This window comes from Salvelinus alpinus, chromosome 15 (genome assembly GCF_045679555.1).
Source record: "Salvelinus alpinus chromosome 15, SLU_Salpinus.1, whole genome shotgun sequence".
NCBI lineage: Eukaryota > Metazoa > Chordata > Actinopteri > Salmoniformes > Salmonidae > Salvelinus > Salvelinus alpinus.
This window is the reverse complement of record NC_092100.1, coordinates 47,103,396-47,167,623: the sequence shown is the minus strand read 5'-3', so window position 1 is coordinate 47,167,623 and position 64,228 is coordinate 47,103,396. Positions and strand designations below refer to the sequence as shown.

Sequence of the window (64,228 nt, the reverse complement as noted above, 5' to 3'; positions counted from 1 at the left end):
AATGATGTTGGGTGATTAGGCCTGGCTTGTAGTTGGCGATCCAATTCATCCTAAAGGTGTCCGATGGGGCTGAGGTCAGGGCTCTGTGCAGGGCAATCAAGTTCTTCCACACCGATCTCGACAAACCATTTCTGTATGGACCTTGCTTTGTGCACAGGGGTATTGTCATGCTGAAACAGGAAAGGGCCTTCCCAAAACTGTTGCTACAAAGTTGGAAGCACAGAATCGTACCGTTAAGATTTCCCTTCACTGGAACTAAGGGGTCTAGCCCGAAACATGAAAAGCCAGACCATTATTCCTCCTCCACCAAACTTTACAGTTGGCACTATGCATTCGAGCAGGTAGCGTTCTCCTTGCATTCACCAAACCTAGATTAGTCCGTTCGATTGCTAGATGGTGAAGTGTGATTCATCACGCCAGAGTATGTTTCCACTGCTCCAGTGTCCCAATGGCGGCGAGCTTTACACCACTCCAGCCGATGCTTGGTATTGCGCAGGGGATGGAAACCCTTGACATTTCCACTTCACAATAACAGCATTTACAGTTGACCGGGGCAGCTCTAGCAGGGCAGAAATTTTACTTGTTGGAAAGGTGGCATCCTATGACGGTGCCACGTTGAAAGTCACTGAGCTCTTCAGTAAGGCCATTCTACTGCCAATGTTTGACTATGGAGTTTGCGTGGCTGTGTGCTAGATTTTACACACTTGTCAGAAACGGGTGTGGCTGAAATAGCCAAGTCCACTAATTTGAAGGCTTATCCACATACTTTTGTATCTTGAAAATGTCAAAACACAATGACCAACAATAGATCATCTCTCCTATGTACATTTTTTTATGGCCATTTGTAAAAAGATACAAAATAAGTTGTGCAGTCTGGTATGCTTAATATAAGGAATGTGAAATAATGTATACTTTTGATACTTAAGTATATTTTAGCAATGACATTTACTTTTGATACTTAAGTATATTTAAATCCAAATACTTGTTTTACTTTAACTCAAGTAGTATTTTACTGGGTGACTCACTTTTACTTGAGTCATTTTCTAATAAGGTACTGTATCTGTACTTTGACAATTGGGTACTTTTTCCACCACTGAACAAGTCCGCGACATTGGTGAGTTTTCGAGCATGAACTGCTCGTCTCAGGTCCTGCCATAACATCTCAATCGGGCTTAGGTCTGGACTTTGACTAGGCCATTCCAAGACTTGTTGTTTTTCAGCCATTCTGATGTCTTGATTGCACGCTTTGGATCATTGTCTTGCTGCATGACCTAGTTGTGCTTCAACTTCAGCTCACGGATGGATGGCCTGAAATTTTTTTTTAGAATTAACTGATACAGAGCAGAATTCGTGGTTCCTTCAATGATGACAAGTCGTTTAGGTCCTGAGGCAGCAAAGCATCCCCGAACCATCACACTACCACCACCATACTTGACTGTTGTTTGAGGTTCTTACTGTGGAATGCAGTGATTGGTTTTCGCAGACAACGGGGCCAATGTCGTCCAAAAAGTTAGTTTTGACTCATCTGTCCATAGAACATTCTTCCAGGAATCTTGACGATCATCCAGGTGCTTTTTGGCAAATTCTAGTCGACTATTTGGACGACATGGGTCTGGTTATGTCTGTCCCAAACACTGCATTCCACAGTAAGAACGTCATACCGGCGGTCAAGCATGTTGGTGGTAGTGTGATGGTGTGATGGGGCAATTGGTGTTGCATAATTTTTTAAAGTTAAATATATAAGTATCAACATGTTATTTGTTCACTCCGGTTTCCTTTATCTAATTTTAGGTTTTGGTTGAAGAGCTGATAACATTCAGTGTAAAAAATAAATCAATCCAAAATAGATCAAATCAGAAGGTATATACTTTTTCACGGCACTGTATCACTTGCTGCTTGCTAAGTGGTGAGAGTGCAGGGTTTGATAAACAGCTTTTAAACTGAACTGGTCCTGAGGTGATCCCCTCACCATCAGGATTAGGGCTGCAATATGAAAACCCAATCCAGGTAGCACGAGACAAATTAGCTAACGGTTAACATGCTTGAGCGTTGGTTAGACACAGATCATTGGACTTAAAAAGCTCATCTTTGAAGGTAGATGTTGGACCATATACTTAACAGTTCAAAGAGATCTAAGGAACATGTTAATCTGAAACACAACAGTGAGATCTACATTGCAGGGTTTAAACAGGATTTAAGAGTTAGGTTATTTAGGATCTCCTTGCAGAGACAAGCAGGTCTTGTTGACCAGACAGTTGCTCAGAAAAGAGGCTCATGCTCCCAGCTACAAATGGGGCATTAAACTGTTCCTTGCTGTACACCTGGACCGGTTTCATGGGCCCAGATAAAGCCTACTCCTGTACTTCAAACCATGTTCCATAGAAAATCACTGCTTGGTCTATAAAACATCCCCTGAAGTGTTACATTAATCTGTGTCTATATAATGTAAGTATGCACACACGCACATGTTCTTGCATCTATTTAATATTTCAGCAATCTGGGGTCATATAGTTAATTTGAATGAAAGTCAGACCTCTGTAAATGGTGTCAAAGTGCACCAGCGGCTAACAACAGCTAACATCAGTACAGTACTTTGAGGCTATACATTTCATCTAAGTAGAATGCCTGAGGATGTATACACAATAGGGGCTTTTTTGTGTGTGTGGTTATTGTATAGATAAATTCCATCTCTCTATTAGAAAATAATCCATTGGGAAGGTCATTGGGATGGCAGGAGTGTGATGGATGTTAGAAGCACCCAATTAAGCTTTCTGAAAAGAAGCCTATGAGCGCTCTAAGCACTAACTGTAAAAACAGCTGAATCACAAGTCAGAGGTATCCTGCATTATTCATTATGTTTTACAAAGGGTCAGAGTGGCTAAAATCCTCATTATAAATATTTTGAGAAGACGATCGGAGGTCACAGGGCTACTTTTTCCATGTTGACACAGTCCATGGGTTTAAGGAGCAAGGCTCAATCAAACATTTTACACACACACACACACACACACCACACCACACCACACCACACCACACAGAGAAAGAGAGAGAGAGATCTGGAAAGATTAAGATGATAAGGAGGTGGGCCATACCAAAGTCATACCAAACCTCATCCTGTGTCTGTCACAAACAAGAGGATGCCGAAAATTAACTCTGCCAGGCCTACTAAATGTGACGTTTTTATGGTGCCAAAATTCACAACAATTAATGTGCATGGTGACTAGGCCTAATTTAAAATAACCCACTAAAATGTGACGTTTTTACAGAGCAAAAAATTACTGAATGTTATGTGCATCATGATGACTAATTTAAGTGAAACGGGTAGTTGATAATCTTGGAGTGTAAATAACCTATGCATAATTTACGCAGTGCTTGTCAACTACCAGATGGGGGAGTTCACGCCATCTCGAAGTGGTCATATCCCCTCCTTCTCACGGACATTAAACTATAAGCTCATATGCTTCCATACTTCATTTCGAAAGCATGCATGTTTAATAGTTGAAGGATGTTGACGGAGGTCTGATTTTATTATTACCCTTTAGCGCAGGATCACGGAAAAGTCAGATACACAGGCCATCACTTGTCACTTACTGAACTCAAGCTGTCACTTCGAGTCCAATACGCGCTGGAGTCTTTTACATGCGCTCATCTAAATGCTCAGGTAAGGATTTTTTTAAAACAATATTCAGTCAAACGTATTTATCATCTCCAGCAACTCTGACTTTCAGCTTATTCGAATGCCGTTTTCTCAGCATTACATGGTTTCTCAGAATAGATTTGTGTGCGTGCATGCATGAGCGCCTTATGGTGAGGTTGGCTGCCCCTGGTAATGCCAAAGTCAGTAGGCTATTAAGTGAAGGGAACTTGGGAAATATAGTCAAAAAGTAAGTATAGGTGGGGTAGTCATACAGTGTAGGATAGTGTATGTATTTCAATGCTTGAATTGACCCCAAATTCATTCATAAGTCATGTCGAATGGACAAAACAGGATTGTGTATGATGGTGGAATAGCAGGTTTTATGTACTGTGCCTTCAGAAATTATTCACACCCCTGTTTTTTGCACATTTTGTTGAGTTACAGCCTGAATTTAAAATGTATTACATTTAGATTTTGTGTCACTGATCTACACACAACACCCCATAATATCAATTTTGATTTTTTTTGTAGATTTTTTTTTTATTAATAAAAAATGAAAAGCTGAAATGTTTTGAGTGAATAACTATTCAACCCCTTCCTTATGGCAAGCCTCAGGAGTAAAAATGTGCTTAACAAATTAGATAAGTTGCATGGACTCATTCTGTGTTCAATAATAGTGTTTAACATGCTTTTTGAATTACTACCCCATCTCTGTACCCCACACATACAATTATCTGTAAGGTCCCTCAATTGAGTAGTGAATTTCAAGCACAGATTCAACCACAAAGACCAGGGAGGTTCTAGCCTTGCAAAGGGCAACGATCATGCATGGTGAAGTTATTAATTAGGCTTTGAATGGTTTATCAATACACCCAGTTACTGAACGATACAGGTGTCCTTCCTAACTCAAGTGCCGTAGAGGAAGGAAACTGCTCAGTGATTTCCCCATGAGACTAATGGGGATTTTAAAACGGTTACAGTTTAATGGTTGTGATATGAGAAAACTGAGAATGGATCAACAACATTGTAGTTACTCCTCAATATTAACCTAAATGACAAAGTGAAAAGAAGGAAGCCTGTACAGAATACAAATATTCCAAAACATGCAGCCTGTTTTCAACAAGTCACTTAAGTAATACTGCAAAAAAAGTGGCAATTTTTTAAACTTTTTGTCCTGAATACAAAGCGTTATGTTTGGGGCAAATCCAACACATCACTGGGTACCACTTTTCATATTTTCAAGCATGGTGGTGCCTGCATTATGTTATGGGTATGCTAGTCATCGGCAAGGACGAGGGAGTTTTTTTGGATAAAAATAAATGGAATACAGCTAAGCACAGGCAAAATCCTAGAGGAAAACCTGGTTGTCATCTTTCCAACAGACACTGAGAGACAAATTCACCCTTCAGCAAGACAATAACCTGAAACACAAGGCCAAATCTACACTGGAGTTGCTTACCAAGAAGACAGTGAATGTTCCTGAGTGGCCTAGTTACAGTTTTGACCGAAATCGGCTGGAAAATCTATGGCAAGACTTGAAAATGGCTTTTAGCAATGATCAACAACCAACTTGACAGAGCTCAAGTAATTTTTTAAAGAATACTGGGTAAATATTGTACAATGGAGGTGTGCAAAGTTCTTAGAGACTTACGCCAAAAGACTCAAAGCTGTAATCGCTTCCTTAGGTGATTCTAACATGTATTGACTCATGGGGGTGAATACTTGTCTAATTAATATATATTAGTCTTGTATTTTTCATACATAAAAAAAAAGAAATGTTAGAATTGTTCTTAATTTCTTGACATTACAGAGTATTTTGTGTGGATAGTTGGAAAGAAATGACAATGAAATCAATTTTAATACTACTTTGTCAAGATGTGTGAACAATGTTCCCTCTAAACTGCTCCCCCGGGACTGCTGCACAGAAGAAATACTAGCCTGCGCAGAGAAGCACGAGAATGAACTTCACTAAACTTTCTAGTTTCCCTCTACTGTTGGAATTGCCAATATTAGCCACTTTCAATGCAACATACCTAAACAAAGTGAACTATGCAAGACTTAGTATACAAAACTAACTATGCAAGAGATTTTCTTGTAGGCAAATTGCATGGGAGTAGGATTCTATTGCATTGACAGGCACTCGGCCTGTACTCTACAGACCGGTGAGGCATAACCAATCAGAGCTGCAGTATCCTTATATGCAAAAAGACCATTGCCATATATGGATCTGTGCCATTCACTTTGAACTAGACTGTATTTACAGCATGAGTGGTCGTGAGTAGATGTGCTTGTTTTGAGATCAAAGCGAAAGCTACATGTAGCCACCTGTGCACATTTGTTCATATTCTTTGCTAGTTAGTGAGTTATTAACCCAGTTATAGATCATTTCTAGTCAGTGTGGGGGTGTGGTTGCTTCCCACAAGAGCACAAAACATGTACATTTCTAGACATATTTGAAAACCACGTCAGGTAAAGAGCTTTTTTCTGTCTTAAAGGGGCAGTGTTGTATTTTGAGACGGTCTTGATTAAGTGAAGTAGCCAATAGGCAGAGGGTAGCACAATTTGTCTGATTCTCTATAGTAATGGTATGGGAATAATAATGATCTTTATTTTGTAAAGTAGTTTCTTGCATCAAACAACACATTTTCAGTCTCCTTGTCTGAAGGACAAGTGGATAAACGGGTTAATGTCAAGCCCTGCATGTTTTTTCTAAAAGTCTTACGGAATGTAATCCTACATTGAAGACTACACATTGGCTGCTACTGTAGGCTGAATGATAGAACAGCTATTTCCATGTTAAAATGTTTTGGGATGCATTTTCTGCATTGTTTTTGATGGTAGGCACTCTGATAGGCCTACATCATTATCAAATAGCCACAGCAGCCTACTTGACCACTGTTATAACTAACTTAGAAGTTGCACAGAATTTTCACAAGGTTCAAGTTTGCGCTTAGCAGACCTGACATTTGCTCAGTGCTGACATTTTTTTAGGGAACATTAGCTGGGAATACTTTTTAAAGGACTGTATGTCAAAATATACTGTGTGTGGCTGATCGTTGATTCCTAATTAGACTCTCGGGTTAATGCTTCTTTTCTTTCTCTCTTTTCAATGAAAAGGACACTGTGATGTGGTGTAATGACAGTCCACTGTGATCTTCTCATCATAGATAATCTGTTGCAGTAAACACTCGTTTTAACACATATCAAGTCATCCACCCTGGTAATTGTGTTGAGGTCTGTTGGATGTACAGATATTTAATTATTGTCAGACTTCTCCTTATGTATAATATTGTGTGTAATGTGAATGGTGACATACAGAGGTTGTGAATGGGTGCAGTGAATGCTTTGATAATAGAGAACCTCTAGTCTAATATCTATCACTGTCACCTAGATAGAGAGGTGTTGTTGAAATACCCCTTAGCCCTTACCTACACTCCCCCCTCTCATCTGCAAATGCTTGCCTTTGAAGCCATGATGCCCCATCTGTCATATGTGAGCTAAGAGTCCATGATGCTCTGTTCCTTTCCAATACAGAGTTCTCCTCTCACAGGCTCCAAGGGGACAGGAGGAGGAGCAGGTGGGTTGCAGCCAGTACGATCAATCAGCATTAAATATTCAGCCTTGGAATTTACACATAATTTAACCGCAACCCTCTTTATTAGAAAAGCAAAAATGGGAGCTAGTTGATAAATGTTTGTTGTTGATGAGAGAATAAGCAAGCTGTGAAATGCAAGGCATGTCTTGATTTGAAAATGTCTCAGAATATTACCTGTTTATTATGATGAAATTGTAGCCTGGGTACCAGAGTTTGGCATGGTAATTCCATGAGAAGTTGGCAAGAAAGCAGAACAGACTGACACCCTGGCTAATGGAATTGTGTTTATGTTAGAATAGCTTTTTCTATCATAATGCAAAATACAACAGGGAAGTACAATTTTTTTTTTTTTTTAAACAAAATATGAGTAAATGTGAGTGAAGCAAAAAGGACAAATTCAGAGTGAGGTTGACTGAAGTTGAAATCAACGTCAAGTCAGGTGCTAGTATCTTATCCTCTTTACTATGTTGCAAGTGATGTTAGAGTGCAGTACATGGCAAAGATATGCTTAGCAACTTTCTCCCTTGATGGAATCACTTGTTTAAACACCAAGCACATGATTTGAATATCTGTAATCCAAGCTCAGATGAACAGGCCAAATGAATTTGTTGGCACTCTCTTGCCACCACATGTCAGATTTTCTCACAAAAGGTCAAAGCTGTTTGCCGTTCGGCTTAAAACACTTTGATAAAAGTGTGAAGCCAAAGTTCTTTGAGGTGTTCGTCTGGACGCTCTGGTCCTCGGCAGTACACTGGTCAATCTGGTATCCAGTCAGAGAAGGATAAATGAGTTCAAAAACCTTCTCAACCCTCCAAACTGTTACTTTTATCTTAACATAGTGAAGTTTCATTTTAATAGCTGGCTTTTGATAAACAACACTCTTTCAGCATATTGCCTGAAGAAATTGCCAAAGCTCCATGGCCTTAAGTCTGTGAACTATGAGGCAATGGAATGAAAAGCACAGCTCCCTCATACAAGAACACTAAACAGTGAATAATTAATAACCTTGCTCCCAATTCCAGGAAAACAATAGTGTTGTATAGGAAAAAGTGCACTCATTTAACAGAAAAAAATGATCCTGCCAGCTTGAACAAATTGTGGAATGTAGAAGATTCCTTTGTTGTTGCGTTTGTTGTTCTCCTTTTCTCTTTACGAGCAGCCATAGCTTTACATTTCAGAAATGAAATTGTTGATGTGTGTGTGTGTGTGTGTGTGTGTGTGTGTGTGTGTGTGTGTGTGTGTGTGTGTGTGTGTGTGTGTGTGTGTGTGTGTGTGTGTGTGTGTGTGCGTGTGCGTGTGCATACATGTGTGCGTGCCTGCGTGCACGGGTGTGTGTGCACTTCTTAGATTAATTAGAAATCCATTGAATAACCCACTTTTACCTGATGGTTGCAAGGAGGGACGTTGAGTGGAGAAGTGGTGCAAATATGCAGAAAGCTATTTGGACAGGCGTCCTCTTGGCTGTCAGCTTCGATTAAGAGGCGAGGTGTCATCTCTGTAACACAGCTGAGTGCAGATGGCAGTGAGGAAAAGATGGCTCACTGATTTAAACAATGATTAATGAACAGAGATGGAAAACAAATTGCATTGGACTATTGGAAGCAGGGAATTGTTTTTATGGAAATGTTAATTGTGTCTGCCAGGCCGTTACTGGGCGAGGGGGAGGAGTGGCTGGGTGAGGGCAACAACAGATCCACGGGGATCTGATATGAAGTCTACTACCCTCCCTGCACTGATTATCAGTGTTCCTCACTCAGTATGCACTGTCAATACCACAAAACTGGCTACAATACTTCCATCTAGGTATTGTGAAAACCAAACAAGGTATTATATGATAAATCCCATGAAGAATAAGTTAGGGGTAATAATAATGGCAGTATAAATGACATCACTGTGACAAAACATCATCTTGACGTTGTTAATATAAGCTTTCCTTATGTACTGCTTATGAATGGTTTATTTATGGGTTATGGATGCGTTATGAAGTCTTTATGTAGCTAGGTATTCAACTGATGTGCTACTGAGTACTGTCTTTACAGTACTGCTCCACTCAGCATTATCTCTAATAATAAGTGGTTATAAAGGATGACAGAAAGCGCTCTGTTCTATTTGTAATTACTGCAGGCGGTGCAGCTGCAGTACTTAGGGAGATGATGATAATTATTTTGCCAATTTTTTGTATGGGTGATTATTTAAGAGCATCATCCACTCATCAGAGTAATCAGGGTAGAGTGATTAGTGAAAATCCAACAGCTGCCTCATTAAACTATTGGCTTTATTGGCGACACATAGTGACAGATCTAGCTGCATCATAGGACCGGGAGAGAAAAACTTCACCTTATGAACTCAAAGGTGACAGGTAGTTTAGAGTGGAGATTATGTGTGACCAAAGATGCACAAAAAAAATCCTCTGCATAGAATGAGCCTCACTATTTTTCAATGTACTAAGGTTGACCAAAGTCTTAGGGTCATTGTCACAGTGAACTGAAGGCATAGAAAAGTTTATGAAATCTTGAAATGTGCTGGTTACATCTACTCTACTTAACCACAGTGCAACGTGTTTATACTCCACAGTGAATGTGGAGCTTCATAGCCGAACCACAATCCCTAAAACATCATCAAATGATGTCCTTGGGAAATCAGTGATTGCAAATATTTACCTGCCCATGTATTCAGATTTTATTGTGATCTATCTAACGCAGAAATGATCACAATAAAGTGAAATGGGAACTTGTAGTATTGCGTACATGTAGTAATGTAATGCAGCAGGAGGGTACATGTAGTAATGTTTGCTACAATAAAGGCTAATTCTCTGAGCCCAGATGTTCCCTGAGCACAAGCAGCACAACACAAGAGATCCTACTGGGTTGATGAGCTCAATCAGTGAAATGATGAAAAGATGATTTGGTCCCTGTAATTACAGTATGTAAACTACTTAGCCAGGATTGCAAAGGAAGTCATTTTTCTAATTAAGACTGCTACCCATTGTCTAATGGTTGATGTTTTTTTTCTAGGAAATAGAGAGCAAGAGAGAGAGAGAGCAAGACAGAGAGAGACCATATGAGTCCTTATGATGGGTCTGTGTGCTATACTGTTTGGAAAGAAAGAGCATCATCGAACGAAGAGCAAGATGGCTGCCAAATGAAGGTTCTATTGAATTACCAGCACACTTAATGTGCCGTGGATTAGCTTCTTTGTTTGTCAGTTTTCTGTCGATGCCATAGCCTTAATGAGATAAGTGGCATTACCGTAGGCCTGCTGTGATTTTGTGATGACTCGGTTAATTACTTTTGCTCTAGTGCTTCTTAGTGTCGCTGCGTAAACTAGAAATGAAGAGTTTCATTCCAAAACGCTATATATCCATTTTTCAGAAATGTTGGTGAATGAGCTTTTATTGTTTAAAGAAATTAGGAAAGAGATTGGTGGGGTTTTTCACTATCTAATTATGTGGTGGGGTTCAATGACAGACACTTGATGGTTTCATTTCAGAAAAACAAATAATCATGTTTATTTTTGCAAAATGCTGTATATCCACCTCACTCTCAGAGAAATACACTACATGACCAAAAGTATGTGGACTCGTCGAACAACTCATTCTGAAATCATGGAGTCCACCCCTTTGCTGCTATAACAGCCTCCACTCTTATGGGAAGGCTTTCCACTTGATGTTGGAACTTTGCTGCGGGGACTTGCTTCCATTCCGCCATAAGAGCATTAGTGAGGTCGGGCACTGAATTTGGGCGATTAGGCATGGCTCGCAGTCGGCGTTCCAATTCATTCCAAAGGTGTTCAATGAGGCTGAGGTCAGGGCTCTGTACAGGCCAGTCAAGTTCTTCCACACAGATCTCGACAAACCATTTCTGTATGGACCTCGCTTTGTGTACGGGGGCATTGTCATGCTGAAACAGGAAAGGGCCTTCCCCAAACTGTTGCCACAAAATTGGAAGCACAGAATCGTCTAGAATGTCATTGTATGCTGTAGCGTTAAGATTTCCTCCCACTGGAACGAAGGGAACTAGCCCGAACCATGAAAAACAGCCCCAGACCATTATTCCTCCTCCACCAATCTTTACAGTTGCCACAATGCATTCGGGAAGGTAGTGTTTTCCTGGCATCCGTTAAACCCAGATTCGTCTGTCGGACTACCAGGTGGTGAAGCGTGATTCATCCCTCCAGAGAAGGCGTTTCCACTGCTCCAGAGTCCAATGGCGGCGAGCTTTACACTCCTCCAGGTGACACTTGGCATTGCGCATGGTGATCTTAGGCTGCTCGGCCATGGAAACCCATTTCATGAAGCTCCCGATGAACAATTATTGTCCTGAAGTTGCTTCCAGAGGCAGTTTGGAACTCGGTAGTGAGTGTTGTAACCGAGGACAGCCGATTTTTACGCGCTCTGCGCTTCAGCACTCGGTGGTCCTGATCTGTGAACTTGTGTGGCCTACCACTTCACGGCTGAGCCATTGTTGCTCCTAGACGTTTCCACTTCACAATAATAGCACTTACAGTTGACCGGGGCAGCTCTAACAGGGCAGAAATTTGACAAACGGACTTGTTGGAATGGTGGCATCCTATGACGGTGCCATGTTGAAAGTCACTGAGCTCTTCAGTTGCCATTCTACTGCCAATGTTTGTCTATGGAGATTGCATGGCGGTGTGCTCGATTTTATACACCTGTCAGCAACATGTGTGGCTGAAATAGCCGATTAAACTAATTTGATTATATGGTGTGTATATAGTGTAGGTAGTCCTGCTAGGTTTTACACCTACAAAAGTAACAAATAACAATTTTCTTTATAAATAACTGTGCAAATGATACATTTGTGACATCAATATTTAATGTTTGGAAAAAAATACTCAATACAGTAATATGAGATCTGTACGTAAAACATTTACATTTTAAATGTGAGTCATTTAGAATATGTTCTTATCCGGAGTGACTTACAGTAAGTGCCTCTTTAGATGGCTAGGTGAGACAACCACATATCACAGTCACATATACAGGATAAGAACATACATAGCGTTTTGCAAAAAAACTATTTTCATACACATCTAAAATCTATTAATAAAAAAATTGGAGAACAGTTATATTTTACACACACATAAGCAATAATTTCTGATAAAAAGGCACAAATGTGAAAAATTGGTGGATATAGTATTTAGGAAATATAGTCTTCAAATATACATTTCCTTCTTGGGGAAAGGGGATATGCATTCAACTGAAATGTGTCTTCCACATTTAACCCAACCCCTCTGGATCAGAGAGGTGGGGGGGGGGGGGGGGCTGCCATAATCGGCATCCACGTCTTCAGCAAACAGTGGGTTAACTGCCTTACTCATAGGCAGAACAACGGATTTTTACATTGTCACCTCGGGGATTCAACCTTTCGGTTACTGGCCCAACGCTCTAACCACTAGGCTACCTGCCGCCCCTATTGGGTCTTATGGTGCTCTGTAGTGTGTATCACAACAGATGACAAATCCCTGCCAAGCAAGACATAATTATAGTAAATCCGAACGTTTAAAGTAAAACATAACGTACACTGACTCAGGGCCGTGCACGGATCTTTCAGGGAGCAGGAACTCAAAATGAAAAAAGGGCACCCAGCGGCATGCTGGTGAACATGAAGGATTTGGCCGTGTTCTGGAGTTATGCTATTCTGAGCTGTGTTAGAGATGGTTGGAGAGGGCTGTTCCCCTGCAGAGTCTAACCATCTGCAGAGTCTAACCATCTGACGAGTCTAACCATCTGAAGAGTCTAACCATCTGAAGAGGACTACCCCATGCAGATACACACTGATCCACTGCTCAGGTGAAAGACGTCCCCTCCCTGTCTGTCTCAGTGTTAGCACTTCCTGTAATTTGAGCCAGAGCTTTGTTTTTGTCCAGAATGAACAGTTGGTCTGTGCAAACAAGCGCAACTGTTTACACGTTAGTGATTTAATATCACTGTGTGTTTGTCACTGTGTGTGTTTCCTGATGGTGCTGTTCACACATGCCGTATGTGTGCAAACACTGAGTAAAAGCCATGTTAAACAGGCCTTTGTGAACGTACTGTATGTGTACCTCAAATTACACAGCGTGAGGACAGACCACCATGCTCCTTGTCTCATTGTCTTGCATTGTTGTGAATGAAGGCATTTCCCTTTGCCTCCTTTGTTTGACATATCGTTTACTAGAATTTGGATATTTCCCAAAAGACTGGTAAAGATACTGCATGCACAACAAGCGTATATGAGTCTTCTCTATTACTCACGTGCTCTTTCTGTGCGCTGTAGTGGTACAGTAATGAATGGGACTGGTTAGGCCATTCTGTCTCAGTCAGGGTTTTTGGGGGCCTACAGTGAAGCTCCTATAGGGTTTCATTAATCCCCCTGTCAGAAGAGCTGTGAGTATCTTCTGTCTAGGGCTAGGCCATGGCGGTCAGCTGCATTATCAGTAGGCCTATCCTCTGCTTTAGTAAAGGGTCTTTATCAACAGTTTGACAATCCACAGGCTGTGTGGGGTGGATATGCACAATGGATAAGCAGGGTGCCTATATGTACTTAGATTTTTCAAATGTCGATTTTTATACATGAGCTACATTTTTTGCAATGAGTAATTCTTATGAGTCCTTTGTATCTCCATAGAAGTTTTAAATCAGACGTTTATGTGAAAAGTTTGACAACATGTCTTCTTTCATGGTCATGATGACACAAGGCTAAGCCAAGGATTCTGGGTTATCCAAGTGGGCCAACTATTGTGACTGCTGTTTATGTTCTTCTTCATTCATGTAAAAAAAAGTGTAGGTCACAACATTAGTGTGGTACTATGTTGTTATAGGACTTGGCTTAGGTTGCTGTTTGTTGTTAATTGAAAGCAATTGCAGGCTCAGCCAACATGGTATTCTTTTTCCACAGTTGAAAAGGTGCAACATTGCATCATAAACCATACCCCTACTTGAAATTAGAACATGCTAGAATCAGAATTTTGATTGCAATTGGTTTTACATCTGCCCAATGTCTGTTGAGAATCTGTCCAATGCTCTAGTACAGTGGTTCCCAAACTTTTTATTGTCCCGTACCCCTTCAAACATTCAACCTCCAGCTGTACCCCCTCTAGCACCAGGGTCAGCACACTCTCAAATGTTGTTTTTTGCTATCATTGTAAGCCTGCCATACATTTCTTAAATATAAGAATGAGTGTGAGTTTTTGTCACAACCCGGCTCGTGGGAAGTGACAAAGGCTCTCCAAGGCACAAATAATAATACAATAATCATCAGTAATTTTGCTCTTTATTTAACCATCTTACATATTAAACCTTATTTGTTAATCGAAAATTGTGAATAACTCACCACACGTTAATGAGAAGGGTGTGCTTGAAAGGATGCACATAACTCTGCAATGTTGGGTTGCATTGGAGAGAGTCTCAGTCTTAAATTATTTTCCACACACAGTGCCTGTATTTACTTTTCATGCTAGCGAGGGCCGATAATCCACTCTCACATAGGTACGTGGTTGCAAAGGGCATCAGTGTCTTAACAGCGCAATTTGCCTATGCAGGATACTCTGAGCGCAGCCCAATCCAGAAATCTGGCAGTGGCTTCTGATTAAATTCAATTTTCCCAGAACTGCTTGTTGCAATATCGATGAGGCTCTCTTGTTCAGATATCAGTAAGATGACTGGAGGCAGGGCATGAAAGGGATAACGAATCCAGTTGTTTGTATCATCCGTTTCGGGAAAGTACCTGCGTAATTGCGCACCCAACTCACTCAGGTGCTTTGCTATATCACATTTGACATTGTCCATAAGCTTGAGTTAATTTGCACACAAAAAAATCATACAATGATGGAAAGACCTGTGTGTTGTCCTTGTTAATGCAGACAGAGAAGAGCTCCAACTTCTTAATCATAGCCTCAATTTGAATATAGTTGCATTGAATATAGTTGAATATATACATTGAATATAGTTGCGGAGAGACCCTGTAATCCTAGATTCAGATCATTCAGGCGAGAAAAAACATCACCCAGATAGGCCAGTTGTGTGAGAAACTCGTCATCATGCAAGCGGTCAGACAAGTGAAAATTATGGTCAGTAAAGAAAACTTTAAGCCCATCTTTCAATTCAAAAACAGTGTCAATACATTGCCCCTTGATTACCAGCGCACTTCTTTATGTTACATGGTCACTGTCCATGTCATTGCATAGTGCAGAAAATACACGTGAGTTCAGGGGCCTTGCTTTAACAAAGTTAACCATTTTCACTGTAGTGACCAAAATGTCTTTCCAGCTGTCAGGCATTCCCTTGGCAGCAAGAGCATCTCAGTGGATGCTGCAGTGAACCCAAGTGGCGTCGGGAGCAACTGCTTGCACGCCGTTACCACTCCACTATGTCTCCCTGTCATGGCTTTTGCGCCATCAGTACAGATACCAACATGAGCAGCAGCTATGTTTGGCTACATACGGACGCTAGTGGAGAGTAACGGTTAATGTGATTGGATGTTAATTATTTGACTAGGCTACCTGTATTTGACATTGTGTTGTTATTTCGCTGAACACTAGATTGTTTAATTAAATTTTTGGTAGTGAATCGAGGCTACTCAGGCGGGAAAAAAAACTCCCCCAAATGTATAGCCCCGTTGGAAAATATAAATGGACTGTTTGAAAATGTGAAAAAAAAATGATGTTTATATATTTTTTAATGTGAATCACATTTTTATTAGGGGTACCCCCGACGGCATTGCGCGTACCCCGTACCCCAGTTTGGGAATACCTGCTCTAGAAGTGTCATTGGTCTGTATTAGCAGTTAGTCAATGAGCATACCTAATAAGGGACATAAAAAATGCATAGCATTAGCATATATACTGAACAAAAATATCAATGAGACATGCAACAATTTAAAAGATTTGACTGAGTTACAGTTTGGACCTAATCTATGGATATCACATGACTGGGAATACAGATATGCATCTGTTGGTCACATATACCGTAAAAAAAAAGGTCGAGGCGTGGATCAGAAAACCAGTCAGTATCTGGTGTGACCACCATTTGCATCATGCAGCGCAACACATCTCCTTCGCATAGAGTTGATCAGGCTGTTGATTGTTGGCTGTGGAATGTTGTCCCACTCCTTTTCAATAGTTGTGCGTAATTGCTGGATATTGACAGGAACTGGAACACGCCATCCCAAACATGCTCAATGGGTGTCATGTCTGGTGAGTATGCAGGCCATGGAAGAACTGGGACATTTTCAGCTTCCAGGAATTGTGTACAGATTTTTGTGACATGGGCCCGTGCATAATCATGCCTAAACATGAGGTGATGGCAGTGGATTAGTGGCACGACAATGGGCCTCAGGATCTCGTCACAGTATCTCTGTGCATTCAAATTGCCATAGATAAAATGTAATTGTGTTCGTTGTCCGTAGCTTATGCCTGCCCCTACCATAACCCCACTGCCACCATGGGGCATTCTGTTCACAACGTTGACATCAGCAAACCGCTCGCCCACACAACGCCATACACGTGGTCTGCGGTTGTGAGGCCGGCGGGATGTACAGTACTGTCAAATTCTCTAAAACGACATTGGAGGTGGCTTATCGTAGATAAATTAACATTCAATTCTCTGACAACAGCTCTGGTGGACATTTCTGCAGTCAGCATGCCAATTGCACGCAACCTCAAAACGTCAGACATCTGTGGCATTATGTTGTGTGACAAAACTGCATATTTTAGAGTGGCCTTTTATTGTCCACAGCACAAGGTGTACCTGTGTAATGATCATGTTGTTTAATCAGCTTCTTGATATGCCACATCTGTCAGGTAGATGGTTTATGTTGGCAAAGGAGAAATGCTCACTAACAGGGATTTTAAAAAAAATTGTGCACAAAATTTTAGAGAAAATTGGCTTTTTTTTTACGTATGAAACCTTTCTGGGATCTTATATTTCAGCTCATGAAAAATGCGCCCAAAACTTTACTTGTTGTGTTCATATGTTTGTTCAGTGTATATGCACGGCCACATCTTGGGAGCACAATCACATCACACAATGCTTAATACCAATCACCCTCTCTCTCAATCTCCCCCTGAAAGAGTGTAATTCACTCTGACAGATAGCACCTGACAGGTCTGCCTATTCACTTCGCCAGCAACCCTGTCTCCCTCCACCACCACATTATCCAGCCTGTCATATAAACTAGTACCTGATCATGGTTCTAAGCCTTGTGATTACACACCTAGATGATCAGGACAGCGCTTCTTCAAACATGAGGTGGATGTCTTTCAATGTTTCTCTCACACCTGTCAAATGTGCTTAGCTTCAGGAAGATTAGGTTGTATTTTAGGATCAGGTCCCCCCTGTCCATATAATATTTTTCATCATTATCTAAAAGCAAAACTGATACTATACTTTGTATTGTAGATTCCTGATTAGACTTGGGACCAAAGTACTGTTTGGACTTTAGCTAGTAGGCTAGCTCATTATCTGTGTGTAACAATATAATGTAAATCAGCGATAGGCAACTAGATTCAGCCGCAGGCTGATTTTAGGTCATAGCGGATGGTCAGTGGGCCGGAACATAATTATAATAATTTGTACACTGAACTTTGACCTTAACTAAGCCCAGTAAGAGATTATATTTGAAAATAGCAATAATTTCATACCTTGATTACATTGATCACATATGTCTATTTTTTTTATTCTTGAGAATGCTTAGGAACTGATTTCCGAGATATTATAATTTTTTTGCTGAATTCCTGTTGATCACCAGCAGAGGGCGACCATTTTGAGTCCATTTTCACATTCACTCTGTTGGTAATGCTGACAAATTGGATCATATCTTTAAAAGTAGCAGAGATCCCACTCTGGAACTTTGATATGCCCGTAGAATACATTATTTTCAAGAATATATATTTAAAAAATGGCAAATCAAAAATAGTACATTTTCTATATTCATGTTTATATTTTTAAATGTTATTGAAATCATAATACTACACATATTACAGAGAAAGCAGTAGAGCTTCATATGACACCATTGTTTTCTTTGTAGAACCAACAGTGCATTCGGAAAGTATTCAGACTTTTTCCACATTTTGTTACGTTACAGCCTTATTCTAAAAATGATTAAATTGTTTCCCCCCTCATCAATCTACACACAATACCCCATAATGACAAAGCAAAAACAAGTTTTTAGAAATTTTTGCAAATGTATTACAAATATAAAAATGAAATATCACATTTACATAAGTATTCAGACCCTTTACTCAGTACTTTGTTGAGACACCTTTGGCAGCGATTACAGCCTCGAGCCTTCTTGGGTATGACACTATAAGCTTGGCACACCTGTATTTGGGGAGTCTCTCCCATTCTCCTCTGCAGATCCTCTCAAGCTCTGTCAGGTTGGATGGGGAGCGTTGCTGCACAGCTATTTTCAGGTCTCTCCAGAGATGTTCAATCTGGTTCAAGTCCGGGCTCTGGCTGGGTCACTCAAGGACATTCAGAGACATGTCCCGAAGCCACTCCTGTGTTGTCTTGGATGTGTGCATAGGGTCGTTGTCCCATTTGGAAGGTGAACCTTCGCCTTGGTGAGGGCTCTCGAGCAGGTTTTCATCAAGGATCTCTTTGCTCCGTTCATCTTTCCCTCAATCCTGACTAGTCTCCCAGTCCCTGCCGCTGAAAAACATACCCACAGCATGATGCTGCCACCACCATGCTTCACCGTAGGGATGGTGCCAGGTTTCCTCCAGACATGACGCTTGGCATTCAGGCCAAAGAGTTCAATTTTGGTTTCATCAGACCAGAGAAACTTTATCTCATGGTCCGAGAGTCCTTTAGGTGCCTTTTGGCATGCTCCAAGCGGGCTGTCGTGTGCCTTTTACTGAGGAGTGGCTTCCGTCTTGCAACTCTACCATAAAAGTCTGATTGGTGGAGTGCTGCAGAGATGGTTGTCCTTCTGGAAGGTTCTCCCATCTCCACAGAGGAACTCTGGAGCTCTGTCAGAGTGACCATCGGTTTCTCGGTTACCTCCCTGACCAAGGCCCTTCTCCCCCGATTGCTTAGTTTAGCCTGGTGGCCAGCTCTAGGAAGAGTCTTAGTGGTTCCAAACTCCTTCCTTTTAAGAATGATGGAGGCCACTGTGTTGTTGGGGACCTTCAATGCTGCAGAAATGTTTTGGTACCCTTCCCCAGATCTGTGCCTCGACATAATCCTGTCTCAGAGCTTTATGGACAATTCCTTCGACCTCATGGCTTGTTTTTTTCTCTGACATGCACTGTCAACTGTCGGACCTTATATATACAGGTGTGTACCTTTCCAAATCCTGTCCAATCAATTGAATTTACCACAGGTGGACTCCAATAAAGTTGTAGAAAAATCTCAAGGATGATCAATGGAAACAGGATGCGCCTGAGCTCAATTTCGAGTCTCATTGCAAAGGGCCTGAATACTTATGTAAATAAGGTATTTCTGTTTTTTATTTTTAATACATTTGCAAAAATTCCTAAAAACATGTTTTCACTTTGTCAATATGGGTTATTATGAGTAGGTTGATGAGGAAAACATTTATTTGATCCATTTTAGAATAAGGCTGTAACGTAACAAAATGTGGAAAAGGTCAAAGGGTCTGAATATGAGATGAGATTCTTCAAATAGTCACCCTTTGCCTTGATGACAGCTTTGCACACTCTTGGCATTCTCTCAACCAGCTTCACCTGGAATGCTTTTCCAACAGTCTTGAAGGAGTTCTGACATATGCTGAGCACTTGTTGGCTGCTTTTCCTTCACTCCACGGTCGGACTCATTCCAAACCATCTCAATTTGGTTGAGGTCTGGGGATTGTGGAGGCCAGGTCATCTGATGCAGCACTCTCCTTCTTGGTCAAATAGCCCTTACACAGCCTGGAGGTGTTTTGGGTCATTGTCCTGTTGAAAAACATGTGATAGTTCCACTAAGGCCAGACCAGATGGAATGGCGTATCGCTGCAGAATGCTGTGGTAGCCATGCTGGTTAAGTGTGCCTTGAATTCTCACCAGCAAAGTATCCCCACACCATAACACCTCCTCCATGCTTTACGGTGGGAAATACGCATGCGGAGATCATCCGTTCACTCACACCGCACCTCACAAAGACACAGCTGTCGGAACCAAAAATCTCCAATTTGGACTGCAGACCAAAGGACAGATTTCCACCGGTCTAATGTCAATTGCTCATGTTTCTTGGCCCAAGCAAGTCTCTTCTTATTATTTGTGTCCTTTTGTAGTGGTTTCTTTGCAGCAATTCGACCACTAAGGCCTGATTCATGCAGTCTCCTCTGAACAGTTGATGTTGAGGTGTGTCTGTTACTTGAACTCTGTGAAGCATTTATTTGGCCTGCAATTTCTGAGGCTGGTAACTCAAATTAACTTATCCTCTGCAGCAGAGGTAACTCTGGGTTTTCCATTCCTGTGGCGGTCCTCATGAGAGCCAGTATCAGAAAAGGGTTCTTAATAGCACCAGACAGGTTCTATTCAGAACCTTTTGAGCATCAAATAAAATAAAATGTTTATTGGTTGCGTACATATGGTTAGCAGATGTTATTGCGAGTGTAGCGAAATGCTAGTGCTTCTAGTTCCGACAGTGCAGCAGTATCTAACAAGTAATCTAACAATTCCACAACAACTACCTAATACACACAAATCTAAGTAAAGGAATGGAATAAGAACATATACATATAAATATGTTGTTAAATGAATGCACTTAAAATGTATGCACTCACTACTGTAAGTAACTCTGGATAAGAGCTTCTGCTGAATTACTCAACTGTAAAATGTAATGGTTCTTTATAAAACCTTCAGAAAAAGTAAAAAAAACTAAAACAATACAAAACATACACATACAAACAACAGCATACAAACACAAACATCAACAACATCACCCTGCCCAGCCCCAGACTCACCTGCTCATACCCCCATCTCCAGCATCACTCTCCGCCACATGGCCTCAAACTGCACCATTTTGTTTCTCTCCATAGCCCACACACTGTCAACATTTAGATAATAAAGCATTTGACCTTTCCATTGTGTTAACGACGGAGGATTGGTTGATTTCCAGTTTTTAAGTATACGTTTTTTCAAGATGATTGACAAGAAAAGTATTGTCCAACCCATCGGGTATCTCATTGCACCCTCAAATACCATGTCTTGAAATATGCTGACATGCAGGTTAAAAGTACATTTACATTGTAATACTTCTGGCAGCCAACATTCTAACTCCGCCCATAACTTTTGGACTTTATAGCATTCCCAGAAGGCATGGATTACTGAGTCATTATGGAACAATCCTTGGATAGCTTTTTAGAATTCACAGATACATTGGTCCACATGAAAATCTAAAGGCATAGAATGTACATATAATTGACTATGAACTAATGTATAGATTTTTAAATATGAATTGTACAACAAAATGGCTGAGTCATGTCTTAAGTGTAAAATGAACAATGACTCAATAATCCATGCCTTCTGGGAATGCTATGTAGGGAGTGATATTGGTTCTTCCATGTTGTTCTAATGTTCTTAATTATGAAGTTGTTAATGTTCTTTGCTCCATCCTTTGAAAACAGACACGTGAAAAGATTGCACCTCTTCATTATGTACCCATTGTTCCTCTTTACTGCATTTAACTATATATCGCAAGCCTTGGGTGGCGAGTTAATACAATTTCAAGTCTGGAAGATTAAAACCACCCTCAGACTTAGGAAGATGTAAAACGCTCCTTTTTATTCTATGAGTTTTATTAGCAATATAAAGTTTGTTATGACCGAGTATACTTTTTTAAAGAATATGTTCGATGGGGTAATTGGTATTACTGAGAATAACTCTAAAAACTTTGGGAGCCATGCCATTCTGAAAAGGTTTATTCTACCTGTAAGATTTATAGGAAGATTGTTCCATTTAATTAGATCTGCTTTCATATTGTTAAGGAACGGGATAAAGTTATCTTTATATATTTTTTGTCACTTATTAAGCATCCTATGTATTTAAAAAAATGTTGTGGTCCACTTAAAGGATTGCTGTATAATTATTATTTATATTTTTCCTATTGCCATTATTTCCTTTTTCCCACACATTAATTTTAGATCCTGAGATTTTATTGTATTCAGAACATATTTGTTTACAAGGGGGCATTGAGTTTTCAATATTGGTCAGGTATATCAGGAGATCATCTGCAAATATGTTTAGTTTATATTCATGTTTACCAATACTGATACCTGTCTAATTCTTTCTGCAAGCAGTTCAATTGACAGTGCAAACATGAGAGGGAAAGAGGACATCCCTGTCTTGTGCCTCTTTCTAAATCAATTTCATCAGATAATGTATTATTTGTGTATATCTTTGCTTTAGGACATTTATATAATACTTTTATTACATTTGTTATTTCAGCTGGAAAGTTGAAAACTTCCAAAGTTTTGAATAGAAAATGCCATTTAAGATGGTTGAAAGTTTGATCAACCTATATCTGTGCCTCTGGACTGAGGGGCAGCTCCGGACTGAGGGGCAGCTCCGGACTGAGGGGTAGCTCCGGACTGAGGGGTAGCTCCGGACTGAGGGGTAGTTCCGGACTGAAAGGCAGCTCAGGACTGAAAGGCAGCTCCGGACTGAGGAGTAGCTCATGACTGAGTGGCAGCTCATGACTGAAGGGCAGCTCATGACTGGCTGGCGGCTCTGGCAGGTCATCGCTGACTGACGGCTCTGGCAGGTCATGGCTGACTGACGGCTCTGGCAGGTCATGGCTGACTGACGGCTCTGGCAGGTCATGGCTGACTGACGACTCTGGCAGGTCATGGCTGACTGACGACTCTAGCAGGTCATGGCTGACTGACGACTCTGGCAGGTCATGGCTGACTGACGACTCTGGCAGGTCATGGCTGGCGGGCGGCTCTGGCAGCTCCTGACTGGCGGGCGGCTCTGGCGGCTCCTGACTGGCGGGCGGCTCTGGCGGCTCCTGACTGACGGGCGGCTCTGGCAGCTCCTGACTGGCGGGCGGCTCTGGCAGCTCCTGACTGGCGGGCGGCTCTGGCGGATCCTGACTGGCGTGCGGCTCTGGCGGCTCCTGACTGGCGGGCGGCTCTAGCGGCTCCTGACTGACGGACGGCTCTAATGGCTCGGGACAGATGGGCGGCTCAGACGGCGCTGGGCAGGCGGGCAGCTCAGATGGCGCTGGGCAGGCGGGCAGCTCAGATGGCGCTGGGCAGACGGGCAGCTCAGATGGCGCTGGGCAGACGGGCAGCTCAGACGGCGCTGGGCAGACGGGCAGCGCAGGCGGCGCTGGGCAGACGGCCGACTCTGACCTGCTGAGGCGCACAGTAGGCCTGGTGCGTGGTGCCGGAACTGGTGGTACCGGACTGGAGACACGCACCACTAGGCGAGTGCGGGGAGCAGGAACAGTGCAAACTGGACTCTCAAGGCGCACTATAGGCCTGGTGCATGGTACCGGCACTGGTGGTACCGGACTGGAGACACGCACCACTAGGCGAGTGCGGGGAGCAGGAACAGTGCACACTGGACTCTCAAGGCGCACTATAGGCCTGGTGCGTGGTACCGGCACTGGTGGTATCGGGCTGAGGGCACGCACCTCAGGGCGAGTGCGGGGAGAAGGAACAGTGCGTACAGGGCTCTGGAGACGTACAGGAGGCTTGGTGCGTGGTGTTGGCACTGGTGGTACTGGGCTGGGAACACTCACCACTGGGCGAGTGCGAGGGGCTGCCACAGGAGAGCTGGTGCGCTGAGCTGGCACAGGACGTGCAGGGCTAGGGAGGCGCACAGGAGGCCTGGTGCGTGGTGCTGGCACAGTCTTCACCAGACTGCTAGCACGCACCTCAGGACGAGTATGGAGAGCTGACTCAGGTGACATCAAATCCCGCACACGCTCCTTCAAGCGGATGCGGTGCTTTATGCTCCACACCAGCAAATCCCTCATTTCTCTCTCCTCCAATTTCCCCATTAATTCATCCACAGTCTCAGCTTCACTCCCCTTACTCACCTCCAATTCCACCTCGACTGGCTCTGGTTCCATCTTCGGCTCCTCACAGTAAGCACGGGGAGCTGGCTCAAGTCTCCTACTTGACTCAGCTACACTCCCCGAGAGCCCCCCCCCAAGAATTTTTTGTGGTTGCCAGCCGCTCTGCCGTGCTAGCTCCTCATACCGGCGCCTTTCTGCTTTCGCTGCCTCCAGCTCTGCCTTGGGGCGGCGATATTCCCCTGGTTGTGCCCAGGGTCCTCCGCCGTCTAATATTTCCTCCCAATTCCAATAGTCCTGCGATCGCTGCTGCTGCCTTGTATCACGCTGCTTGGTCCGGGTTTGGTGGGTGATTCTGTCACGATCGTCGTAATGTGGAAGAGAAGAGGACCAAGGAGCAGCGTGAAATGAATACATATTCTTTATTATCAGATGAAGATGAAACGAAACGAACACTATACAAACTAATCAAAACAATAAACCGACGAATGTGAAGCTATACAAACAATAAGTGCAGACACTGGCAACTTACACATAGACAATCACCCACGAACTACCTAATGAATATGGCTGCCTAAATATGGTTCCCAATCAGAGATAACGATAAACTGCTGTCTCTAACTGAGAACCAATCTAGGCAACCATAGACCTACATACACCTAGACTGAACAAAACCCCATAAACATACAAAACCCCTAGACAATACAAAACACATACATCCCCTATGTCACACCCTGACCTAACTAAAAATAATAAAGAAAACAAAGATAACTAAGGCCAGTGCGTGACAATATTTTGTTTTTTTGCGTATTGTATTAAACTAAAACATGTTCTTGTATTTGTTTGTAAGTGTCTATTTTTAATAAACCCTGTTTGATTGATATGTATCAAGTCTGATAAGACTTTTGTCATTCTATTGCTTATGAGCTTTGTTATTATTTTATTGTCACAATGTATTAAACTTATGGGTCTGTAATCAGCAGGGTACTCTTCAGATTTTACTGATTTTAATATAACTGAAATAACTGTTTGATACATGGAACTAGGAAGTACTGAATTGAGTGAGGTGTTTTGTATTTGTGTAAGTAGGGGCGCTACTTTATCCCAAAATGTTAAATATAATTCTATGGGAAAGCCGTTCATTCCTGGTGCTTCTCTCCGTACTAATGTTTTAACAGTGTCTAATGTATATTTTGGGGTCATCTCTGTTTTTATTGAATATTTTGTCAGCTGATAATTGATTCAAGGTTGTTGAGTCTAAGAAGGCTGTAGGATCAGTCCAACTGTTGTTTAATTCTGATTTATATCGATTGTAATTATATATATTTTTAAATTATATAGTACCAAAAAGGTATCTGCTATGGTTACAAGCCAAAGAACTCTTATATAGAACTTTTTGTTTTTAGTATTTATGTAACCTATGCCATCGTAGCACGTTTTGAACTTGCCTCCTTGTTTGTTAGTACATAGAGATGGAGAGGAAATGAGTCGGTGGAGAAGAAGTTATGTTTCATTGTTTTTTGGCTTTTAGTTGTACAACAATTTGAAATATTTGTGAAATATCTGGTAGGATTTGTAGGACGTGATTTGATATGTTGCTTGGTGCTGTGTTGTTTATGCTTGCTAAGTATTGTAGCTACCTACTGTCAGTCTAAAATGAGACCAAGAGAAAGATTTCCATCTCAATAGTATTGGTATACTATAAATGGAGAGGAAGACTTTGTTGTTAGGCGTAATCAGCTTTTTAGCTCCTACAACAATAAGGTGAGACCACAAATATACTAAAGACAGGAATAAGAAACACGCAGTATTTGTCTTACTCTGCTTGATTACCTATTTCAGGTGCATTATCTCCTAGCTGAAATGATCAAAGCATGTTAACAACATACATACTTAATTTGTCAGATATGTTTAAAGACCCGATGCAGCCATTTTTATATCAATATTTAAACATTTCATGGTAACAATTAAGTACGTTACTGTAATAGTTTTCCAAAAAACTAAAATAGCTTTTAGAATTTTTTTTTCTCTCAAGCAATAATTATTCTAGGACTGTCTGGGAGTGGTCTGACTGGGGAGGGGAAAACTGAAAACTAGTTGTTATTGGTCTATTATCCAATTTATCGACTGGTGATGTCAACAGGCAAGCCAAAACTCCCGCCCATGCAAACCTGCTGATATTTTCAACCAGCAAGTATGAGGAAATAACACTGACCAACTTTCACACTTTTAGAGTGTTAGTTTTCAGCTGTTTTACAATATATTTTACAAAATACGTAAAAATTTGTTTTTTACTGCACTGGGCCTTTAACTAGAACATTTCCACCAAATCTTCAATAGAATACTTCATCATTTTCACTTTGAGTTTTCTGTAAATGTTGTATGTAATATGAGGGCTCTATTGCACTTATTGCTCACGTTCATGCCTTATGTGTCTTTTCTATTATTTTCTCTTTTTAGGTGGAAGTTTCTATTATGTGCCTAGGTGTGTCCAACTCCCATCTCTGAGGAAAAGGTATCAAAGGTCGCTATACCATCAACCACAAGCAGAAGCTTCTGAAGGACTCTGGGACATCCAATCTCTGACCTCCATACTGTAACAGTCCACAGATCCCTGAGTAGATAAAGCCGCCACGCCATTGGACGAGGACAGTCACACTAAAGGAGCCAGATGGCACTGCTAGCCAATCAGCTGATGGATTCAGCCAGGGTTGTGAGTGGCATAAATGGGAGGGTGGACCACTTCCCACAGTTCCTGAGGGTACAGAACCAGGGTCACATGACCCAGGTCAATGGCACCCAGGAAGACACGCGCAAGAACAGGAAGTACCCGTGCCAACTGTGTGGCAAGCGCTTCCGCTTTAACAGCATCCTGTCGCTGCACATGCGCACGCACACGGGCGAGAAGCCCTTTAAATGCCCTTACTGTGACCATCGGGCAGCACAGAAGGGCAACCTCAAGATCCACCTGCGCACTCACAAGCAGGGCAACCTTGGGAAAGGCCGTGGCCGGATCAGAGAGGAGAACAGACTGCTCCATGAGCTGGAGGAGAGGGCCATCCTGAGGGACAGGCACATCAGGGGTGGTCTAGGTGGTCTGCCCCAGCCACCACGACCCCACATAGCCCAGCCCCAGCAACCCAAGCCTGCCTCTACCACCACCCAGCTCCCCTTGACCTTCACAGGTTCTGGCCCTATAGAGACTCTATCACTGCCATCCACTTCCCCCAAGATGACCATCACAGGCCAGGAGGATCACACCCAGGCCCAGCCTTCTGCAGGCTTCCGCTGCTCCTTCTGCAAGGGCAAGTTCAGGAAGCAGCAGGAGCTAGAGCGCCACATCCGGATCCTTCACAAGCCCTACAAGTGCACCCTGTGTGAGTTCGCCACCTCCCATGAGGAGGAGCTCATCAGCCATGTGGAGACGACCCACATCGCCTCCGAGTCGGCCCAGACTCAGAGGCCCGCGCTGGGCAGCGGTCGGGGCGTGAAGCACCCTGGTGGGGAGTTCCCCTGCGAGGTGTGCGGTCAGACCTTCAGTCAGGCCTGGTTCCTCAAGGGACACATGCGTAAGCACAAGGACTCGTTCGAGCACTGCTGCAAGATCTGCAGCCGGCGATTCAAAGAACCCTGGTTCCTCAAGAACCACATGAAGGTCCACCTCAACAAGCTGGCTACTAAGAACAAGCAGCTCCCTGCTGACCCACGGGTATCTGTCAGCATGACTAGTGTAGCCCAGGATGCCCAATACATCCACCTCTACTCCCAGTACATCTCAAGCCTCAACAGCAGGTTCCTCTCCGCTGAGAGAGCGGGCCATTCGGAGTTCCAGCAGATCTTCGCCACGACTGGCATTGGGATGAAGGTGAAAGAGATGCTGGGTAGGATGCTGGCACCAGGACACGATTCAATGACTGAGGGGGAGAATAATCGCTCTTTGTTGGGCTTGAATAATCTGGTGCCTCCTCTGACTGCCAGCAGCAGGGAGTATCAACTACAGGCTTCTGCCAACAAGGGAGACAACCTCAACAGCTACCCAGGCTGGCAGGTCATGGCACCAGGACCGGCTGTAGATCAGGGAGACCTATACACAGCTAAAGAACAGCAGCGGGCCTACCTGGCTAAGCGGAGGGTGTCATTAGATGAGCGACAAGCGTCTGTGAGCGACCCAGAGAACCAGGCTATTAGTAGGCCTAGCAGCCCAGGACTGAGCCATGTCTTGCAGGAGAGCCTCATAGGACCATGCTTCTCTCAGACTGGCAGTACCCAGGATGACAGCAGCCTCCCCTCCTCCCCAGTCTCAGGTACATAACCATCTTTCCTTACTTAGTGGTTGCAGATTGTTTAAGACATTGTTGTTTCTGTTTTTCTAAATTATTTGTTATAGGTCTGTTAATGCATTCTGTATTCTATGGTCAATATTTTACAGTAACTGACGTATCCTCAGTTCCAGGGTCAAGGTCAAATAGATGACCAGCATATGAGGACTTCAATGGGCACATTTATATAGAGAGGATGTTTGAGAACTTCCATAAATCGGCCATATGTTCCAAATGTATACCATTTGCTATCCCTCCCATCATGCATAGACTAGAATGGAACACAACTGCACCGTTCCATTAGGAGATAAAACTATGCCTTTGGCTAAACTTCACTAATGTATTCAGGTGAACTTGTCTTGAAGCACAGGGTCAGTACAGCAGCATATTCATACAAAAAAATATAATCAGTAATAATAAGGCCTTTCTTTGCTTATTAACTTTAATGTTGTCATGTTGAATGCTAGAGATAATTAGCCTCTGCTATTTTATATCAGTCCAATTCCAACCCCTTGCCTTTCCTACGGGGCACAATATGTTAATGCATGCCATCTGGTGTTTTTAATGATTTGATATATACCACCTGGTGATTTTTATGATTTGATATACCACATGGTATTTTTATTGATAGTCTTCTGTTCCACCTGGTGATTTTGATGATTTGACTCCCTGGGTGCATGCTTTTCGTGTCATGGCATCCTGTTAACACATTGTCTGGATTCTAGCTGCAGTTCTAGTATTTTCAAATAAAAATATAAGCTTCCTCATCTCCTCCTTAGCTTAGAATTCTGGATCTTTTACAGAACGGGGTTCAAATGCTATTTGGAATTCTTTCAAATACTTTAGCTGTTGTCGATTGAGCTCGCGTGTTGCAATGGAACCAATAGAAACATCCCCAAAGTGCAAACTCCCACCAGGCACCTGAGCACTCTAGGTAGACTAAAGCAAACACGCAAAGTATTGGAAATGTTTCAAATAGTCTTTGAACCCAGGTTTGATCTTCTAGCAGGGTTGGTGAGAGTCAGTGTCTCTGACACGGTTTTGGGGGATTTGATCCACTGTTTCCCCAAATGAAGGCCGTGAAACAGAGATAAATGGATCAGGTCTAATCTTGTTAAATGTTTTGTTGACATATTGTCTACTTATACTTGTATGCACATGTAAATACCAGCATTTTAAGGGTAATCCTGCCACAGCCCTTTACAAAACAGCTACAATCTATGGTATTTTCAGCTTCTCCTGCTTCCCCAGTCCCCAGCCAATACTACAGGCCCATGTTTGTAAAAGCTAGCTGAGAATGAATCGGAGGAAGTCTGGGCTGCCACGTTCGGTATCAGAGTGTAATTTGAGTCGATATTAAGCATGGAAACTAATTCATTTTAAAGGTCAGGCGTCAGTGCTTCTTTAAATGATGGATCCCGGCTCGCCTCTCCTCATCTTGTTCCCCTAGTTCCTGTGTAATGGAGGACTCACTCAGGGGCTTAAGGACTGCATTGTTTTGCTCTGACAATATATCCCCGAGACCTCTGCAGCTGCTCCCCGTGCTCACAATGACAGACTAATTAACACAATCACACACTGCTGGCCCCGGCTCAACACGCAGGTCTGCTGCGGGACAGATAGGTAAATCCTACACATATGGAGAACATACAGGCACTAAGTGCAAGTCTTGATGAGGGGCTTTAGGAATGGGATAAGTTTGCTGCGCCTGCGAACTGATCGAGTGTGTCTCGATGGGCTGGAGTATTACAGTGGCTGGAGGAGTTCTAATTCAGGAGATGTTGAGGAATTATCATTGTTGCCAGATGTTTCAGCTTGAGACACATTGATTAGGCCTGAATAAGTGGCCGTTTTATTCCTATCCAAAATGGCTGTAGTCATGAAGTTATACTGATGTTTCCAACATGGATAGCGGATACAGTTGTCAGAGTTAACGACTGCTTTACTAGATACAGTACATGCAGATAAAGTTGTCCAAATACAGTAGTGATACAAGTGTCAACATGTTAGATTATGGTCTGTTTACTCATATGGATAGTAGCTAGTGTTGAGAATGGTGTTCTTAAAATCTAATCAAGACAGATGAAAAAGTCTAATTCTAATCTTAGATCGTGAATAATTGCTCGTTTTAAAAAGATAAACTAATGGGAGTGCTTTAGAGGCCCCTGACCTACATCAGAGTGTCTGGATTTGAATTGGGAACATAAACATGCCTGAAATCCTCTGACAGTTGTTCATTAGTCCTATTCAAACTCTTAACCCCAAGGTCAATGAGCATGTAATGATATCGTCCTCACTTAGTCTTTGTTCCGTTCCCCGGCCTTCACGCTACTTCTACTGTATACATGTTAACACGTTACGAGTGGTTACAGAGAGACAAGGAAGGATCATGTTTAGGGGTATAGAAATCAGTGTAACTGTATTTAATCGTTCTAACTTCTAGTTCCATCTGATGATGCTTAAAGGGATAGTTCAGAAAAAACATCTACATTTGTAATTTCGCTGAACAATCCCTTTAAATGTGTACCATAGCTGTTTTTTTTTAAATGCACAAACTGGGCCTATACAAGTAGATTTGAACACTTCTGATTTCTGATTTGTAAACCGGATTACCTTTTGGCTTGACTTCCCATTCTCACTTCTGTCCCTTAATCCTCTTTTTAATTATTATTGCAGATAAGAGGTATGAGGCTCAAACGAAGCTCAAAATGCTTGTTTTCCTAGCCGCTGATAAAAAGATTTACCGTGGGAGTTGTGAACACCTGCCTTGAAATATTGTTCCACGTCTCCTGAATGCCATTTGGCTTAATTGACTTGGAAACGTCCCAAATGCGTCATTGACGATGTGGTCTAATTAATATTAATAATATATGCTATTATAAACATCAAAGAACATCTGGTGCACTTATTTTCTCCCCAGCAGTCTTGTGTCTCTTCCTCTCAGATGGTTTCATCTTAAAGCAAACCACCTAGGTTTATTCATTTAGGTGCTTTAGTTTATACTGCATGTATACTTTTATAATAGAACAATAATGCGTGTGTGTGTGTACATGTGTGTGTGTACACGTGTCTGTGTGCACACTCATGTGTGTTTGTGTGTGTATGTGTGTGTGTGTGCATGTGTGTCCGTATACATGGGGGGTGAATACATTGAATAAAGAATGCATTTCCATATGAAATGAATCACTTTCCCCACCAGCTGGATGCTTTGCCACAGCACATTATTTGAGTTCTTATTTTGCATTTCTAATCGCAGGCTGTATAACTCATATGCATCACTTCATTGTATGATCCTCTGTGTTAGGTGAGAGAGGCAGGGCCCTGTAATGATACAGTAATTGGAGTTTGGTTGATCAATCGAAGCGCTAAAATTACTCTCGCACATAATGTGGGCCTCAGCAGTGTAAGTAAATCTAAAACTGATTAAGTTAGCATGAACAACACAATTACAAAGATGGCACCCGTCCAAAGACAAGAGAAAAGGGGAGAGTCGGGTGTTGAATCTTTGTTTGGTTTAGCTGCTCTGGGGGGTATTAGCGAGCAAATGTGTTTATGAAAGAGACAGTGGCCAAAGATAAGGTCACATACAGTGGGGAGAACAAGTATTTGATACACTGCCGATTTTGCAGGTTTTCCTACTTACAAAGCATGTAGAGGTCTGTAATTTTTATCATAGGTACACTTCAACTGTGAGAGACAGAATCTAAAACAAATATCCAGAAAATCACATTGTATGATTTTTAAGTAATTAATTTGCATTTTATTGCATGAAATAAGTATTTGATACATCAGAAAAGCAGAACTTAATATTTGGTACAGAAACCTTTGTTTGCAATTACAGAGATCATACATTTCCTGTAGTTCTTGACCAGGTTTGCACACACTGCAGCAGGGATTTTGGCCCACTCCTCCATACAGACCTTCTCCAGATCCTTCAGGTTTGGGGGCTGTCGCTGGGCAATACGGACTTTCAGCTCCCTCCAAAGATTTTATATTGGGTTCAGGTCTGGAGACTGGCTAGGCCACTCCAGGACCTTGAGATGCTTCTTACGGAGCCACTCCTTAGTTGCCCTGGCTGTGTGTTTCGGGTCGTTGTCATGCTGGAAGACCCAGCCACGACCCATCTTCAATGCTCTTACTGAGGGAAGGAGGTTGTTGGCCAAGATCTCGCGATAAATGGCCCCATCCATCCTCCCCTCAATACGGTGCAGTCGCCCTGTCCCCTTTGCAGAAAAGCATCCCCAAAGAATGATGTTTCCACCTCCATGCTTCACGGTTGAGATGGTGTTCTTGGGGTTGTACTCATCCTTCTTCTTCCTCCAAACACGGCGAGTGGAGTTTAGACCAAAAAGCTATATTTTTGTCTCATCAGACCACATGACCTTCTCCCATTCCTCCTCTGGATCATCCAGATGGTCATTGGCAAACTTCAGACGGTCCTGGACATGCGCTGGCTTGAGCAGAGGGACCTTGCGTGCGCTGCAGGATTTTAATCCATGACGGCGTAGTGTGTTACTAATGGTTTTCTTTGAGACTGTGGTCCCAGCTCTCTTCAGGTCATTGACCAGGTCCTGCCGTGTAGTTCTGGGCTGATCCCTCACCTTCCTCATGATCATTGATGCCCCACGAGGTGAGATCTTGCATGGAGCCCCAGACCAAGGGTGATTGACCGTCATCTTGAACTTCTTCCATTTTCTAATAATTGCGCCAACAGTTGTTGCCTTCTCACCAAGCTGCTTGCCTATTGTCCTGTAGTCCATCCTAGCCTTTTGCAGGTCTACAATTTTATCCCTGATGTCCTTACACAGCTCTCTGGTCTTGGCCATTGTGGAGAGGTTGGAGTCTGTTTGATTGAGTGTGTGGACAGGTGTCTTTTATATAGGTATCGAGTTCAAACAGGTGCAGTTAATACAGGTAATGAGTGGAGAACAGGAGGGCGTCTTAAAGAAAAACTAACAGGTCTGTGAGAGCCGGAAATCTTACTGGTTGGTAGGTGATCAAATACTTATGTCATGCAATAAAATGCAAATTAATTACTTAAAAATCATACAATGTGATTTTCTGGATTTTTGTTTTAGATTCCGTCTCTCACAGTTGAAGTGTACCTGTGATAAAAATTACAGACCTCTACATGCTTTGTAAGTAGGAAAACCTGCAAAATCGGCAGTGTATCAAATACTTGTTCTCCCCACTGTATGTCTGTGTTCTGCGTTTTAGGCCTGCTGGTAATTTCATGGTAATGTTTATTTTATTTTATCCGCAACAAGCCAGTTTGGTGAAAATACACTACTGGTGTGAATATGCGCATATTTTCATCATGCAAATGTTTTAATATTTTCATGAAAATCTGTCACCAATTGGATAGAAACCTAGCTAGTGTGTCTGTCTGTCTGAAAGACGGCCGTTAAGCAGTAGGAGGTGTTTTTGTTACTGGACCCACTGGGCAAAAACTGGTTGAATCAACGTTATTTCCACTTGATTTCAACCAACATTTTCAATGTGAGGACATTGAATCAACTTGGAAAACTGATTGGATCAAGGTAATGGAATTTTTACCTAAATCGAATAACATAGTAACATTTTTTGTTATTCACGTTAGTTGACAACTCAATCTAATGTAAATCAAAACTATGCGTTGAACTGACGTCTGTGCCCAGTGGGGAGACAATGGGTGTGGTGTTTCTGAGGAGGCTCCTTACCTGCTCACTGTCCTGGCTGGACACACACACACACACACACACACACACACACACACACACACACACACACACACACACACACACACACACACACACACACACACACACACACACACACACACACACACACACACACACACACACACACACACACACACACACACACACACACACACACACACTGTGTGTAGTTGACTGTGTGTAGTTCAAGGTCATTTATATGTGACTAGCAGTGCTTTCTACCTCATTATTAGTGTGGGGCTTTATTATCTGCTCCATCCAATTCATTCATATTCCTCTCTCCTCTAGCTATATTATGTCGTTTAAAATTCTGATATTTAAAGAAAGGCTCTTTAAAAATAAAATCATTTATCATTAAATGATGGATGGTGTTAGTATTAAAGTTGGAGACAGCATAACAAACAACTCTAGATCATTAGAGATTGACCTCAGGGAGAAATTCCTCAGGGTCAGGTCTGATCTGGGGTTGTTATAAAATGTATATTTCAGCCAAGGGGAAGGAATCACTGTTGTAAGTCAGATATTAGTCCATTAAAGAAGAACAATAAGGCATCAATATGCATAGAATTAAATGAACAGCGCTGGGCTTTATCTCGCCATCCCAGACGCCACATCCCTAAAAGACACAGTATAATATATGACCTGACCTTCAAATGCCAGGAGAGTGTTGGACAATAAACTGCCAATATTTGTGGCTTAATGGCGGCGGATGACTTTTACAGTAATTGGAATGGCACCGAAACAGCTGGGCTGCTTAAAGACAGAGGAATTGAAGCGGTGTGTCTCAAATGGCATACTATGCTCTATATACAGCACGACTTTTGACCAGAGCCCTGGCCAAAAGTAGTGCACTATATAGGGGATGTGGTGCCATTTGGGACACAGCCAAGGATCTCTCAGACAAGCACTAACTCAAAATTATGGAAGTTTATGTAACCCTATAGGAAAGGCTGTTATTACACAGCTCAACCTAACATGACACATGGTGGGAAATGTTCATGTATACAGAGTCCATATTAGGACAGGTACACAAATGACTTTAACACAAGCTTCATGGACATGTGACTTTGGCCTGATATGAACATCGTACAGGTGAGACGTCAATCCAAGTTGCTCACCAAGTTTATGGGGAAAAGCCAATAATATAATTTTCCTCACTCTGCAAAAATGAACTGAAATTCTCTCTCGTTGCAGAGAAAGAATGTTCTTTTTGACTTGGAAACCCAGTTAGTTGCTTTCAATAGAATGGGGCCCTCTGTCTGCAACATGTGCCCCTCTTTCATTTCATTTAGAAGATAGCTACTACAGTATGTCATTATAAAGAATCTTATTTGCTGCTAACATCTTTGAGTAAATTCATTGCGTATGGTGCTCTGCACTCCATACTGTGCGATGATGCATCGCTTGGCCTGAAAGCTGATTACAAGCCTGATTTACTGCAGAGCACAACTTAAATCATTCAACTCAGTATTGTGTGGCGCTGCACACATTGTTCATGTTCAGACATGGCGACCATATTTACACACACATTTCCCAAGTTCACAGAGATGATCCAATCGCTCAGGTTCTTTAGGTTGGTTTTCAGAATTGCCGATGATTTAGTTGTACAAGTCAGACAATTGTCTCTGAAATATAGCACATACTGACAACTATCCAGAGAAATATGAATGTGAAAGATTGGTAATCGAGACTGTCTGATTCAGGCTGTGCCGTTGTTCTGTCTTGTAGCTCTAACAGGTGAGGAGAAGGCCTACAGCTGTCCCCCCAGTGACTACACCAGCCCACAGTCAGTTTCTCTCAGTTACCGTCTGGAAGGCTACCACCTCCACCACCACCCCCAGTGGAACCATGACACCAGGGACAACATAGACCCCTCGTCCCCACAGCCCCCCAGCCCCAAGGACCGGAGCCCTACTTCTGACCTCTACAGTGGGCTGGAGGATCCTGATGAGAACAGGAGAAACCCAACTACTCTGCACATGGACAGGCTAGCACCCAATCTGCCTAACCCTTCCAACCTGCACCAGGCCTATGGAGGACCTCCAGCTATGGAGGACAAGAGTGTGAAGCCACAAGGTCTTCATCAATCCATACAGACCTTCATCAATGGCCTGACATCAAGTGTTCTGAGAGGGGACAGAAAGAGGAGGGCAGGGGGAGGTATGGTCAGCACTCGGGGGGGAGGACAGGGGAGCTCTGAGGGGGAGGACCGTGTTGGAGTCAAGGGGAGTGACCGGGACAGTGAGGGGGAGACAGGTACTGGTGGCTCTGCAGTCACACCCAGGACCAGGAAGTCCCAGTATGAGCCTCTGGATCTGTCTCTCAGGCCAGACTGGGTGCTGTCGCCTCAGGCTGGCTCAGCCCACATGGACAGGTCTCAAGGGGGATTGACTGGGTTATTCCAGCAGCACAGCAGTGTGTGTAATGGCTCCCTCTCCTCCAATAGCAACAGGCTCCAGGCACACACTGGGCAACACACGGCTGAACAGTCAGAGATTGGATCTGGCACTGGTGACCTGGAGATGCCCACAGAGCAGGACGACCAACACAACTATGACTTCTCAGCTCACAATGAGGATTGTGCACTCGAGAGCCATGCGTTTAACAAAGTTGAGGAGGAAGAGGAATTCAACAAACTAAGGATAATGAAGAGTAGCAGCAGCGAAGCACGGCTGAGTGAGAAGATGACAGAGATGATGGTTGGCCTTCCCCATGGGCCCAGTGAGGCCCTTCAGTGTCCCCAGGAGAAGCAGGGCCAGTGGGACAGGTCGGTCATCCAGCCTCTCCTCTCTCCTCTGGAGCTGCTGAAGCCAGTGCCGACTCCTCACCACCACCACCTCCACAGAAACCTCCTGTCAGTCCTCCAGTCTTCCAGGGGCCAGAACCACATGCTCCTCAACGGCCATGCAGCCAGCTTGAATGGTGGCGGTGGAGGGCCCATGGAGAGAGCAGAGACTTCAGGTGAGTGCCTCTCTCTCTACCCCATGAATGATGTCATCTGTACCTCTGTCTCCTAATCTTACTCTTTCCCCGTAGTAACTTCATATTACATGAGCGTTCAACGCCATCTAGTGGTCAAGTAGTGATCCTGCCTCCTTATAACATCATATGCCTTTCCTATACTATCCTCTCCTATATGTTTGGATCTTAAGAACACTGTTTCATTAGGTAGATAGGCTTACCTCAGCAGACAATGTGTCAGAGGAAACGGTTGCACTGCAGTTAGTTTAAACACTTTTGATTGTGATTCTCAGAAGGACTAAAACAAGGGTATTGGAGTCATAGGTGTGTGGCACTGATTACATCCCCACTTAGAGGAAGATACAATTTCACCATCTGATCAGTAACAAATCACCCAGGCAATGGGACCCATTTGATGGAGTGGCTTAACTCTTGTGTGATACGCCTGCAGAGAGCAAGATTTAATCACCTGGCTCTCTAGAGAGATCTTTCAGACAGCTGGGATCCTTTGATATTATATGCATGTAATATGAGTGCAGCTCGAAACTCTGTCATTCTGATCCATCTGATGCAGAAACACAATATGACACACAATATGCTCTTTAAAGACATTAAAGTGCCTGTCAACTCTGTTTGGGCACAACATCTGTTCTGTTCTTGTGTGACTTACTGCTTTCAAAAGTGTACAGTATCCCAGCTAATAATTCTAGGGTAGAGAGAATGTTTTTGTACTGTTACCCGTAATGTTCCTCTAATGTTTGAATTTCCAGTATTCTGTTAGTCAGGAGAACATTCTATGTTAGCATGTTTTGGTGTCATAGTTAGGAGAACATTCCCTTAATTAAGTGATAATGCCCGAGAAGCCAGTGTTTGGAGGATATATTGTCACGGGTGTTGTTAAGCCCGATACGAAGTTGAGGGCTGGCAAACCATGCCGATATATCCTCCAAACACTGGCTTCGAGGGCATTATCACTTTATACAACAGGTTACCAACATATTCAAATAATGATTGACATATTTTCATAAAAAATGTTATTTTGATTAATTTATTCATACTATTTCATCGTTCCACAAGATATAGTCCCGAAACAAATCTAGGGTTGCTACCAAAGCCAAGCCGGCTGATTGTTCGTTCTATTAGTTCGGTTGCCAGAGACGCCACCCAGTCATTCAGTCTTTTTGTTCTGTGTCTATGGACGCGACCCAGTCGTTCGTTCTAAATGTTCCATTTATAGTGGAGATCAAGTTTAGAACTTCCGTGCCTGGGCTGATGAGACAGTGGATGGAACAGATGGAACAGACTAAATAGGGGTGTTAACTTGTGGAATAGACACCGGCTGGAATGCACTTTTAACCAATCAGCATTCAGAATTAGACCCACCCTTTGTAGAATGTCAAACAGAACATACCCAGATTGTGGTTACCATGTTCTCAGAATATACAATACTAATGTTCTAGATACGTTTCATGGGATGTTGCAAGAACATGCATGTCCAGTTTTCGGAGGGTTAGGAAAATATTCCATTAACGTCCCACCAAACATACACAGTACATGGTTGCCATGTTCTCAGAACACAAGATATTAATGTTCTAGACACGTTTCATGGGAACGTTGCAAAAACATTTCTGTGTATCAGTTGTCATGACGTCGCCTGATGGAACCAAAGAAACGTTCTCCCCACCAGAAAATGGTATCATTACACATCACGCCTTGTTACTGTTGCCGGGGCCAGTCAAGGCCCTGATTGGTGAACCACTGATCCATTCGTAGCTCTTTTTCTGCCGGCAAGGTTAGAGATACTGACACCTACGGTGTTTTCAACTGACACACTTTGACATAAATTATAAAATTGTGCATGTTCATTTCTAAAGTAATTATTATTCAACAGTCTTCACCTGGGATTAAAACTCACAACCTCTTGGTTCACGGTGCGCCGATCTTCCTGCTACGCCACCATGTCCATGTCATGTACGAGTTCATCTGACTAGTCTCATCATTTATTTCATTGACGTATTTCAGCAATTGAAGGGCTTTCAGTATAGTTGTCTAATGTTGGTGGGGCACATTAACCTGTTTTAATGATACTTCTGAATCACTACGATCAATAAAAGTTTTTCTTGAGTTTACTATTAACAGAGCTGAGATTTACTTCAAAGTGCATTCATCCTATTGCTTACAGCCTTACACTTATCAAGTTGTTTCAGATCTACCCAATTGCCTAGGGAGGAGGGGTAGGGTTTCTTCTGGACAGTACAGGGTCTAACTATACTGGCCCAATAAGCATGACCTAGACATATCTCATATTGGGACAGTGGTTAGGGCATTTGTCATTAGTGCTGGTGGCCTGTGTTTGAGACTCGCTATGGGAATCACCCTACTCTCATATTCTTAGCTAAATATGTTAATGTCATTATTTAGCAACAGTTACAACACACCTCTCTGATCTAAATGAGTTTGTCATTGAAAAATGGGAATGTGAAGGATTTCCCCTTGAGCACGAATTATGACCACATTTCCATTATCTCATGAATTAATAGTATGTATTAATTCTATATAGCTGAGCATCTCAAAGAGAACTCTATGGTCTTTAAAAAATATATACACCACATATACAATTTTGCTAAGAATATGAGAGTAGGGTGATTCCCATAGCGAGTCTCGAACACAGGCCACCAGCACTAATGACACATGAACAAATGTGTCAGGAGCTAGGTGTCCATCTACTTGGCAACAGATTTTCATACGAATATTCTAAAATCTGCATAAAACAATATGCGCATTTTCCTACTAGAGATGTGTTTCCATCAAACTGTCTTATTGTTGGATAAAAGGCTGTGCGTGATGACGTAGAGCACATAAAAAATCACTTTTGCGGTTAAATTCCAACGTACCGAATAAAAAATACAAGTTAAATGGGTTTCCATTGCACGTTCAACCCTATTTGATTTTGTCACAGAAACTGTTGCATTACATTGCAAATGTGCAAACGCTGGTCTTGGCACATGAGCTCTTACCAACAGCTGGCAGATACAGTGCGGGTAGGCTACCTACATGATGAGATTATTATGGACATTATTATTATGACATTGTTTGTATTTGTCAAACGGCAGTCAAGCATTGATCATCATGTCACCAGAATAAGACTCTCGATATTGATTGGTAAGATGCATCAAACTCAACACCGTGCACTTTCACCCCCCTGTGAAGTTCATCATAACTTATTTCATATGTAGACAAATAAACTGCATGCTTTTCCAAGTCGTAGTGGGAGGACTACATATCATCGTGTGACTCCAAGTTTACTTTCAATATGATGGTTATTATATCAATATTTGCACATAAAGGCATTTCCACCGCCATTTCTTGAACAATTAATTATACTGACACAAAAAGATCCCACCATGTCGAAACTGCGCTTAACCTATCCTGCAAACGAAAATACACTGCACATATGTTTGACAGGGAGAGATGTATGGAGCTAGATACCTGCCAAAATGTACATATCGTTAGGATCGTAAGAAAATCCATGCGTAAATTGTTAGGATCGTAAAAGAAAAGCAATGGCAATGCGTGAAACATAAACGTGAAATTTCATATGTGAACATACAAACTACAATGCTACAATTACGGACAAACATTTAAGGCTTGAACAAATCTTGTGTTGCAATTCTGAAGTACAATAATAGCTTTCAGAGTTTTGGCAGTTAAAAAAAAGTACACCAAACGAGTGAGGAGTGCTATGCAAACAAGCATAACAATGTATAAAAAAACGGAAGTTAGGGAAACCTGAAAGAGGTATCCTGCATGTTTTCAAGTTAAAAGTCTCTATTACTCCTCAGCTGAGTTTACTTAACATTTAGGTAGCTAATGTAATGGATTTGTTTGCCAGCACAAGTCTAGATAGCACTAGCTGTATTATGCCTACGACAGTGAGTCGCTAGGTCCGCCAGGTGTATCTCTACAGCATGGACATATCTCTGGGTGACGTGGACATCCCCATGCATGCACCTGCATCAAAATATGACTAATTCAATATTGCACCATCCTATTCTCTGGACTCTGTCTGCAATCATAACCAGTAGTATCTACCAGGAATAATGAAACAGAATAATAACAGATGTTTGGTGAATCTATGAATTATGCATGACCACTGGAATCTTTGCCACTCAAAATATTTTTTATAGAATATTTATTTATTTATTTATTTCATCACTCAAAATCTTGCCAAAGCATATTCTGTAGGAGGGGTTAATATGATTTTTTAAATTTTTTAAATATTTTGACACGATTTATATGAATCGGGTCATGAACATATGGACATTGAAATGAACAAGAGAGAGGTTAAACAGAGGCTAAGTCTGACATAAACTTACTTCCACACTTTACAATAACTCTGTTGCAGTGGTCTTAGTCTCGTATAGGCTCTTCCCGCCACCGTGACACTGCTGGCCAGTTGAAGAGCTGGTGATCTCATGCAGCACTACAGCACAATGCGCCTTAAGAAAAGCTCAGCCTAAAAGGATGCCCTTCTGTAGGCCTGCAGCCATGGAGTCATTATACCCTAATGTGGGCCTATTTGCCTACTAGCCAAATAAAGTGCAGAGCATGCATGATGCCTGCAACTCATCATTCCAACATATTTGAACATTTAATTCATATTTTATTCAGTTCAGTCAGTATGTCATCAATTCAGTCATTTGTCTGAGTTGCAATAGGAACTAAATCAAAGAGAATAGAACAGTCTTATCCATTTGTTTGTTGAAATCCATGTGTGTATTCAAAACTATCGAAATTCTCTAAAGTTCTTTAGCCTATCACTTCAGGTCAATGTTTTATTTAGGCATATCCAAATACAAAATACTTGAAGAAGCACATGCAGTGGCTGATAGGGACAACAGATCTGGCAATAAGAATAGGCCATGGATAGTTTTGACCATTTGGGGCCCCTTGGCTATTTCGCTCAGGACAGGTTATAGCCAATACTTAATCAATATTTAGTTTTGTATCATTTATTGATATGGTTATAGCCTCTGCGTGATGGGGTTGTGCAATGCAAACGGCTATAACAAGCCTCCATACAGAGTGGAATTCACAAATACAACAGTCATAATGCCTAATATAAGGCCTACAGTCCGTGCTCCCAAATCCTGGAAAAAGTGTGATTCATTAAGTTACATGATCACCACAGTAGCCCCACACGGCTATAAAAATTAATTGTACAATTATATGGCTATTAAATAATACACAACAGCATGGCATATTTAGATAACGGAATAGGCCTAGCCTAAAACATAAATACTTTCTATTTTGCAGCTCAGTCGGTTATTCTAGACAAGGCTCATTTGTGTCTTTATCATTCTCAGACAAATCATTTGCTGAAGGCCCAAGCCTATACTACGCCATCTACTGGTATTTTATTTTTTATTTCACCTTTATTTAACCAGGTAGGCCAGTTGAGAACAAGTTCTCATTTACAACTGCGACCGGGCCAAGATAAAGCAAAGCAGTGCGACACAAACAACAACACAGAGTTACACATGGGATAAACAAACCTACAGTCAATAACACAATAGAAAAATCTATATACAGTGTGTGCAAATGTAGTAAGATTAGGGAGGTAAGGCAATAAATAGGCCATAGTGGTGAAATAATTACAATTTAGCAGTTAAACCCTGGAGTGATAGATGTGCAGAATATGAATGTGCAAGTAGAGATACTGGGGTGCAAAGGAGAAGAAAAAAAAAATAACAATGTGGGGATGAGGTAGTTGGGTGGGCTATTTACAGATGGGCTGTGTACAGGTGCAATGATCGGTAAGCTGCTCTGACAGCTGATGCTTAAAGTTGTGAGGGAGATAGAAGACTCCAGCTTCAGTGATTTTTGCAATTCGTTCCAGTCATTGGCAGCAGAGAATTGTAAGGAAAGGCGGCCAAAGGGGGAGTTGGCTTTGGGGATGACCAGTGAAATATACCTGCTGGAGCACGTGCTACGGGTGGGTGCTGCTATGGTGACCAGTGAGCTGAGATAAGGCAGGGCTTTACCTAGCAAAGCCTTATTGATGACCTGGAGCCAGTGGGTTTGGCGACCAATATGAAGCAAGGGCCAGCCAATGAGAGCATACAGGTCGCAGTGGTGGGTAGTATATGGGGCTTTGGTGACAAAACGGATGGCACTGTGATAGACTACATCCAATTTGCTGAGTAGAGTGTTGGAGGCTATTTTGTAAATGACATCGCCAAAGTCAAGGATCGGTAGGATAGTCAGTTTTACGAGGGTATGTTTGGCATCATGGGTGAAGGATGCTTTGGAAGTTTACATACACCTTAGCCAAATACATTTAAACTCAGTTTTTCACAATTCCTGACATTTAATCCTCGTAAATATTCCCTGTCTTAGGTCAGTTAGGATCACCACATTATTTTAAGAATGTGAAATGTCAGAATAATAGTAGAGAGAATGATTTACTTCAGATTTTATTTCTTTCATCACATTCCCAGTGGGTCAGACGTTTACATACACTCAATTAGTATTTGATAGCATTGCCTTTAAATTGTTTAACTTGGGTCAAATGTTTCGGGTAGCCTTCCACAAGCTTCCCACAATAAGTTTGGTGAATTTTGGCACCATTCCTCCTAACAGAGCTGGTGTAACTGAGTCAGGTTTATAGGCCTCCTTGCTCGCACACACTTTTTCAGTTCTGCACACAATTCTTCTATAAGATTGAGGTCAAGGCTTTGTGATGGCCACTCCAATACATTGACTTTGTTGTCCTTAAGCCATTTTGCCACAACTTTGGAAGTATGCTTTGGGTCATTGTCCATTTGGAAGACCCATTTGCGAACAAGCTTTAACTTCCTGACTGATGTCTTGAGATGTTGCTTCAATATATCCACATAATTTCCCATCCTCATGATGCCATCTATTTTGTGAAGTGCACCAGTCCCTCCTGCAGCAAAGCACCCCCACAACATGATGCTGTCACCCCCGTGCTTCATGGTTGAAATGGTGTTCTTCGGCTTGCAAGCCTCCCCCTTTTTCCTCCAAACATAACAGTAGTCATTATGGCCAAACAGTTCTATTTCTGTTTCATCAGACCCGAGGACATTTCTCCAAAAAGTATGATCTTTGTCCCCATGTGCAGTTGCAAACCATAGTCTGGCTTTTTTTATGGCAGTTTTGGAGCAGTGGCTTCTTACTTGCTGAGCGGCCTTTCAGGTTATGTTGATGTAGGACTTGTTTTACTGTGGATATAGATACTTTTGTACCCGTTTCCTCCAGCAAGGTCCGTTGCTTTTGCTCTGGGATTGATTTGCACTTTTCGCACCAAAGTACGTTCATCTCTAGGAGACAGAACGCGTCTCCTTCCTAAGCGGTATGACGGCTGCGTGGTCCCATGGTGTTTATACTTGCGTACTATTGTTTGTACAGACGAACGTGGTACCTTCAGGCTTTAGAAATTGTCCCCAAGGATGAACCAGACTTGTGGAGGTCTACAATTTTGTTTTCTGAGGACTTGGCTGATTTCTTTTGATTTTCCCATGATGTCAAGCAAAGAGGCACATAGTCTGAAGGTAGACCTTGAAATACATCCACAGGTACACGTCCAATTGACTCAAATGATGTCAATTAGCCTATCAGAAGCTTCTAAAGCCATTACATCATTTTATAGAATTTTCCAAGCTCTTTAAAGGCACAGTCAACTTAGTGTATGTGAATTTCTAACCCACTGTAATTGTGATATAGTGAATTATAAGTGAAATAATCTGTCTGTAAACAATTGTTGGGAAAATTACTTGTGTCATGCACAAAGTAGATGTCCTAACCGACTTGCCAAAACGATAGTTTGTTAACAATACATTTGTGGAGTGGTTGAAAAACGAGTTTTAATGACTCCAACCTTAGTGTATGTAAACTTCCAACTTCAACTGTATGTCACTCCCTTTGGTTCCTTCCCCAGGCGTTATTGTTTCTGTTCCTGTGCATTGTTCGTGTTTCTTATTTTGTATTATGTTGTGTTTATTTATTAAAACACTCACTCCCTGAACTTGCTTCCCGACACTCAGCGCACATCGTTACACACACACACGCGGTCTTGTACAGACAGCTAACCTTGTGGGGGCACACAATTCAGTCCGATTCAAAATCCTATTTGCCCTAACCTCTAACACTAACCCGTACTCTTACCCTAACCAAAAAACCTAACCGTTGACCCTAACCCTAAAACTAACCCTAACCCTTAACGTAATTCTAACCCTAACACTCATTCTAACCTTTGCCCTAAACCCCCTAGAAATAGCATTTGACCTCATGGGGACTAACAAAATGTCCCAAGTTGGTGAAATAATTTATTTGTTTTAAAAATTGCGATATTTTGGAGATGACTTCATTTTCAAATCCCCGAAAGTGAGAGGTTGTAATCTGAATAAAGGGAAAAAGGCCATTCTTGAACATGGGGTGAGACATTCTTACTAATCTGCTAGAGAACCAGTTCGGATTTAAGTATAACTTTTGTATGACTGAAGCCTTAAGTGAGAGGTCTAATGCTTTAATAGTTAATCATTTCTGCCCTCCGAATTCATTTTATAAATAGGCTGGGATATGACTAAAGAGTTAATCAGGGGGATTTTTCCACAAATAGACAGGTATTTTCCTTTCCATGGTAGCAAAATCGTATCTATTTTTGCTAACTTTCTATAAAAAATGTATTGTGGTGGCCTCCCGAGTGGCGCAGGGGTCTAAGGCACTGCATCACAGTGTTGTGGCGTCAACTACAGCCTGGGGTTCGATCCGAGGCTGAGGGTTTGGCTGGAGGGGCTTTACTTGACTCACCGCGCTCTAGCGACTCCTTGTGGTGGGCCGGGCGTCTGCGTGCTGACTTCAATCGTCAGTTGACCGGTGTTTCCTCCGACACATTGGTGCAGCTGGCTTCTGGGTTAAGAGAGCGGGTGTTTAGAAGTCTGGTTTGGCGGGTCATGTTTTGGAGGATGCATGACTCCACCTTCACCTCTCCTGAGCCCAATGGGGAGTTGCAACGATGAATCAAGATCGCAATCACGAAATTGGGGAGAAAAAGGCGGTAAATAAAATGATTGTTGTGAGATCATTTCTTTCTTTCGGGATATGTATACCGAGTATGTCCACATCACCGGCAGACAATTATTTGGGTAAACTACGCGGTAATGTAAAAGTTGTATATTTTAGTGGTCCAATACCAATCCAATCATAATTTGGTTGTAATCCAGAGAGGTTACAAAAAGTATCTAGATACTCCAAATAGCCCTTGATTTATAACCCCTTGATATTATTGTTGAATCTGATTTTAATAGCTAACATTTCAATGGCCATAATAAATAGACAACCTTGTTTTACTCCTCTTGACATTTTAATACTTTCTGAGAAGTAGCCACCATTTACTATTCTACACCTAGGGTTACTATACATAACTTTAATCCATTTTATAAGAGATTCTCCAAAATGGAAATATTCCAGGCGTTTATATATAAATTCCAGTCTTACTTTATTGAAATAATTTCAATAACAACCTTCTATCGCTGGATCCAAACATACAACCTTTGGCACCAGAGGCAGATGCTTACGAAACCTACGAAACCTACTTGAAGGTAACAGCGCTCACTGTTGCCCCCTAGTGGCTGGTTTCCACATTATCTCCCAACGTCCTCAGACATGGATGGACATCGAATACTGACTTGTATCACTGGTGACTTGGCTGCTCTAACTACAAACAACAAGCAGGTGGCCAGTCAGACATTGTTCTCATCACGCAAACTGCTTCTGCCTGCCCTGTTTGCAGTATTAACTAGGTGGCGTTGTCAAGTAACTGCCTCCTATCCCTATGTCCCCATAATGTGGTCTAGGTCTAGTCACTCTGTGACATATTGCAGGGCACCGTGGACATGGAGTGATTTGCGATGTGTGTGCGATGACAGTTCAGGTCGGACACAGTGTGCCAACAGTGGTAATTGGCCAGATGGTGACCCCTGGATGAATCTGTCTGCATGCTCATTAGTTTCATATAGAGTCCTCCCTCATGGCTAATGCCCTGTCACTACATCTCCCAACCATGGCCACTAGATGGCGATATAATCATATAGCTGTGGTTACATATTTACTTTGCTCAAGGCATCATGCCATGTTAGGAAATATTTACACGTTAGTTCACTGTCCGTTGCTATTTAATGTGTCATTAGATAATGCAGTATATACGGAATGTTATTGACAAAGGAGTTTCATCCTATATGAGAGAATAGATGAGAGGACAGCGACTCTTGCATACCACATCCTCCACATATGGGAGACATCAGATTGGGCCTCCCAACACGTGAGGCTTGGTAAATATGAGTAGATTGATACAGAGCGGATTATCTAAGAATGAAAGAAAGAAAAAGAAAGAAAAGAGCTGATTTGAAAGGGGATAGAGTCATTACCTCATTGTCTGCCGGGTGTAAACCCTCTACTGAAAGGATGACAGAGAGAGACAGAGAAACACAGAGTGAGAATGAGAGCGAGAGAGGGAGCATAGATGGAGATAGATGGCGAGACAGAGAGGTGAAAGAAGAAGGCTAGTGTGGCTGTCTCTATGAGCAGATGTCGTTTGAGGGCAGAGAGAGGGCAGGCAGAGCGGGCTGCCTTTGTGACTGGGTCTCCCCATAGAGATAATGAAGGGTGGAGCGCTGGGAATGATGTGCAGTCATCACTCACTGTCTGTGTGCCATCAGAGCTCCGCGCTGTGTCATCCGTCACCATTCAGCTCCTCTGGCCCCCACAGCCCCGCCACTGTCATCATGGTCATTATCTCTGCCTGCAACACACACACACGCTCACACATACACTTTCTCCCTCTCCCTCCCCTTCTTCCATCCTTTCTTGTTTCCTGGTAAATGTGTGTGTGAGCTGGTCTGGTCTCAGGCTAGTGTGTAGCCTATGAATGGATGATCATGTGCTGGGGAGATGGATGGCTCTGGGCTCAGTCCTGTCTCCTCTAATTGTAAAATATTAGTTACATTAGACTGTGGCCTGTGATTAATGGAACTTATTTGGAGGTTGCCCTGTCCTGGACCTCCCCTCTCCTCCAGTGGGAGGGAAATACCAGGAAGAAAGAATGTACGACACAGGAAGAGGAGAGAGAAAGAGGGGAGAGATAGGGAAAGCACTATACGTGTACGGATAAGACTGGCTATACATCGTATTATTTGCTGATGTTGCTTAATGTGGAAGAAAAAAATTACTTGCATTTTGTAATGGTTCTAAGAAAAAAGTAAATTTGGTAGTAATTTGATTTCCTTGAAACATATGGTTAACCAAATGTACTGCCCTGACCTGTTCCAAACACATTTAATTCTGCATTAAACTATATATTACATCCCTAAACTGCCAAGTCAGTCTTGCCAAGTCAGGGTTTAAATGTTTTTTTTCTTCTTCTTCCAATACAATGGCAAAGCTTTTAAATTAGTAAAGTAATTATATCTTAGCTCCCAGTGTCAATTAGACAGGTCAGTGATATTCAGTCAGGCATGTGAGTGATATTCAGACAGGCAGGTCAGTGATATTCAGACAGGCAGGTCAGTGATATTCAGTCAGGCAGGTCAGTGATATTCAGACAGGCAGGTCAGTGATATTCAGACAGGCAGGTCAGTGATATTCAGACAGGCAGGTCAGTGATATTCAGACAGGCAGGTCAGTGATATTCAGACAGGCAGGTCAGTGATATTCAGACAGGCAGGTCAGTGATATTCAGACAGGCAGGTCAGTGATATTCAGACAGACAGGTCAGTGATATTCAGACAGACATGTCAGTGATATTCAGACAGACAGGTCAGTGATATTCAGACAGACATGTCAGTGATATTCAGACAGACATGTCAGTGATATTCAGACAGGCAGGTCAGTGATATTCAGACAGACATGTCAGTGATATTCAGACCGGCAGGTCAGTGATATTCAGACAGACATGTCAGTGATATTCAGACAGACATGTCAGTGATATTCAGACAGGCAGGTCAGTGATATTCAGACAGACATGTCAGTGTTATTCAGACAGGCAGGTCAGTGATATTCAGACAGGCAGGTCAGTGATATTCAGACATACATGTCAGTGATATTCAGACAGGCAGGTCAGTGATATTCAGAATAGTCTTTCATGGACAGAGTACGTAACATCTAGTGCATTTATGCAAGATTTTAATTCTGGGTTTCCAAGATTATATTCAGACATGTTGTATATCAGACAGACAGGTCAGTGATATTCAGACATGTTGTATATCAGACAGACAGGTCAGTGATATTCAGACATGTTGTATATCAGACAGACAGGTCAGTGATATTCAGACATGTTGTATAACAGACAGAAGGGTCAGTGATATTCAGACATGTTGTATATCAGACAGACAGGTCAGTGATATTCAGACATGTTGTATATCAGACAGACAGGTCAGTGATATTCAGACATGTTGTATATCAGACAGACAGGTCAGTGATATTCAGACATGTTGTATATCAGACAGACAGGTCAGTGATATTCAGACATATGTTGCTTATCAGACAGACAGGTTAGTGATATTCAGAGGGTATTCAGATGTGTCACTCAGTCTCATTTCCTGTACTGCTGTCCTTTATAACCAGCAGGTTATTATACACCAACAGATGGAGCATTAACTTTTATTGCCCAACACCTTCTGTGGGCTTTTTACATTTTTCCCCAAAATGACTTTTTATGTAGATGTGAAAGAGAGCTTTCAGTTTCATAGCCTACAGGAGAAGAGAGAGGAGGAGAGGTTAAAAGGTTGTGGCAGCTTGTGTTTTGGGAAGTGATGTCATATGACATCATCCCATAACGGTTTACTGTAATCATGAATGATAGAAGAAGTCCCAGAGTTTTTAGAAGGAAAGGAAGCATGGCGCTGTAGTGGTGAAGTAACTGAGCCTGAAATAGACATTGTGTTGGTGTCAAAGTAAAAACAGAGTATAATCCAGTGGAAATGTGTCAGATGAGATGCAATGCTTTGGTCTTCAAATTGGGTGTAAAGTGCTTGTTTAAATAAGACAGTACTGGAAGCAAGTAATAGAGGACATTGGTGTGTTATGGTCATTTGTGTCTAGGCTAGACTATCCAAGAGAGAGAGAGAGAGAGAGAGAGAGGAGAGAGAGAGAGAGAGGGGAACAGTCAGGAAGCTTTAGCAGGCCTTAGTGAAGCCAGCTGCAGACGTCTGTCATTCATCAGCCCAACACTCATCACCACCATGAGCCCAGGAAGTGTGTGTGTGTGTGTGTGTGTGCTTCTGTTGCCAATGAAAGTAGTATGTACAGATGTCTTAATTTGATCACCCTGTTGTTGCAGGAAATGCAAACTTGTAGTGTTTAAAGAGGTAGAGGTTTAAAAAGGCTTCTAAAGTTTGTAATTTGACTTGATTGCCCTAACTAAAATTAATCAAACCCTACACAAATGGCCATTAATTATAATCCACACAATATTTAACATTTCCTGTTGCTGCAGGATTGTTTTCCTGCTGTGAGAATCTGGTAAAATGAAGAAACCACACCTGTAGCATGTAGTACTAGTCAGAGGTGGAATTACTGTATATGTGGAACACATGGGGATGGAGTTCCCAAAGTGCAAACAGAATCATTTTCTCCCTTATTCCACTGCTGGTGTTATTATGATTTAGTCTACAATATTTTATGATTACCAATAAAGAGTTGGCACAACGGAGTTGGCAGTAGTAACAATGAATGAGGGAGGGCTGGGAGGTTGATTTGTCTAAAGCAATGCTTTCCTTTCTGCCAGGTGGGAAGCCTTTCCAGTGCAGGTACTGCCCTTACAGCGCCACCCAGAAGGGTAACCTGAAAACCCATGTCCTGTGTGTCCACCGCAGGCCCTTCGACAGCAGCCTGTACCCAGACAGACGCCTCCGACGGACCCATACCAACGCCCCTGTGACCTCCCAGGAAGGCTCCGCTGGTTCCTCCTACCTGCCCCAAAGCACCATGGGCTTGGGAGACGCCCCTAGGCCTACACCCACTGTGAGAGATATCACCACGACATCACTGTGTGGGACTTGATGTTGTTATAGCAACTACATATAGACATTTATAAATCACTGATACGTTGTTTAGTTTCACATGTGAAGGATGAGAGACGGAGGATAGGGTTGTTGTTGGAGATGGAGTTGGAAGAGATAAAGAAAAAAGTTGATGTACATTCCAGTGTGGACTTCAAAATATATTTATCTGTAAGAAACAAACGGCCTATAATAAAATGTTTTGTGGTATGTGTAGCACGGAGAGATTGAGTGCTTTTTACTTCATTTATACTCAGTGTCATAATGATTTATATTTACCCACATTACTCTATCAGCTCAACACCGACTGATTGTCGGATCGTGAGCAGGCACCAAACTAACTCCCCCAAGCTAAGCTCTTTCATGCAGTAGAAATGCCTGTGTTTTTGTTAATATCTCCTGATATGAGTTCTTCAGAACAGTTATCAGTCAGAATCCTACACCAGATGTTCAGGGTGTAATCATGGCAGATGTAATGGAGTAGAATGCTTCCATTTGCTCTCTATGCCACTCGGGGGGGGGGGGGGGGGGGGGGGTAAAGCCTCGCACACGTATCATTATCCCCCATTAACTCCAATGCTTCATGCCCTCTTCTGTGGAACAATGCAACAATGCTCAATTAAGGGGAACCAAGGAAATGGAAAACTGTGTAGATTCATTGATATCATGGATGCACTGAAATGCATTACAAATCAAAGATGATAAACCATCCATATATGTATACACTGAGTATACAAAACATTAAGAACACCTGCTCTTTCCATGGCATAGCCTGCCGACCAGGTGAATCTAGGTGAAAGCTGTATGATCCCTTATTGATGTCACTTTTCAAATCCACTTCAATCAGTGTAGATGAAGGGGGGCAGACATGTCACAGAAGGATTTTTAAGCCTTGAGACAATTGAGACATGGATTGTGTATGTGTGCCATTCAGAGCGTGAATGGGCAAGACAAAAGTTTTAAGAGCCTTTGAACAGGGTACGGTAGTGGGTGCCAGGCGCACCGGTTTGTGTCAAGAACTGCAACACTGCTGGGGTTTTCACGCTCAACAAGAATGGTCCACCACCCAAAGCATATGCAGCCAACTTGACACAACTGTGGGACGCATCGGAGTCAACATGGGCCAGCATCCCTGTGGAACGCTTTCGACACCTTGTAGAGTCCATGCCCCGATTAATTGAGGCTGTTCTGAGGGCAAAAAGGGGGGTGCAACTCAATATTATAAAGGTGTTCTTAATGTTGTGTACACTCAGTGGATAAGCCTACTTACTATATATTGGCCCATTTTAATTAAGTAAGCCCTGCACACACACACACACACACACACACACACACACACACACACACACACACACACACACACACACACACACACACACACACACACACACACACACACACACACACACACACACACACACACACACACACACACACACACACACACACACACACACACACACACAGTAGTGGCTATCTACAGTAATGTTAGTATGATTCAGGCAGGCTGCAGCTCCACCAGTGTGCCAACATTCAGACTGTAGAACAAGAGCTCACCTTGGGCAGCTGTGTGTCTGCAGCTGGCCGCAGTAACCACGGCGATGTGTTTGATTGACAGGTGGTCTGACAACTCCATTCAGCCAGCCACCTGTTAGCTGTCAATCAGGGCGGCCATCCCGGGGCTATTGACGGAGCTGTCAGCCTGGGCGAGACATGTCTGTCAAAGCTCTCCTCTCCTGCTCTCCCTCACTGCCTGGCAGTCCACACTCTCCCCCTCCCTCACATTCACTTCTTTCTTTCTATCTTTCTTTCTTTCTGTCTGTCTTTCTTTCTTTTCCTTCCATTTCCCTTCTGAGACATGGGTGCCGTTTAATCCCCACAATTCCTTGGGTTTCAACTGTCTGTCTGTCTGTCTTTCTGGGAAATGATCTGTGCTGGTATTGAAGGAGATCACAACAACTCTGCAGGGGACTCTTGCATATGTTAAGTCCCTGTGAGGTTTGCTTGTGTTCAGTATGAGGGAATTATTTGCATCTTTGTATTTAATGTTTGTGCTGTCTGTTGTCATTGGTGATTACTCGAATTCTCTCAAATCCACTCCTTCTCTTCCTCTCTGTCTTGTCCCCCTCCTCCTCTCCTCCCTCCCTCCTCCTCCCTCTCTCTGCTCACTCATCCCTCCATCTCTGTACCTGACAGGTGACAAAGCCCAGCTGACTGGGTAATCAGAGACCTGTCATACCTGTTAATACCTTGCCCAGGCCATGCCAAACCTGGCTATGCTGTACCCTACCCTATCCTACCTGTCTGGGGTGGGGTGATGTGTGACAGAGGACACAGAGTTTAGAGGGACTATTAAAACCTGTGTCTTTGAACAAACTCTGTGAACAAACTTACATACACACACACACACCTGACTCAGTATACATCACCCCAAACCTTGTCATGTCAAACTCTTAATTACGTACAATTTCCCTTAAAGCATACCCCATTAATCAGCTTTTTTAATTACTCCTAATCGTGATTAATGTTTCAGTTGTCATCTTGCACCAAAGCCAATGTCATACTGAGAGGGGTTCACTACTCAGTTCAACAGAAGCAGAGGAGACCACGAACATGGGTTGTATTTTGTTTTCCACCTGTATGTATGATGCTTACCTTGTTAATACATTTTGCGTAACATCCAGAAATAGCCTTGTCTCCATCAGACCCTGGAGGAAATGTCATTTCTCACTCCCAAACAATTAACCTTTGACTACATCTGATGGGGAAAATAGTCATAACATGTTCAGCACTGATGTGCGCACGTCTCACTAAAGTAAAGATGTGAAGGAACCTCGAGGACATTCAAAGTTTGCCAAGTTAAAGTTGATGTAACTTAATGGGATACCGCTCTCATAACTGTGTTTTTAAGTGTAATACAACTTACAGTAATGTAAACCTACTCATCCCACCTTTCATTCACTTACTATAGTATTCACATTCTGAGCATCTCTTTAAAAATGTGCCTCCACAGAACTTCACTAAGGTTAAAGTTTGCCAAGTTAAAATATGGGTTAGCGCTGTCATAATTGTGTTTTCAAGTGTAATACACTCAACCTTTCATTCACATTATGATCTCTTTCCAGTTGGCCACCACATACAGTACTGTAACTCTTAGTTCTAAGAGACAGGTCATGTTGAGCTAATCAGCCTGTAGGAAGTAAAGGAAACACTGTGACAGGAGAGGTAATGAGAACTAATGGAACACTAATCACAGGTTGCATCCCAAATGGAATCCTATCCATAATTAGTGCACTACTTTTGACCAGAGCCCTATGGGAATAGGGTGCCATTTGGGACACAGACACTGTGTTCCTCACACTGAACACCGCCATGAAAAATTAGCTCGCACAGTTGTGAAAACACTATTTAAGACCGTTGGCATCGTAGTGCCACAGTTTTAACAGATTTCCCCCCTGACAGTTTACAACCTCAGACGTCTCAACACACCCTCAGTGTACTTGCAGTGACATCTGCTGAATACTGAAATAGTTGTCAGGTAGGATAGAGTGTGTGATGAAACCAAGCCCACTGTAGAATATACTCACATTCTCCATGTCAGATCTCAAGACTAGCGACATCTTGTCGAGGTAAACATGGTCTATACATTAGAACAATTCAGGGACATAATGGTTCGACATATCAACATGACTCTCCATCTTTTACATGTTTTACTGACAGACATGCAGGCCAGGCAGGGCGGGTGGGGGGGTGGGGGCTGAGTACAGAATGCTTTTGACATACCACACGTTTGACAAGACCGTGTGAGACTTAAAGTACAGAATCCAGTCAAGGCCTGTCTGTCAAAAAACGAGACACGCTCCCTCCCACATAACTGAGACGCGCGAGTTTAGTCACAGTTACAAAGAAACTAATGCCCGTTAACAGCAACTAGGCACACATTTTGTCCCCACAGCCGCCCATGTCCCGAGGCTGGGATTGAGTGCTTGCCAAAGAACACAAGCTCAAGATAAATAAAAAAATATTACAAATCAAACACAAGGATTATGCCAGTGTGAGAAATGGAGGCTGGATAATTCTCCGTGTGTACGTTCCTCTCCTGTTACAGTAGCTGCAGGCCTGCAGACTGGAGCCCCTGAGTCCTGCACCTGTGCTCTAAACCTCCAGGGGGATTTAGAGACAGGCTGGAAAGAGGGAAGACGCTTTGATGTGGGAGAGAAGAGAGGGGGTGGAGGTAGGAGAAAGAGAGAGAGAGAGAGCGAGAGAGGGCCCTGAGAAACTTTGCATGCTTGGATTCCAAAACCCACGTACATAATGGGGAGATGAACCTAATTTACATAAATAAATGCACATTGTCATACACAGGAATGACCAGTGGTGTAGTGGAGGGTAAATGCACGTAAAAACTGTTTTCGCACCTTTTTTATTCTGTGTGAGTGTTTACCCACTGTCACGGCTGTTCAAAGGAGAGGACCAAGGTGCAGCGTGGTGAGCGTACATTTTCTTTTATTTAATCAAAATGACGCCGAACAAAACAATAAACACTACAAAAACAAACCGTGAAGCTCAAAGGCTATGTGCCCTAAACAAAGTCAACTTCCCACAAAGACAGGTGGAAAAAATGGCTACCTAAGTATGGTTCTCAATCAGAGACAACGATAGACAGCTGTCCCTGATTGAGAACCACACCCGGCCAATCACAAAGTAATAGAAAACATAGAAATAAAGAAACTAGAATGCCCACCCTAGTCACACCCTGGCCTAACCAAAATAGAGAATAAAAGCCTCTCTATGGCCAGGGCGTGACACCCACCTTTTGCAGAAAATGCATTAAAAGTATAGGCTGACGACAGACATTGAATCGGTTAGGTTCAATTTGTACATGGAGTATCAGTCAAATGCTCAGCCAATCGTGTCTGTTTACCCCTGAAGTTAATTTGGGTTTGAGGCCTTCTCTCTGCTATTTGCAGATAAGACCTGTCTTGCGTTATAAACGTCTGCACCACTGCAAACTCCATTATAAGCACTACATGGGGGATGTGATACAGCTTTGAGTTATGACCTCTAATTGAAATCTATTTTACCAGACGATACAATGCTAACTGACAGTACAGATGCTAGGATATTCACTAGACATGTCTTACACTAGTAATGTGGCTTGACCCTCAAACCCTTTTATTGTGCATCTTTATATATTGAGGGACAGACCGGTGAGCGTTTTTTGATGAAATCATGTCAGACCCAGCCTTCAGAAGTGGAAAGTTTCCTCTAGTGGATGGTTCTGTATCTTGATTTGAAGAGACAGCCACGTCCTTGACAAATATACACCTGTCATTGGGTCGTCACATTGCATTGTCAGTGTCACACAAGCGAGGCTATGAAAGTGTGTGTGGTTGTTTGTGTGTCTCTTCGGGATACATTTCTGTAAACGCCAATGTTTTACTTTGCCATGCCAAGCAACACATTGAGAAATAGATGCTACCCCTTAGCTGGGAGAACTTGTTATTTTGAGTTGGATACAATTATTACTTTAAATGAGATTAACTCAAATGTATGACACAATGTCCTAAGAACATCCTAAAAACGTCCTTGGGAAAACGCTGAGACCTAGACAAAAACCACGACACAACGTCCTGATCACTTCCGGATGTTCTGGGGACGTCCTAGAGACTCATTTTTGTTTGCATGGCTTCTGTGTGTCAGGCTAGGGTAGAGTGGGTGAGGACTGGTCAAGTCCTGTCTGGCTCTGAAGAATTGGTCTCTCTCTCTCTCTCTCTCTCTCTCTCTCTCTCTCTCTCTCTCTCTCTCTCTCTCTCTCTCTCTCTCTCTCTCTCTCTCTCTCTCTCTCTCTCTCTCTCTCTCTCTCTCTCTCTCTCTCTCTCTCTGCAATGGCAGTGTTGGGGGAGGGGCTGGTTATGGGGACTGAGGGAGGAGGTGGGTGATGAGCTGCTGCAATAATAAGCAGATTTTAATGATTTACTATAAATCAGCCACAGTAGGCTCTGCTGGGGGAGACTAAGGGGGGTGATAGCTGACTCACACACCTCACAAATGCCTTACTGATGATGTGTGTGCTTCAGATCATCAATCACTGGGCTTAGTGTGAAAGTACGTCATATACACACGCACATACTCACACACACACACACACACACACACACACACACACACACACACACACACACACACACACACACACACACACACACACACACACACACACACACACACACACACACACACACACACACACACACACACACACACACCCAAACACATGTATGCAAGCATGCCCGCACACACACACACATATGCATCCATGCACTCGCAAGTATGCACGCACGCACACACCGTACCACATGTTTCCTTTGCTGTAATGCCTCCTCTCTTGAGACAAGGGACAAATCAATCATGAGTACATAAGTTCAAGGGGGTAAGAGATTGTCTGGTCGGTTTCTCCCTTATTCTATTGATCCCATTTTACTGGCATCATCACCAAGCTGTCTCAAAAACCCTGGGACAGGGATAGATTGAAAGTGGATGATTGAAAGATCAGAGAAGGGTGACATTCACTGTTATCTCCCCCCTCACTGTGAATGACATTGAAAGTGCCAAGAGTTTTTGGGTTTCATAAAGGATGTTCAAATGCTAACAAATCAGGTTGAATATAACCTGGCACACGGATGTGTTTCAGTCTCTGGCACTACAGAGATACACATAGTCTTTGTTTTCCTGTCTCTCTGCATAGCTTCACTAGATGTCATATGTCTGACTCTGAAGGTGTTGGTGCCATCTCTTGCGCCATGGGTTGATGGGAAAAACGTTGAAGTGAACCCTTCTCGACAGCCCACCCATAAGTGTTGAGGGAGACGTAGAGAGGTCACACAAAATTGTACTTAAAAAAAAAAATTTGAGATGTGGGTATTGTATGCTCTGTTTTCTCAATCCATGTACTTATTGCTATCTTTGTTGTCTATTTTTTGCACAAGAGTACGTGAAGGTATATTCCCTTATATAAGAGTAGAAACTCTTTGAGAGTGAAAGAATGGACCTATTCAAACAAAGGACCGTAAAGAAAGAAAATGATCAGGGGTGAGAAGACAAACATGTTGAATACATTTTTTAGATTGATGATCTTGACATTGTTATTGTTTCCTCCTAAAGATAATATAGTGCAATGTTGAGTAATGATGATGCAGAGCAAAACAGATTCACAGACCACTTAGTACTTCCTGTAATGAGCATGATTACTGTCTGTTTTGGATTATTAACATTGTACTTCTTTTTAGAGGTCAGGCTCATCATTAGTTCAACTCTAATGAAAATATAATCTCATGTATTTTTCTATCAGGTCATGGATATCATTAAATCTCAGATAAACAACTTTAATTACAGATTGATACGCCATTAATCCTGAGTGCTTTTGATGTCATTAAAATGATAACATTTTATATTTAATATATTATAGCTCCTTTTTTGTCTCTTCCGACGTCCTTGTGCTTATCTTTTTCAACTTCTGATGTGATTTATTCTTCTTGTCTATATATAAGTAAACTGTGTAAGCATGAGGGTTTGTTCCTTTGACATTGCACCAACTCTAAATCATCTTTTCTCTCCACAGAGGCTCATAGATGTCAAGCCAGGGGATCTACATGAATATAGATTTCGAAACGTGCCCTCTGCTTTCGACTGATTTGATCATCATCATCAACCCCATTATCATGTCTCTGGTCTCATTCCGTTATCATGTCTCTGGTCTCATCCCATTATCATGGATCCTTGTAGTCTTTTTCATTATGAAACATCTGCTTAATCATACGTTGGTTCCTACGTTATGTATTATTTATTGTGTTTTCATTGTTACCTTGGAGTCCTCCAGCCCCAGTCTCACTCCTATAGACTGGGTCAGTCTCACTCCTATAGACTGGGCCAGTCTCACTCCTATAGACTGGGCCAGTCTCACTCCTATAGACTGGGTCAGTCTCACTCCTATAGACTGGGTTAGTCTCACTCCTATAGACTGGGTCAGTCTCACTCCTATAGACTGGGCCAGTCTCACTCCTATAGACTGGGTCAGTCTCACTCCTATAGACTGGGTCAGTCTCACTCCTATAGACTGGGTCAGTCTCACTCCCATAGACTGGGTCAGTCTCACTCCTATAGACTGGGCCAGTCTCACTCCTATAGACTGGGTCAGTCTCACTCCTATAGACTGGGTCAGTCTCAGGTCAGTTGTGGTGTAGATACTGTGGTTCAGCTTGAAAAGGCTGGGGGTGGGGTCTCTCTCTCTCCATGTGTGTGTTAATTAGATTATTATATTTGAGTTTTAAAAAGGCTTCAAAAGGTTGTAATTTCCACTTACAAATATTAGCCTTGATTTGCCCTAACAAAAACATTTGGTGTACGTATGTGTGTCTATGTGTGCGTGTGCGTGTGTTTCTGCGTGCGTGTGTACATAACATTGTTATCTCTAGATGTGTGTCTCACTGCACAGATCAATCAATTGCTTTTCAATGAGAATTCAATAGTGCATCATTTTTCAGAACATGAGGTCAATCCCTACATGGCATTGCGATGTGTAACACAGGCTGCTAATGATGTTGTGTACAGTACCTGGACACTCAGACGGGCTTCAGCAGAGGGACACTGACTGTATTGTGCAGAGACACCATGCTGATGGACGGACAGAGTGGAAGCCTCTGGTTCACAGCCTTTGACATTATTGGGTCATTTCCATCTGAGGTAACGTGTGGTCCCGTCAAGGCCCTCTGACACTTCTATACCTTGACAAGCTGTAGCACCTCACTGATGACACGGTGCGTATTCGAAGGGCCTTGCCTCGCTAGGAGTGTATGTGTGACAGGAAAACATGGTGCTTCCAGTTGTTAAACGTGTGCAGACAATGTAGGAGTGGAGGGAGCGAGGGGAGGTGGAGAAGTGACATACTTTCATTTAACAATAGCCCTGGAAGACAACACCTTGTGCAGATTACATATTTGTATATCTATAAGCATTACTACTACACACTCTTAGAAAAAAAACTTGCTATCTAGAACATGAAAGGGATCTCCTATGGGGACAGCTGAATAACCGTTTTGCAACCCTTTTTTCTAAGAGTGTATGTTATATTGTTCAAGAGTTACAATATCTCTCTCTGTCTCTATATGTGCATGTGTGTGCCTATCTCTGTGTGTGTGTGTGTGTGTGTGTGTGTGCATGCTTATGTGTGCATGTGCATTTGTGTGTCTGTGTCTGAATGTATGTATACAGCATGGTTTGTCCACTACGTTCCTGAGATCAGTTTCACGGCCCACCCCGGAGACTGGAATACATCCTTAGTGAGAACAAACCTTTAATTGTTCGCCCTGATGTCATGTAAGGGAAATTATGCGTTATATAGCATCATCACTCTCCTGTCAGTCCCCCAGATGACCCCTGGATCAAAGTTCCAGCTTAATGGACCTATTGTTGTACCAAGTTTTAATCTCAAATGGGATTGTGCTGTTTTGCCAACGCACATGACATAAATGGAATTGGAAAGAGAGCACAAACAGATATAGGCTATCAGACAATAACTGTCAAACAGTATATACTACCGTGTATACACGACTCCAACACCATCATTAAGTTTGTCGATGACACAACAGTGGTAGGCCTGATCACCGACAACGACGAGACAGCTTATAGGGAGGAGGTCAGAGACCTGGCCATGTGGTGCCAGGACAACAACCTCTCCCTCAATGTGATCAAGACAAAGGAGATGATTGTGGGCTACAGGAAAAGGAGGTACATCACCGGGGCCAAGCATCCTGCCATCCAGGACCTCTATACCAGGCGGTGTCAGAGGAAGGCCCTAAAAATTGTCAAAAGACTCCAGCCACCCTAGTCATAGACTGTTCTCTCTGCTACCGCACGGCAAGCGGTAGCAGAGGTCCAAGAGGCTTCTAAACAGCTTCTACCCAAGCCATAAGACTGCTGAACATCTAATCAAATGGCTACCCAGACTATTTGCAAATGGCTACCCTCTTTTACGCTGCTGCTACTCTCTGTTTATTATTTATGCATAGTCACTTTAATAACTCTACCTACATGTACATATTACATCAATTACCTCGACTAACTGGTGCCCCCGCACATTAACTCTGCATGTCTAGAAACCTAGGACGCTGTACAGTCCATGGAGAATAAGAGCACCTCCGCTCAGCTGCCCACTGCACTGAGGCTAGGAAACACTGTCACCACCGATAAATCCACAATAATCGAGAATTTCAATAAGCATTTCTCTACGGCTGGCCACGCTTTCCACCTGGCTACCCCAACACCAGGCAACAGCTCTGCACCCCCCGCAGCAACTGGCCCAATCCCCCCCGCCTCTCCTTCACCCAAATCCAGACAGCTGATGTCCTGTAAGAGCTGCAGAATCTGGATCCCTACAAATCAGCCGCGCTAGACAATCTGGACCTACTCTTCCTAAAATTATCCGCCGCCATTGTCTCAACCCCTATTACTAGTCTGTTCTACCTCTCTTTTGTATCGTCTGAGATTCCTAAAGATTGGAAAGCGGCCGTGGTCATCCCCCTCTTCAAAGGGGGAGACACTCAAGACACAAACTGTTACAGACCTATATCCATCTTGCCCTGCCTTTCTAAAGTCTTCGAAAGCCAAGTGAACAAACAGATCACCGACCATCTCGAATCCCACCGTACCTTCTCCGCTATGCAATCCGGTTTCCGAGCTAGTCACGGTGCACCTCAGCCACGCTCAAGGTCCTAAACGATATCATAACCACCATCGATAAAAAACAGTACTGTGCAGCCGTCTTCATCGACCTGGCCAAGGCTTTCGAATCTGTCAATCACCGTATTCTTATCGGCAGACTCAACAGCCTTGGTTTCTCTAATGACTGCCTCGCCTGGTTCACTAACTACTTCTCAGATAGATTTCAGTGTGTCAAATCGGAGTGCCTGTTGTCCGGACCTCTGGCAGTCTCTATGGGGGTGCCACAGGGTTCAATTCTCAGGCCGACTCTTTTCTCTGTATATATCAATGATGTCGTTCTTGCTGCGGGTGATTCTTTGATCCACCTCTATGCAGACGACACCATTCTGTATACATCTGGCCCTTATTTGGACACTGTGTTAACAAACCTCCAAACGAGCTTCAATGCCATACAACTCTCCTTTCGTGGCCTCCAACTGCTCTTAAACGCTAGTAAAACTAAATGCATGCTCTTCAACCAATCGCTGCCCGCACCCGCCTGCCCGCCTAGCATCACTACTCTGAACGGTTCTGACTTAGAATATGTGGACAACTACAAATACCTAGGTGTCTGGCTAGACTGTAAACTCTCCATCCAGACTCATATTAAGAATCTCCAATCTAGAATCGGCTTCCTATTTCGCAAAACAAAGCCTCCTTCACTCATGTTGCCAAACATACCCTCATAAAACGGACTATCCTGCCGATCCTTGACTTTGGTGATGTCATTTACAAAATAGCCTCAAACACTATACTCAACAAATTGGATACAGTCTATCACAGTGCCGTCCGTTTTGTCCCCAAAGCCCCATATACTACCCACCATTGCAACCTGTATGCTCTCGTTGGCTGGTCCTTGCTACAAACCCACTGGCTCCAGGTCATCTATAAGTCTTTGCTAGGTAAAGCCCTGCCGTATCTCAGCTCACTGGTCACCATAGCAACACCCACACGTAGCACGCACTCCAGCAGGTATATTTCACTCATCATCCCCAAAGCCAACACCTCTCTTGGCCGCCTTTCCTTCCAGTTCTCTGCTACCAATGACTGGAACGAATTGCAAAGATCACTGAAGTTGGAGACTTATATCTCCCTCACTAACTTCAAGCATCGGCTGTCAGAGCATCTTACCGATAGCTGCAGCTGTACACAGCCCATCTGTAAATAGCCCATCCAACCAACTACCTATCTCATCCCCATATTTGTTTTTTGTTTTTTTCTGTTCTTTTGCACACCAGTATTTCTACTATTTCTATTTCTACTGGCACAGTCTCATCTGCACATATCACTTCAGTGTTAATTGCTAAATTGTAATTACTTTGCCACTATGGCCTATTTATTGCCTTTCCTCCTTACTTCATTTGCACACACTGTATACAGATTTTCTATTGTATTATTGACTGTACGTTTGTTTATCCCATGTGTAACTCTGTGTTGTTGCTTTTGTCGCACTGCTTTGCTTTATCTTGGCCAGGTCGCAGTTGTAAATGAGAACTTGTTCTCAACTGGTCTACCTGGTTAAATAAAGGTGAAATAAAAACATTGGTCACTTAAACTCAATGGCCTGTATTCATGGTTGCCAAGGGAAGCCAGCCCTCAGCATTGAATGCAATGGAAGCCAGCGAGCATTTGGCCTCCCTTGATAAAAAAAGTATAAAATAGCCAATCAGCATTGAGATAAACTGTGTGAGCTCAACTGTGAATGGTCCTGGCGCACCAAAAAAAAGTGTCAAGGGAAGCCAGTTTGGATTTGGCGTCACTCCTATCAAATCGCATCGAGAGTATACGTCATTGACGGAAACAACTTGAATTGTTGCATCTCATTGTGTTGTCTTCCAGTGGCTAGCTAGCTTGCTAAAATTGGCCCTTTCCTAAATTAGCGATGGATGGAGATAGGGATTTGGACTTGTGGTTTTACTTAATTCTCTGTACTGGCCAATAAGTATAATGGTGATTCTGATCCAACCACTAATTCATACATTGTGCCCTTAGCTGAGAGGACAGAAGTTCAATATTTGTATTTTTATTTAACCTTTATTTAACTAGGCAAGTCAGTTAAGAACCTGAGAGGATGGAAGCTCAATATAAAGGCTAATGTTAACTAACGTTGCCCATGAAAGAAAGTTAGGCTATCGAGCAGGCATTTTAGCCAGGTAGCCCAAGACAACAAAAAATGTAAGTGTGTACTGCATGA

At 42.6% G+C, this 64,228-nt stretch overlaps 1 pseudogene; it reads left to right on the top strand.

Annotated features, from left to right (window-relative positions):
• Positions 1 to 8,855: 8,855 nt before the first annotated feature.
• Positions 8,856 to 51,461, top strand: LOC139539338 (zinc finger protein 536-like; annotated as a pseudogene).
• The last annotated feature ends 12,767 nt before the right edge of the window (positions 51,462 to 64,228 follow it).